This window comes from Trachypithecus francoisi, unplaced genomic scaffold (genome assembly GCF_009764315.1).
Source record: "Trachypithecus francoisi isolate TF-2019V2 unplaced genomic scaffold, Tfra_2.0 Lachesis_group7, whole genome shotgun sequence".
NCBI lineage: Eukaryota > Metazoa > Chordata > Mammalia > Primates > Cercopithecidae > Trachypithecus > Trachypithecus francoisi.
Genome location: NW_022681472.1, coordinates 45449496 through 45521584, shown reverse-complemented (window position 1 = coordinate 45521584; position 72089 = coordinate 45449496). Strand labels below are relative to the sequence as shown.

At 37.2% G+C, this 72089-nt stretch overlaps 1 protein-coding gene and 1 long non-coding RNA gene across 4 annotated transcripts; one reads left to right on the top strand and one right to left on the bottom strand.

Moving 5' to 3' along the window:
• Window positions 1–16455: 16455 nt before the first annotated feature.
• On the bottom strand, window positions 16456–55590 carry RIPK2 (receptor interacting serine/threonine kinase 2). 3 transcript variants are annotated; one of them, XM_033203662.1, is made up of 12 exons: window positions 54793–54929; window positions 49889–49985; window positions 49565–49718; window positions 47061–47216; window positions 39040–39197; window positions 36845–36894; window positions 35807–35968; window positions 27853–27938; window positions 23883–23972; window positions 21353–21446; window positions 18271–18432; window positions 16456–17701 (listed from the first exon to the last, which is right to left on the bottom strand). In XM_033203662.1, the coding sequence occupies exons 3-12, from the start codon at window positions 49598–49600 to the stop codon at window positions 17364–17366; spliced, it is 1332 nt and encodes a 443-aa protein (XP_033059553.1). In that variant the 5' UTR covers window positions 49601–49718; window positions 49889–49985; window positions 54793–54929; the 3' UTR covers window positions 16456–17363. The 3 variants fall into 3 exon arrangements, with proteins under 3 accessions (XP_033059553.1, XP_033059552.1, XP_033059554.1); XM_033203661.1 differs by lacking the exon at window positions 49889–49985 and having other exon boundaries at window positions 54793–55590; XM_033203663.1 differs by lacking the exons at window positions 49565–49718; window positions 49889–49985 and having other exon boundaries at window positions 54793–55590.
• LOC117079639 lies at window positions 46075–48668 on the top strand. The gene is made up of 2 exons (XR_004435520.1): window positions 46075–47141; window positions 48516–48668. It is a non-coding gene; the product is annotated as an uncharacterized LOC117079639 (long non-coding RNA).
• Window positions 55591–72089: the final 16499 nt, after the last annotated feature.

Genomic DNA, 72089 nt, shown 5'->3' with positions numbered 1-72089 from the left:
AGAACCTATGTCTCTTGAGTCCTTTAACTGCTTGTTCCAATCACACTGGCCTCCTTTTGGTCCCTTAAACGTGGGAAGCTAATCCCCCATTAGAACATTGGCTGTTGTTTTCCCTTAAGAGCTCCTCCTCCTCCAAATCTTTACTTGGCATGCTCCTTCTCTTCATCGGGAGAATCTCTCAGGGCTTGCTTTTAAATAAAGTATTCTAACAATTTTTTAACCTAAAGTAGGTCCTTCTTCCCCTAATCCATCTGAAACTTACTATTCTAAGTTGGTTTCTTCATCTAACAGAATCTCTTACTCACTTAGATACATTCTCATACATTCCAACCTTTCTGACAAAAGACAATGTTTGTGTATGGCCAGTCTCTCCTCCTAGAATATAAATACCTTGAAGATAGGAATTTTATATTTTTCATTGCATTTCTACTCTCTAGAGCAGTGCCTGGCATATGCACAGTATTCACTATCAATTCTGGAATGAGTAAATAGTAAATATAATCATTACATTTCTTGTTGGGGAGAGGGGTACATCAGCGAGAAGTCATGAAACCTAACAATGTGGATAATGCGGTGTAAGGCAATTGTGTGTGTGTATGTGTGTGTCTTTCTTAGCAGAGTGTGCTGAGGATTCCAGCTAAGCCCCTACTTTTACATCCTTATTTATCTACTATCCCATTGGGAATTTCCACAGTGTTTTCAAGTGAAAAATTTACAGTCTCAAAGGATAGGTTGGCTTTTCTTGAAGGAAAATTTTCCTGTAAGAGGTACTAAATTCACTATAGTTCACTCACTGGTATTATATTTTTCTATATTAACATACCAAATACTTTATTATTTTTAAATTCAAAAATATCTAAGGATGCATTTTTGTATATTGTCATTGAATTGAAATATAATCATGCCAAAATTTAAGTTTACCTGGATGCAAACATACAAGAGGTTTTCTCTGAGTCCCTGAAGACAGTCTGTATTAAGGCTCAAAAATGCTTTCATCCAGACCAGACATGACATATGAATCACTGCAAACTCATTGAATGAAAAGTTAATGGGGAGGACATTGCAGCCATAAAAAGAACTTTCAAAACACTCATAGCTATGATATGGAAATGGTATAGAAATTGGTATGGTTCTTACTCCATTTCAGTAAGACAAAAATTAAGGTTTGACAGTCTTTGCAAAGAATAAGGTCTCTCTTTGAAAATCCAGAACACACGGTTACTCAGATTTATCTTAACAAATCTAGCCAGGCATGGTGCCTCACGCCTGTAATCCCAGCACTTTGGGAGGCCAAGGCAGGCAGATCACCTGATGTCAGGAGTTTGAGACCAGCCTGGCCAACATGGCAAAACCCTGTCTCTACTAAAGATACAAGAATTAGCCAGGCATGGTGGCATGTGCCTGTGGTCCCAGTTACTTGGGGTACTGAGGCATGAGAATCACTTGAACCCAGGAGGCAGCGGTTGCAGTGAGCCCAGATTGTGCCACTACACTCCAGCCTGGGTGGGCAGAGTGAGACTCTGTCTCAAAATCAGTCAGTCAGTCAATCAATCATGCAAAAATACAAGGTCAACAGGATGGAACAATATTTCAGATTAGTAAAGTGCAGGAAAATGATTCCATGATACATCAATCTATTTATATCCTTTCTGAACAATCAGAACACCTGATCATTTAAACCACATGCTTACTCTCTAACCACATCATAAATCAGTAAGAACAATGCATTTTTTTAAAAGATAACTGAAAGCTTCACAAAGCAAATACATTACATATGCCACTTGGTTTTTTAAGAACAGCTGTTAGAAATTCCCCAAAGAAAAGTACCCTTTGTACTTTTCTCTCTGTTCAAACCATCAAAGAGTTATGTTACTATGATTGGTAATTGATAGAAATAGTCAAATTTCCTTCTCCTGGGGGAAAATCCAGTCATGCTGCCTCTGCCCCATCTAGCTTGAGTTGGGCATTAGCTGCGTCTGATTGCAGTCTTGTGTCCACAGAGTTCTTTGATTAGTGAAGTGGAGTTTTCTTTGGAGCCCTGACCTGAGAAAAGCACAGGTTCTGCCCATGATATGATTGGAAAGCCCAGAACATTGTATCTAATTGCTCAGTATTTTTTTTTTATTAAAACAGGGCACATGGAATCTTGCATCTATTCTCAGGGAGAAGCAGTGAGAGAGAGAGGGGCTATGGTTTGGGACAGGAAATAAAAAAGAAAGAAAAGGAGATCTGGTTTTTCCATATGGGAAATAGTTACGGTTAGTGAAGGGTTTTACCAGTGTGAAGAACAGCAATTGTGAAATTATTTCCTTTGGAATCTGAAGCCTTCTTCTCTTACCTGGCAGATGATGCAATGGCTTTCTTGTTTTCTGGAGCTTCAGCTCTATCTTAGTCCTACTGGTGGACTTCTAGAAGCCTAACTCCTTTAATGGCTGCCAAATAGGGCTGTTACTTGAGGACTCTGAAGTGCGTTAATGCTCTTCCCTAATAATTATTTTACACATGCACAAGAGATATCAGCAAAGAGAGGGAAGCTCTTTAAATCACTTCAGTTGAAGACTTTTGTTTTTTGCCTTCTGGTAAAGGAATACTAATTATTAAATAATTCATCTGAAAATGTTAGAAATAATAGGTTTGATTATTTCTCTCCATGAAGAAGCTACTAATTTCATCCCGGTGCAAGAGTTTACCATTTTAAGAGCAGTATTATGTTATTGATGCATGGTCAGCTTACATATTGTTGAAGAGCATTCTTTTCAAAGCATCATATTTTTCTATTACAAAACAAATATCTGTTCATTGCAGAAACAAATTTAAGTACAGATAGTTTAAAAGGTTAAGATAAAATGATCACAGTCTCAACATCTAGAGACTGCTACTAAATTTTTTGTATATGCTACACATAGTACATATATAATTTATACATTTTGAATCATAGTGAATATGGTTTTTTTTTTTTGTTTGTTTGTTTGTTTGTTTTTTTGAGACGGAGTCTCGCTCTGTGGCCCAGGCTGGAGTGCAGTGGCCGGATCTCAGCTCACTGCAAGCTCTGCCTCCCGGGTTTACGCCATTCTCCTGCCTCAGCCTCCCGAGTAGCTGGGACTACAAGCGCCTGCCACCTCGCCCGGCTAGTTTTTTGTATTTTTAGTAGAGACGGGGTTTCACCGTGTTAGCCAGGATGGTCTCGATCTCCTGACCTCGTGATCCGCCCGTCTCGGCCTCCCAAAGTGCTGGGATTACAGGCTTGAGCCACCGCGCCCGGCCAGTGAATATGTTTTTTTGGAAACTCATACTTTTCACTAAATATATTCTGCTCACTTTTTAATGACATTAGATATTTTTTCTATAATTCCATGTTAAGGATATATAAATATTCTATTATGTAGATGTATTAATCCATTCTCATGCTGCTAATAAAGACATAACTGAGACTGGGTAATTTATAAAGGGAAGAGGTTTAATTGACTTACCATTCAGCATGGCTAGGGAGGCCTCAGGAAACTTATAATCATAGTGGAAGGAGAAACAAACATGTCCTTCACCTGGTGGCAAGAAGGAGAAGAAAGAGTGTCCAGGGAAGGGGGAAGCCCCTTATAAAGCCCTCAGATCTCGTGAGAACTTACTCACTATCATGACAATAGCATGGGGGTAACTGCCCCCATGATTGAATTATCTCCCACCCGGTCCCTCCTGTGACACATGGGGTGTATGGGAACTACAATTCAAGATGAGATTTGGGTGGAGACAAAACCAAACCATATCATTCTGCTCTTGGCCCCTCCCAGATCTCATGTCCTCACATTCTAAAACACAGTCATGCCCTTCCAACAGTCCCTCAAATTTTAACTCATTCTAGCATTAACTCAAAAGTCCAAGTCCAAAGTTGCATCTGAGACAAGGCAAGTCCCTTCTACCTATGAGCCTGTAAAATCACAAACAAGTTAGTTACTTCCTAGATACAATGGAGGTACAGGCATTGATTAAATGCACCCATTCCAAATGGGAGAAAGTGGCCGAAACAAAGGAGTTACACACCCCATGCAAGTCTGAAATCCAAAGAGGCAGTAATTAAATCTTAAAGCTCCAAAATAATCTCCTTTGACTCCATGTCTCATATCCAGGTCATGCTGATATAAGAGATGGGCTCCCACGGCCACAGTAGCTCTGCCCCTGTGGCTTGGCAAGGTACAACCCACTCCTGGCTGCTTTCATGGCCTGACATTGCGTGTCTGTGGCTTTTCCAGGTGCAAGGTGCAAGGTGTCAGTGGGTCAGTGGGTCTATCATTCCACACGTCTGGAAGGCAGTGGCCATCTTCTCACATTTCCTCTAGGCAGTGCCCCAGTGGGGACTCTGTGTCGGGGTGTCAACCCCACATTTCCCTTCCTCACTGCCCTGGCAGAGTTTCTCCATGAGAGCTCCCCTACTGCAGCAAACTTCTGCCTGGACATCCAGGCCTTTCCATACATCCTCTGAAATCTAGGCAGATGTCCCCAAACCTCAGTTCTTTCAGGGGGTCTGCTAGGTCAAAACTATTTCCATAATAATTCTGAGATGTTAATGCATTTGTTACTCTCATACTCTCACAGGTCAACAGTGGAGTTTTCCAGAGGCTACATGACATGTGATTTTGCAACAGATTGAATGCAGATACGAAAACTAAGTTCTCTTCTATTTACGTACTTTTTTAAACATTCAAATAGATATGCAAAAATGTAAAATAATGTGGCTCTTCTCATCAACTGTTTTTCATTTTGGATGAAAAATGAAAAATACATCTTAACTTCATAAAGATGTATTTTTCATTATTGTCTTTAAATGAATTAATATATTCTTGACCTCTCAGTTTTAACTTCTAGTGGCAAATAAGGATTGATATAACCCCCAAAAGCAAACACTCTTTTGGTTTCTCAATAGTTTTTAAGCAATGCCTCAGTGAACATCATCGTGGCTTAATCTTTACACACACCTATGATTATTTCCTTAGAATAATTCTTGTATATTGAATTCGGGTAATCCCCTGATGGGTTCTTCCTGCCTGTTGCACCGACAAAACCGGTTCACTGAGACTGCAGTATTGCAGTAGAGAAAGAGTTTAATTAACGTGGAGCTAGCCAAATGGAAGGGCTGGAGTTATTACTCATATCAGTCTCACCAAGAACTCAGAGGCTAGGGTTTACATGGATAATTTGGTGGGCAGGGGAATAGGGAATGGGTGCTGCTGATTGGGTGGGAATGAAATCATAGGGGTGTGGAAAACGATCCTTGTGAGCTGTGTCCGCCTCTGAGTGAGAGCTGTAGAACCGGTTGAGTCATGAGTCACGGGTCTGGGTGGGATCAGTCAGTTGCCAGACTGCAAAAATCTGAAAAACATCTCAGAAGACCAATCTTAGGTTCTACAATAGTGACACTATCTATAGGAGCAAGTGGGGAAGTCACAAATCTTGTGACCTCTGGCCACATGACTCCACTCCTGAGCAGTAAGGGAATACAGAAGCTATGCCTACATTTTAGCAGAATTCAGATCCCTCCCACAATCCTAAAGTCTTAAACTTTCATTAATTTTACAAAGCCAGCTTTGGTCTCTGAGCAAGGCAGGGGTCAGTTTTAGGGAAGGACTATTATGATCATTATTTAAATAATTAAACTATATACTAAAATTATCCCATGATTAGCTTGGTCTATGCCCAGGAATGAGTGAAGACAGCCAGCCTGTGAGACTAGAAGCAAGAGGGGATGAGTCATGGTAGTGTTCTCTCACTGTCATAATATTTGCAAAGGTGTTTTCATTGATGGGTCAAAAACATGCAAAGGTTTGAGGAGACAGGGCAACCAAATGTAATGTGGTATTATAGAGGCCAGGGGAAAACTTCCCCTTTGCCCTTTGCTCTGAAGGTTTGCTGAAAATCAATTGATGAAAGGCAGATTAATAGGAGAAAAGGCATACAAATGTATTAATGTGGTGGAATCACAAAGTGATTTCCCCAATCTTCCAATGGGGTACAGCTTATATACCCTTTTTCATAGGGGAGGGAGGCACTGGGGGATATAGGCAATTCTTTGAGGGGCAGTAAATGACTATTAGGGAGAACGGATAGACTGGGAAACAGTAATTAACTTGTAAAGGATTTTCTTTGACCTTTTCTCTGAGCTCCAGAGGCAGGAATTATCTTGTTAAAAACAAGTCTGTCCAGGTGTGGTTGCATTCTTGTCTTTTTTCTGCAATAGATAATGAGATTTTAGGAAGCAGATAGAAGGCAATGGTGTGCTTTTTTTTTTTTTTTTTTCTTTTTCTGTAAGACACTTTTTTGAACAGATGAGGAAACTCCAGAGAGAGGAAGGGGGCTGGGGAAACAACACAAGGTTAGACAGGACCTTGTTTCTGAGGCCTTTCAATTTTCAAAAGCACTTAGCATGCCCAACCCCCATAGGCTGGGGAATCATTTTCTACACCTCAGCAGCATCCTGGATGGGATCTTGGAGCATAAAAAAGACATTAGGCGAGTCTCACTCTGTTGCCCAGGCTGGAGTGCAATGGTGTGATCTTGGCTCACTATAATCTCTGCCTTCCGAGTTCAAACAATTCTCCTGCCTCAGCCACCCAAGTAGCTGGGATTGCCTGATTAACCTTTTTTTTTTTGTATTTCTAGTAGAGACGGGATTTACCATGTTGGCCAGGCTGGTCTCAAACTCCTGACCTTAGGTGATCCGTCTGCCACAGCCTCCCAAAGTGGTGGGACTACAGGCGTGATCCACCATGTCTGACTCAGAATCTAGTTTAAACAGAGTTGATTCAAGTGCAAAGTTTGAAGCCAGGCTTCTTGGGAAGCACAGATTCTAAAGAATGGAAGTCAGTGTTCCAAAGTATAGAAGTTATTACTCATATTCACAAAGTTTAGGGAAGTTTAGCAGAATTTCAGCATCTTTCTATGTTAGGCTTAATGTATAGACACAATGATCTGATTTGTTGAGGTGGTATTTTTCTTTCAGGAAAGGCATGTCAAGCTGAAACAATCGAATGGATCAGAATCCAGTGATAAAGAGTTTATTAAAGTGAAAAGCTGAGAACGGCTATTTAAAAGACACAGAGTCCAGAGAAATGGTGTCAGTGCTCTGAAGTTAAAAGTTCTTGCATATATAGGCAGAAAATAGAGTAGGATTATATATAACATTTTCTATACAAGGCTGCTTTATGAGTTATAAACATTTAATTAGTTATAGTTCATTTTGTTTTCCGTACAGCATGTTTTCATTTCCTTTCCAATTTAAAAGAGTATATTTAATATTCCATCTGAAGACAATGTGATAACCATAAAGCCTTTTTGTGAGAAAGATAAAAGGAAGTTAATCTATAATAAAGATCAACAGGGAAGAGGGAAGGGGTCTTCCCTAGTGCCCTTTAGTAATATATAACATTTTAGAAAACAATGTAGGTGAGGAAGGCTAATCTATAATCAGAGCAAGAAAGGTTACAGCTGCCTGTCACGTGACTCAGGCCCCATAACCTCACATTTCTTTAAGGTTCAAAGTAATTTAGAGTTCCAACAGCTTAGATTTCCAATTACCTATTTTCAGAGGTATATTTAACATTTCACACTGAGATTCTCATAGTTATCAGGTCTTTTGCACCATCTGGTCTGAGTGAGGTATTGAACAATAAAGGAGGCAGTTATTCTGTAACAAAGATCAGTAATTGTAAGTGGATAAAGGTCTGGTCTCTGGTCTCTTCTAGTCGTTTACAGAACAAGAACAATGAGGAAGAGAGAGTTAATCTATAATCTAATTGCAAACATGCTTCATGATTCAGTCTCCAGAGCTTAATTTCCCCCTTGGCATGATAAATTTAGAGGGCCCTGAAATTTTATTTTTCTTTTATATTATCAATGTTAGTTCATTAATTTTAACAACTACACTATACTCATGGAAGATGTTAATAGTGGGGGAAACTGGGTGCAGGGTATATAGGAACTTACTACACTAGCTTTTCAATCTTTCAAGAAATCATGAACTATTCTAAAAAATAAAGTATGTATTTTAAAATGTCCTAGGACTATCATTAACATATTACCATAAACTTGGTGGCCTAAAACAATAGAAATTTATTCTCTCACAGTTCTGGAGGTCAGGAGTCCAAAATCAAGGTGTTGGCAAGGCCACACGCCCTCTGAAGGCTAGGGGTGTAAAAGTCCTTCCCTTTAGACTTTTCCAGCTTTGGGTGATTCCAGGCATTCTTTGGCATGTGGCTGTGCCACTCCTATCCCTTCCTCTGCCTTCCATGGCCTTTTCTTTTGTCTGTGTCTTCTCTCTTTCTTTCTTTTGTTTTCTTTTCTTTCTTTCTTTCTTTCTTTTTTTTTTTTTTTTTTGAGACAGTGTCTCACTCTGTTGCCCAGACTGGAGTGCAATGGCGTGATCTCAGCTCACTGCAGCCTCTGCCTCCTGGGTTCAAGCTATTCTCCTGCCTCAGCCTCCAAGTAGCTGAGACTACAGATGCCCACCACCATACCCAGCTAATTTTTGTATTTTTAGTAGAGATGGGGTTTCTCCATGTTGGCCAGGCTGGTCTCAAACTCCTGCCTCAAGTGACCTGCCTGCATTGGTCTCCCAAAGTGCTGGGATTACAGGCATGAGCCACGATGCCCAGCCCTCTTCTTATAAGGACACTTGTCACTGGATTTACGGCACACCCAATTAGTCCAGGATGGCCTCATCTTGTTGAGATCTTTAATTTAATGCCATTTGTGAAAACCCACTTTCCAAATAAGTCACCCTTATAGGTTCTGGGGATTAGATCTTCAACAGATCATTTTGGGGGCAGTCAATACACAACCTAAAGCAATAATAGTAATTAAAAAGACCACACCAGTCAATATATCAGGAATGATTTTGCCTATAACGCTCAGGAACAGGACAGATTTGTTTACGTTTCTAAGTTAAATTGAATGTGGCCCAGGCTCTAACCTGAAATGGTTGGTGGGAAGTATGAATCTCAGCCTTTTTTCAGGGTCTTGGCAAGTGGAAAGGGGAAAATGCTCAAGCTCCGAGGGGCCACAGCTTTAACCTGCAGTATTCATTGTGTTTCCACTTGCTTTTTCCTCAACACGCTAGTGTTGTGGGCCACTGGTCCTTCCTGACATGGACAAGCCTAATCTGCCACTATTTAGTTTCCTTGCCCTTTGCCCCCTATCCTAGCACCATGTTTGATTAGTCCTGTCTTTGGTATATCTAAAGAACAAAGAGAAGGTTAGAGCGTTTATAAAAAGGAGAAATATTACATACCACTACTCAAGAAAGTTCATTGACTCAAGTAATGTTTTGGGGAGCTGGCAAGCTCTTTGGTGAGTGATGGTGGTGGTTTGTAAAGCTAGTCTTAGAGGTGCAGCAGATTGTTTCAGTGGCCTTTCGATAAAACTGGTTTCAGGTTACAGCAGCCAAGCTTGCAGAGAATTACATTCTTGGAGCAATGGTATGTGCCCTGACTGCTGCTCTTGACTCTGTTTTAGTTGGGTGTGACAAGAATGACCCAGTTTGTAAGGTCAACTTTCACAGTGGCTACAGTCTCAAGCAAACTTTTCAGGCTACCATCAGGTAAGCCACTTCACAGTCAGAGCTGCATGAGGGCATTCATGAGCCCTAGGTGTTACTGGAAAGGTGTCCTTATCCAGACCCCAAGAGAAGTTCTTGAACTTTGTGCAAAAAAAAAAAATTTCAAGGTGAGCCCATAAAGTGAAAGCAAGTTTATTAAGAAGGTAAAGGAGTAAAAAATGGCTACTGTATAGACAGAGCAGTGGCATGGGCTACTCAACTGAGTATACTTATACTTATTTCTTTATTATATGCTAAATAAGAAGTGGATTATTCATGAATTTTCCAGGAAAGGGGTGGGCAATTCCTAGAACTGAAGATTCCTCTCCCTTTTAGACCATATGAGGTAACTTCCCTAGGTTGCCATGGCATTTGTAAACTGTCATGGCCCTGGTGAGAGTATCTCTCAGCATGCTAATGTATTATAATTATATTATAATTAGCATATAATGAGCAGTGAAGATGACCAGAGGTCACTTTGTCACCATCTTGGTTGTGGCTGGCTTCTTTACCGCATCCTGTTTTATCAGTAGGGTTTTTATGAGCTGTATCTTGTGCCAACCTCCTGTCTCACCCTGACTAAGAAGTCCTAACCTCCTGGGAATGTAGCCCAGTAGTTTTCAGCCTTATTTCACTCAGCCCTTATTCAAAATGGAGTTGCTCTGGTTCACACACCTCTGGCATAGGCACTTATGCTTTTGTGGGCTCTGTCCGCTATAAAAGATATTACAGTTATTTTTTATAATTGCATTATTATAAAGATATATGTAATCTAAACTCTTCATTGTTATATATCCATTTTTTTCTTCTAATTTAAAAATAATTAAAGTTAAAACATTTTCTTGGGCCCAGGTTCCCAGTACTAGCTTCCATATTCCTTAGAATGAATTTAGTTAGATTAATGAGCTTAAAATTCTAAAACTATTAACTCTCCCCTGGGATCAAAATTAATTCAGAATTTTGAGTCCTTTTAACTTTGTCGGGAGGCCTATGCGAAATATATCTCATGTGTTTGTGATCAGGCTGTGCCCAAAACACTAAAGAATTAATTTTTCAAAAAATTTTTTTCTTGCCCCTTTAGACTTTGTACCATTCCACTAAGGGGCACTGGTGGAAACAAAGGTGATGGGCACCCTGCCAGCTCTAAGCATCTCTTAGTATGATGAGGAGTGCATCAGTCACAGTGGGAAGGAAGAAGTCACAAGGCAAAAGCTCAGCAACATGTGTTTAGTGAGGGGAGGAGGCTTCAAACTAGCAATGAAAAGTACTTTCAGTTATTTTGTTGGTAGCTTCCTTGTTTGCTCAGGGTTGCTAAATACATCCAAAAAGGAATCAACCAAACATATGGAAGCTAGAGACTTGGACTGGTTATCTACCCTAACAAACTCCCAGGTTAGGAGTTCTAGTGAGAAAAAGGACAGTTTTCAAGAATAGACGGGTTCTGTGTTATTATTATGAGAATAATAGTTTAAATGTTTCTAGATCATTAGTTGTTTCTATTTTTTAACAATTTCTTCTAGTTTTGAAGACAACTTTCTCAAGTCTCTCTAACGTTATTATATAAGTATTTTAAAATTATCTTCTGTCTAGTCTTTCATTTTCTTAGTTTTTTTTTTCAGATGTTGAATTTGGAGGTTCTTTATGTGGTTGGCATCCTAAATCATGGGATTTTGGTAGGCAGAGAGTGTCTTGCACCACATTTTATAAGCAGAGCCTGAACAATACCCATTTAATATTTTAAGAGGCATTCCCCATTTTAATAATTGAATGTACTTGTAGCAAAAAAAAAGTGGATTTACATTGAAACACACATTTTCAGTGAAAACACAAGCCAATTCTTTGTGTTCAAAACTGCCCAGAAATAGAGACCATGTAGGCTAAATTTGTAGATTCCATATTTTTTATGTTAAAAAAGGAAGCACTTTAAAATATTCCAATTATATTCATTAGTGATTAATGCTTGTACTTAAATAGTGATGAGCTTTGTCAAGTTGAAGGGAAGAAGGCTTGTGGTATTTTGCCAACTTCATGCTTGGATGGCTCAGCACAATCGACATTTTAATTAGTAACCTGGATGAAAGTATAAAAAGCAAGTTTGTCAAATTTGTGGATGACAAGCTGAAAGATTCCAGATTTAGGGATAAAAAAATATATTGAATGACTGGAACTAGGGATGAATTAGAAAAAAAGAGGTAGGCCAGGCGCTGTGGCTCACACCTGTAATCTCAGCACTTTGCACTTTGGGAGGCCTAGGAGGGAGGATCATGAGGTCAAGAGATCGAGACCATCCTGGCCAACATGGTGAAACCCCATCTCTACTAAAAATACAAAAATTAGCTGGACGTGGTGGCACCTGTCTGTAATCCCAGCTGCTTGGGAGGCTGAGGCAGGAGAATCGCTTGAACCCAGGAGGCTGAGGTTGCAGTGAGCCGAGATCGTGCCACTGCACTCCAGCCTGGCGACAGAGCGAGATTCCATCTCAAAAAAAAAAAAAAGAGATAAAGGCAAATTGTTATATATGAGCCTAAAAATTCAATTTACCTCTTTGAGAAGTGGAGAAATAAGGCAAAACAACACAGGTGTACAGATGAAGAATTTGTTAGCTGGTAGTTAAATATTAATTTGACAATGACATGTGACTACTATAAAATGGTCCATTAGCATTTTATTTAAGTATAATGGAGCAGATATCCTAACTGTGCTGGCAAGACCTGAGTAGGAGCACCGTGTTTAGTTGTGGCTACCATACTTTGAGAGGAATATAGACCATGCCTCTTAAATAACCACTGAAGAAAGTAGGAATTCTTCTGAAGCAGAAAAAAAAAAATCACCAGAAATAAAAGAGCTCCTTGGAAATATATAAGATACTGTCGTAGAAGAGGGATTAGATTTACCCTGTAAAATATTCCAGAGTTTGGAATCAGGACGAGTTGATATATACTACAGGGAAATCCCTTTTTATTTTTATTATTTATTTATTTATTTATTTTGAGACGGAATCTTGCTCTGTCGCCCAGGCTGGAGTGCAGTGGTGCGATCTCGGCTCACTGCAACCTCTGCCTCCTGGGTTCAAGAGATTCTCCTGCCTCAGCCTCCTGAGTAGCTGGGACTACAGGCGCATGCCACCATGCCCGGCTAATTTTTGTATTTTTGGTAGAGATGGGGTTTCGCCATGTTGGCCAGGATGGTCTCAATCTCCTGACCTCGTGATCCACCTGCCTCGACCTCCCAAAGTGCTGGGATTACAGGTGTGAGCCACCGTGCCTGGCTGGAAATCAATTTTTAAATCAGTGTATGAAAGTATGGATAGTACTGGCCAGGCGCGGTGGCTCACACCTGTAATCCCAGCACTTTGGGAAGCTGAGGCAGGTGGATCACGAGGTCAGGAGTTCAAGACTGGCCTGACCAAGACGGTGAAACCCCGTCTCTACCAAAAATACAAAAATTAGCTGGGAGTGGTGGCAGGTGCCTGTAATCCCAGCTACTCAGGAGGCTGAGGCAGAAGAATCGCTTGAATCCTGGAGGGGCAGAGGTTGCAGTGAGCTGAGATAACACTGCACTTCAGCCTGGGTGACAGAGTGAGACTCTATCTCAAAAAAAAAAAAAAAAAAAGAAGGTATGGATAGTACTGTCTGGAGATAAAATAAATTGCCTGACAAGGTACTAAGCTTCCCCCTTTATGTATGGAAGTGTTTACTCATGAGATAAACGTCTATTAACATCTTTTGGGTAGAGGATTTTGAAGCATCAGATGCACACTTGTTCCTTTCAACCCATTTATTAATTACATGACATCAAATTTTAAACAAAGAAATAGGTAACAAAATAGAGGTCGTGTAGAATAAACTCCTTGAAAAGAATGAAAATGGATAGATAGGTTAAGTAAAGAAATTTTGTTTTTAAAGGAAATCTGGGTGTTTGAAAAGAAATGATCCAGTGGAGGGAGAAAAAGCAACAGGTAATTTGGGAACTAGGCTGTGTGGGAGATGGGAGGCGCAATTTTGAAGAAACACATTACTAACTTTTTTTGTTGTTGTTGTTTTTGAGATAGAATTTCGCTTGTCTCCTAGGCTAGAGTGCAATGGTGCGATCACAGCTCACTGCAACCTCTCCCTCTGAGGTTCGATTGTCCTTCCTCAGCCTCCCAAGTAGCTGGGATTACAGGCCTCTGCCAGCTAATTTTTGTATTTTTAGTAGAGACAGGGTTTCGCCATGTTGGCCAGGCTGGTCTCGAATTCCTGCCCTCAGGTGATCCACCCGCCTCGGCCTCCCAAAGTGCTTAGATTACAGGCGTGAGCCACCGCGCCTGGCCGAAACATGTTTGCGAGAATGGCTAAATACGAACGTTTACTGATTTTCCTTCTCTCCCAGTTGGCCATATTTTTTTCTTCATAAATTATTTGAAGGGGCTGAGGGTAGGCAGATTAATGGTAGAGAGAAATAAAAAACAGCCCCCACTGCTTGACACAACTGCTGCAACACCCAAATCTTTCATAGTTATGCGAATTTCTTTAGTATGACTTTCAGCGTAATTTAGTCTCGCTTCTTGTATTGATCCTCTTATATCAGCTCAGCTCTACTGCTGTCATAATTCAAGCATTTGGCCCTTCTGAAGTTCTTCCCTAAAGAACTGAGTTGTAGATTCTAATATAGTGATCTGATTTTCATGTTTTTTTTTTTTTTTTTTTTTTTGAGACGGAGTCTCCCTCTGTCGCCGGGGCTGGAGTGCAGGGGCGTGATCTCGGCTCACTGCAAGCTCCGTCTCCCAGGTTCACGCCATTCTCCTGCCTCAGCCTCCCAAGTAGCTGGGACTACAGGCACTGCCACCACGCCCGGCTAATTCTTTGTATTTTTTAGTGGAGACGGGGTTTCACCGTGTTAGTCAGGATGGTCTCGATCTCCCGACCCTGTGATCCACCTGCCTCCGCCTCCCAAAGTGCTGGGATTGCAGGCATGAGCCACCGCGCTTCGCCATGATTTTCATGTTTAAGTGAAGCTATCTTTCCAGAATTCAAAGCATGTTAAAATTGTTTTGGGAATTCAAATTGGATGCAAAACAAAAGTAAAATTTTGTAATGAAACATCATCTCAGAGTGTACATTCTGAAGGCATGTGGCTATCAGACTTCATGAAAACACATCTGTGAACCTAGAGAGAAATTATTTTATGTACAAATCTATAGTATTTCTTAAAATAAAGGGCCTTGAACTTTACCATGAGTAAAAATTGCTTGGAGAGTTTGTTAAAGCAGATTCCTAGACCTCACCCCCAGAGATTGATTCAGTCGGTCTGAGATAGGAGTCACGAAGTTTCATTTCTAACATGCTACAGATGATGCTAAATGTAGCCAGTCTGTGGACTGTACTTCTGGGTAGCACTGTCTTAAAATCCACTGCAAGGAATGATATCTCTAGCATTATCTAGTACTAGCTAGTTAAAAAATAAATTACTAGGTCCCTTCCTGGAGTGACTGAATTTTAATCTGTCATTTTCTTACTACTTCTATGATTGTTAGCACATTCACGTGCTATCTGCATTATAATTTACTTAATAGTACTTAAATTGTCTTTATTTAAATATTATGAAATAAAACTTTAGTAAAAACAGAAAACTATTACTTGTCATATGTAGAAGTATAAATTTCAAATAGAATGTAATAAAAAACCCATAAAATTCTTGCTAATATTGTTTCTGAAGTTCTGAGCCTAAAGCCTATTCTCATTTTGTTAACAAGAGGGATAAAAAGATGTTAGCACAAAAATTGAGATATTCTCCTTTATTTAATTATAAGGATCAAAAAAGAATGGAAAAGAATGTCCTTTACTAAGTGACTCAGATGCCATTTAGTGGTAAGCCTACATATGACCTAAAATAATCCCACTTACTACTAGCTGTGCTGGCACTACATTTTGGGAAATAAGATTTAAAGGAAACATCTCCCCTTCTCTATTTTTTCATTCCATTACACTATTCACTAAAGAGTTATTCAGAAAGTGCCTACTCTATGCCAGACCCTGTTGTACACTAACTAGTCATACTCAGCATAATCTGTCTCATCTTCCCCTAAGTAGCAGTTACTAAATAGAGGTTATAATAAAAACCAACTGCTGAGATTGTAATAATCCCATGAAGAGATGATGAGAGCTCATTGCAGATTCTTCTTAATCCCTGACATCTTCTTATTAACATGTTATTATTTATGCAGAAAAAGTTTGCATAGCTGTGATGACGGATGACTACACGTGTGTCTTCCATACAGTAAAGTGTGGGAGAAAGTGGCCGTAAGCACATAGCCATAAAGCACACAGACTATGAGTTTTTAGATCTTTGCAGAGAATAAAAAACAGGGCAAAGTTCATTTTATCAATCCAGATATACCTCATGAAATCAGTATAAAAGTCAATTTGAGGCCATCGATATTCAAAATAATTTCTTTTTAGAGTATGTACAGAGAAAAGGGAAAGCTTCCAAAAGAATTTTTTTCTCTATTTTTTACTTCACAAATAAAATTTGTATCTTAATGCTTTTTAAAATTTAACAGATAACTCGTGTTCAGTTTTCATTTAATTTCCAAATATGGAAATTAATAGATTTCCATATTTCTGAAAGGCACAGTAAGAGCTACAAGTTAATGTCAAGTGCTAAAATGTAGATTAAAATACTTATATTTCTAATAAAATATTTAATTGCCTCAATGCCATCTAATTTCTTTTATTCAAACTTTTTTCAGGTTTGGGTCTGTTGCTTCTTGAAAGTTCATCTTTTCAAATTTACTCTGTATCTCACTTTCTGCTGACTTTGCTATGCGGTTTCAGATAACGGCTATTATTCCTTGTAAGTTCTCATATAGTAATATAACCCATTAACCAAAAAAGTGCTCACACTGTACTTTTATTGTTTGGGCTAAATTTGATACGGACAAGTTAAGAAAATAAAAACAGTGTGGGTATTAGGCAGCAAGTAAAAAGAGTAAGTTAGAGCCATATCTGATCTGGAAGGCTGTACTATTAAAGGCAAAAAGCAGGTTGCAGTATGATGTATTATTATAATAATAATATGCAGAAAAGATCCTTTCCCAAATGAGCATATGTTCTAAATATAAGCAGGAAGAAAGGGACAGAAGGATAAATATCAGGCTGTTAACTTTATTTCGCTTGGTTGTTGGTGACAGTAGGGAAGCCTGAGGTTAAAAATGGGGACAGACAGCCGGTATTAATATATCTATTTTTTTCTTTATATTGTATTGTTTTACCTTTGAAATATCTTCTTTAAAGGGAATTTATAAATAAAACTTTAAAATGTAATCCTATTAATGGAGTTTTCAATTAATAAGCCTTTGTAGAGAAATTAAGCCTGAAATTTTAGGGCAGAGATTCTGTACTGTTTCTGGTGGGTAAAAGGGTATATACTTCATAAAATCAAATTGCATCTTAGACGAGTAACAAATAATCCACGAAGACCATGAATGTGAAAATGGCTTCCATCAGAAATACATCATACCTTAAGGCACTGTTATGAACAAAAATAATAATTATTTCCCTTTAAAAGTGGTTTCTGTTAACAAGAGACATAAAAATTGAACTATGTAGCAAAATTCAAACTTTTTACTTGTATTAATTAATAAAAAATACTGCAGTGTCATGGAGGGAGACTAATATTTACCCAAAGAAGAACCTTCAATAAAGCTTTTAATACTCACGGATTTTATATTAAAAAAAAGTCAAAGCAACAGAGATATAAATATCCTTTTATAAAACGACTTTTCTTCTTGAAAAACAGTCACTTACACGCTTTTATTTTGAAGTAAATTTAAAGATGGTGATCTAGAAACCACAAGTATTTCCGGGTAAGGCTGAAGACCCATTTGTTTATTATCTTTCAACTTTTGAACAATAACTTTGGCAAATTCTTCTCCTTGGATGTCAGTAGTATCTAGTAATTGTCTGACTTTTGAGGTCCTTGTAGGTTTGGTACTAATAAGTTCATAGTCCTCTTTCATGATCAAGTCCCTGGACAGAAGGGCATCTAGTGACTGGTTAAGGCAGGCTTCTGTCATTTGGTTCACAATGTCTTCCCTTTTGCTCTGGATCCACTGCTGGGCTATACCAGGCTGCAGACGTTCTGAAAAAGAGCAAGGAATGAATAATTTAAAAGATGAGGACAGATACATAGCAATAAGTAAAATTCCCTGAAAAATCAATAAAGCATAAAACCTAATTTTCCTATGATTGTGCCAATATGGAACACCAGTATTTGGGAGAATGCTATGATTTTTCAGGAAACACTCAGAGATTTGGGCTATCTCCCCCTCACTCCCCAGAAAAGGCACTGCCTTTTTATATGGTATAAATCAAAAACCACTTTATGTCATCATTCCCATCTTCTGGCATTTGTTCAGTTTTGTTTAATGTCCATTTTGTTTCAAATATAAAAGATACCTGCAAATGTTAATTAGTAATATGTTAATACCTCCTCTTAGTACTGCCTCCCTATTTAGATGTTCACAGAATACCATTTGGGCCATGTCATCATTCCCATCTCCTGGGATTTATTTTCCTACTTAAGAAGGTATGTATTTATCATATTGAGGAAATAAAGACAAATAAATCTCACTGTATGGTAAACCCACTGAACATAGATAGGTAAGCTAAATGGCATCACTTACAAGGTGTTTCACAGTAAATATTTACCTGAGTTTCCTGCAGTTGAGAGTGGATTTATTATTGCTGAAGAGCATAGAATGGTCTTGTGATCACAGAATGCAGCCCTTTGAGACGCAGAAATGGTGCTATCCCAACTGTGATTTCCAGGACAGCGATGCAGCGTCATAAAAGAACAGTGTTGAGTTTTTCCTACAAAATACAACATCTTCATTAGAGGTGGAATACGCCTTAGAAATTCCTATTGGCTAACATGTCAACATCTGAGCAGACAGAAGGTAGGCTCCAATGTCTTTAGTTTCCACTAATATTAAGGCTAGTTCAGAAACCTAATTCTGCAAGTAGATATTTCTTAAAACAAAAAAGGGTTTATATGGAATGCTTTCACTACAATTTGTCAGCAATTGTCTGTCCTATGTAAATTATAAATCATAGAATTTTACTTCTTCACATAGTCCCATATTTTTCCTGTGTCTTCTTACTCCTTCTGAAGTTTAAGTATGTTCTCTAAATCTATATATGATGTCTGTCTTTCTGCTTTCTCTTCTGGGAATCCCACTCAGCCTCAGGGACTTAATCATCCCCTCTATTCCCCAATCCACACAATTACGTTTTCTGTCTTCAGTGAACTTTTGCCTTATATATTCCCTCCCTCCCTCCCTTCCCTCCTTCCCTCCCTACCTCTCTCCCTCCCTCCTCCCTTTTTTATTTTTTGGAGTTTGTCACCCAGGCTGGAGTGCAATGGTTGCGATCTCAGCTCACTGCAACCTCCACCTCCCAGGTTTAAGAGATTCTCCTGCCTATGCCTCTCAAGTAGCTGGGATTACAGTTCCATGCTACCACAACTGGCTAATTTCTGTATTTTTAGTAGAGATGGAATTTCACTATGTTGGCCAGGCTGGTCTCGAACTCCTGACCTCAGGTGATCCGCCCGTCTCAGCCTACCAAAGTTCTAAGATTACAGTTGTGAGCCAACACACTCAGCAGTGAACCTTAATCTTATATTTTCAAAAGCCCTCTGGACATCAGCCCTTTGTGTGCTCCTAGTACCTCAAATTAAAAACAAAAAACAAAAAACATTGAAAGTGTAATGTTTCTTTTTTTTTTTTGGAGACGGAGTCTCGCTCTGCCGCCCAGGCTGGAGTGCAGTGGCCGGATCTCAGCTCACTGCAAGCTCTGCGTCCCTGGTTTACGCCATTCTCCTGCCTCAGCCTCCCGAATAGCTGGGACTACAGGCGCCCGCCACGTCGCCTGGCAAGTTTTTTGTATTTTTTAGTAGAGATGGGGTTTCACCGTGTTAGCCAGGATGGTCTCGATCTCCTGACCTCGTGATCCGCCCGTCTCGGCCTCCCAAAGTGCTGGGATTACAGGCTTGAGCCACCGCACCCGGCTGAAAGTGTAATGTTTCTTAACTCTAAAACTTGTTTTAACTTCTTCTTTTTTTTCTTTAATTGAGACAGAGTCTTGCTCTGTCACTCAGGCTGGAGTGCAGTGGCGCAATCTCAGCTCACTGCAACCCCTGCCTCCTGGGTTCAAGCGTTTCTTGTGCCTCAGCCTCCCAAGGAGCTGGGATTACAGGTGTGCACCATCATACCCACTCATTTTTTTGTATTTTTAGTAGAGATGGGGTTTTGCCATGTTGGCCAGACTGGTCTCGAACTCCTGGCCTCAAGTGATTTGCCCACCTTGGCCTCGCAAAATTCTGGGATTACATGTGTGAGCCACCGCACGCAACATGTTTTAACTTCTATTTCTTTTAATGGCACCAACATTCTCCCAGTCCCTAGGCTTAACAATTTATTTGGCTTTACCGCTTTTTTCTCTCATCGCTCCTCTAAGTGAAAAGTTACAAAGTCCTATCATCTAGTTGTCTATAACATCTCATATACCACCCCTCCTTTCTTTCACTCTGTATCGGTTCTTAATAATCTCTCATGGGTACTACAGTAATAGTCTCCTAACTGATCTCGCCATCTCAAGTTTCCTTTTCCTTTCAAAATATCCTACACATTCCAGCCAGAATGAATCTTCCCAAGGTAAAAAATTTTATGTCACTCCCTTGCTCAAAAAATTGCAATAGTTGCTTCCTACTCAAGTAAAAAAGTCCAAATAGTTTAGCTGAAGGTTAGAATTCCTGATGATATGACTCCAATCTACTTAGCTTTTATCTTCTTTCATTCATCTTCTTTACTAGCTAAACCAAATTACTCCCTGTTCTCTGTATTTTCTTGCTTCTGTACCTGTATGTTGTTCCTTTTCCCTGGAATGCCTATCCTTTGTTATTACAGATCCAGCCTTCAGCCAGAAATAATTTCATGATGACAACATGGTAGAGTGACATGATAATATTTATCAAAAGTCTTAGATGTGCCAGCTACTAGCTATGTGATCCAGAGTCCTTAAATCTGTAAAATAAGGACATTTCTCTCACAAGGTTGTTGTGCAAGTCCTTTGTATAGTGTTACTTTTCCCATACTACCATAGCTCTAGATCTATGTCTCTCTTATATCACTTTCCATTTCATATAATAGTTATTTAGAAACACTTCTCCTTTTTCTTATAAGAGATTTTTTTTTGCGGACATTTTCTGGCAGTGTCTAACATAATGCCTTTTTTAAAGAATTTATTTTTTGACATAAAGTCTTACTCTGTCACCCAGGATGGAGTGCGGTGGTGCAATCTCGGCTCACTGCAACCTCCCTCCTGGGTTCAAGCAATCTTTCCGTGTCAGCCTCCAAAGTAGCTGAGACTATGGGTACCCACCACTATGACTGGCTAATTTTTGTATTTTTAGTAGAGATGGGATTTCACCATGTTAGCCAGGCTGGTCTCGAACTCCTGACCTCAGGTGATCTGCCCACCTTGGCCACCCAACATGCTGGGATTATAGGTGTGAACCACTGCGCCTGGCCAAACATAATGCCTTAAAACTTAAATGTATTTGTTGAATATCACACTACTATTTTTTCATATCTTTAGACTCTGTCACTTTAAAACATGAGTTATAAATGCAAATTAAAGTTCCATAGAAATCATGACTGCTTGCCAGAAATATGATCTTGAAAGAAAATGGAAGACTTGCAAGTAAATAATGATTGGAAAATTTACATACTAGATAAAAAATCATTGTCTTGAGGAACTGGCAGGGACCTTGAAGTTTCATGAGAACCATTATTTTCATGGAGCTGAGAGGATCCACATGATTCCTAAAGTAAATAGAAAATAAAGGGTTTAGGTTAATAAAAATTATAGAGCTTTAATTTCTGAATAGTTCTTGTTTGTGGCTTATCACAAATGAAGGTAAAAACTACTAATTTTTTTTTTTTTTTTGAGGCAGGGTCTCACTCTGTTGCCCAGTCAGGAGTGCAGTGGCACAACCTAGGCTTACTGCAGCCCTGCCCTCCTGAACTCAGGTGAACCTCCCATCTCAGCCTCCTGAATAGCTGGGTTTATAGGTACACACCACCACACCATGCTAAATGTTGTATTCTTTGTAGAAATGGGGTTTCACTACGTTGCCCAGGTTGGTCTTAAACTCTTGCAATCAAGTGATCCACCAGCCTTGGCCACATAAAGTGCTGGGATTACAGGTGTGAGCCATTGTGCCCAGCCTACAAAAGTACTAAAAATTATACTTTACAAAATTAAAGAAACACATACATCTATAAAATAACCAACAAAGATAAACTTATTTTCTTAATTAACACAAATGGGGGAAATAGGGGAATAATGTAACATCAGAATAATTATTTTTTCAGTATTTTCTACATGATCTCAGAGACTGCGGCTAGTAACTAGAATAGTGAATGAGAAATTTGGTATCTGCAAGTCTGGTCTCCTACAGATTTAGAAATGCCTGTTCTCAGCACCTCAGGTTCCTTCCACATGGAGGCACAGGAAACCATGGAAAAAGTAATGGAGAACTCTACTCCTAGCTCTGTCATGGAATTACTAGCTAACTTTCAATAAGGCATTTAAACTCTCTGGCTCTCAGGTTTTTGGCTGTATTATCCACACTATCTATTTAAAAATATGCACGAATGGGCTCAAGGATCAAATGAAATACTGTACATCAAGTGATTAAAAAAGTGATGTACTATTTTTAAGGTTCGTTTTGAAGATACTACAGGTTGAGTATTCCTTATCTGAAATGCTTGGAACCAGATGTGTTTGGAATTTTGGACTTTTTTCAGATTTTGGAATATTTGTATATATATAATGAGATATCTTGGGGATGGGACTCAAGTCTAAATATAAAATTCATTTATGTTTCATATATACCTTATACACACAGCCTGAAGATAACTTAACTCAATATTTTAAAATAATTTTGTGCCTGAAACAAAGTTTTTTTTTTTGAGATGGAGTCATCCAGGGTGGACTGCAGTGGTGCAATCTTGGCTCGCTCAAATAATTCTCCTGCCTCGACCCCCAGAGTAGCTGGGATTACAGGCATGGGCCACCATGCCCAGTATGTTTAGTAGAGATGGGGTTTTGCCATGTTGGCCAGCTGGTCTCGAACTCCTGACCTCAAGTGATCCACCCACCTTGGCCTCCCAAAGTTTTGGGATTACAGACTTGAGCCACCGTGCCCACCTGTAAAACAATGTTTTGACTGCAACCCATCATATGAGGTCAGATGTTGCTATGGTTTGACATGGTTTATTTGTCCCCACTAAATCTCATGTTGAAATTTGATCCCCAATGTGGTGGTGTTGGGAGGTGAGGCTTAATGGGAGATGTTTGGGTCATGGGGGAAGATCCCTCATGAATAGCTTGGTGCCATTCTAGAAGTGGTGAATGGATTCCTGAGAGAGCAAGCTGTTAAATACCCTGACTTCCTCATTTTCACTCTCCTGCATCCTGTTTCACCATGTGATTTCTCTGCATAGCTTGCTCCCCTTCCACTTTCCAACATGAGTGCCAACAGCCTAAGGCCCTCATCAGATTCAGCTGCCCAATCCTGAACTTTCTGGCTACCAGAATTGTGAGCCAAATAAACCTCTTTTCTTTATAAATTACCTAGTCTCAGGTATTTCGTTATAGCAACACTAAACAGACTAACACAAGTGTGGAATTTTCCACTTGTGGCATCATGTTGGTGTTCAAAGTTTTGGATTGTAGAGCGTTTTGGATTTTTGGATTAGGGATGCTCAATCTATGTTACTTTTCTGATTCTGTAAAATGAACATACATATACATTCTTAAAAGAAATGACTAATTCAGACTAATATAAGTCTGACTGAATGCTACTAAAGAAATTTTTCTTCTTGGGCAGCAATGTTAGCCTTTCATTAATTATGATAAGAGGTAAGAACAAGGTAGCATAAATATAGTGTTAAAACTGTAATCAATGATTTGCCTACATACTACCGTGGGACGTTGTTTATTGTATAAACCAATGACAGCGACAGAACTCAATGCCAAATAAAGAAGCAATAATTGTGATTTGATGGGATGAACAATAAACTGAGAATCAGTAGAGCTGAGTTTCAAGTTGGAGATTGCCATGAGCTACCAAACAAATCCTAAAAGCTACCTGGACTTTAGTTTTCCTTCTATAAAAGAAGGGCTTAGACCAAATGATTTTTTCAAATTCTTCTCACATTTTGAGTTTAATGTAACTTTTTTTTTTTTTTTACCTCTTGTGGACCATGATTTACAGGTATATTCAGAGATAATTCCATTTTCTTCTTGTCACATAGGTGAATGGTACTTGAAACACTCTGTAACTGGAATGAATACATAAATACATATACACTTTAACTGGAGGTGATTAGGAAATCATAGAAGTAAAATACAATCTAACACATTTTATATGTTTGTGCAAAATACATGGAAAGAAAATATAAAGAGTTGGGAATATAACATATAACTGAAGGAAGAGACAGTGTAGAACAGGGGAAATAACTTTAGAAACACAGACTTTGAATCCTACCTAATATTAATTGGTTACCTTCTCTCAGTGTCTCAGAGCTTCAACCTTAAAATCTAATAATACCTACATGCAGGATGGTTCTAGAGATTGAGCTTACAAATACGAAATAACTGGTATAAACTAGGTACTTAATAAATTTTTGGGAGTGTACTGTATGTCTATCTATAATTATTTACCACATTTTAGGCACTGTGCCTGTAAGTACTATTATTATTTTCATCTTATAGTTAAGAGATTGAGGCTTAGACTAAGTAAAGGAGGTAGAGTGTCAATAATGGAATGGTGGGGCCATGGAGCCAATCAGATGTGATTTAGATTCCCACATCTGTTTGATGTGGGACATTAGATTTAATCTCAGTTTACTTATCTGTACACTGGAGATAAAAATACCTATTTTGAAGGATTACTGTAAAGAACATGAAAAGTAATATACGCAAAAAGGCCCTAACATTACTTGTAAGCATTCAATAAATGGTAGCTGCTGAGTAGATGATTTACTTAAATACTATTCTTTTGTGTTAAAATTAAGTGATTTATTCCTGTCTATATAGCTAGGCTTGGATTACTTTCCATCACTACTCAGTGATTTAAAAACCTATCAATCATTTTCTTCCCCAGACCATCATAATGCCAACTATTCTTCAGAATTTGGAAACTGGTGAATTCACACCCAGCCATCCATTATGCACATTTATGACTGCATGCTCCATTTACATGGCTAAGGAACTTCAGGAGGAAATTACTCCTATTCATCTGTATATATAATGTACCTAGCACAGGGCTTTATACACAGCAGTTCAATAAACATCTATAAATATACTGTTATATGACCCTTTAAAATGAGTTTTTGGTTTTGTCTCTGTTATGTAAGGTTTTTCTGTGCTTATAAAATTTGCCAAAACATTTCTGATAATGCAATATCCTTGAATTAGTAACACTTTTTCATAACTGATCAGTTATGATCATTCAAATTACTTGTGAACTAGTGAATCAGTCCCTAAGAAGAAATGAATTGAAAAAAACTATTTTTGTTCAGTGTTTATTATTCAAGATATAGAAGCCAATTACCTAGGAAAACATAAATTATGGGAGCTGCTTCCAAGAGTTGAAAAAATGTAGGAAACTCAAAACAAATTTCCCTACTAATCTTGGCTTTCAGAATTTTTTTTTCTTAAGAGACAGGGTCTTGGTATGTTGCCCAGGTTGGACTAGAACTCCTGGGCTCAAGCGATCCTCCTGCTTCAGCTTTCAGAATAACTGGGACTATAGTATAGGCATGTACCATCACATCTAGCTCAGAAATTTCTTTATGAAGAATCTTATTTAATTTGTGTTCCACTGTTGTCCCTGACATTAGCTTACTGTGTGAGGTGTACATAAGTGACTAACTTCCCTATACGGTAGTACCCCTCTCATCTTGGTTTCACTTTCCGCATTTTCTATTACCCTGCTCAACTGTGGTTTCGAAATATTAAATGTAAAATTCTAGAAATAAACAATTCATAAGTTTTAAGTCACATTCAGTTCTAAGTAGTATGATGAAATCTCATACCCTACAGCTCCATTCCACTCAGGATGTGAATCATCCCTTTGCCCAGCATATCCATGCTGTATAAGCTACCACCCTGTCAGTATTAGAACAACTGTCAGGATCACAGTACTTGTACTCAAGGAACTCTTTTTTTTTTTGAGACAGCGTCTCACTCTGTCACCCTGGCTGGAGTGCCAGCTCACTGTAGCCTCTACCTCCTGGGTTCCAGTGATCCTCCTTTCTCAGCCCTGAGTAGCTAGGACTACAGGCATGTGCCACCACACCCAGCTTTTTTTTTTTTTTTTTTTGTATTTTTTGTAGAGATGGGGTTTTGCCACATTGTCTAGGCTGGTCAAGTAACTCATTACTAATTAAGTCAACTCTTACTACTAATGGCCCAAAGTGCAAGAATAGTGATGCTGGAATATTGTTAGAATTGTTCTATTTTATTGTCAGTTATTGTTAATGTATTACTGTGCCTATCTTATAAATTAAACCTTATCATAGGTATATATGCATAGGAAAAGTATGTATGTCTATATCATAGGTATGTATGTACAGTATACATAGGGTTCAGTGTTACCCATGGTTTCAGGCATTTACCGGGGTCTTGGAATGTATCTCCCATGGATAAGGGAAGACCTTAGTTATCTCATCTATAAAACCAGATGATATTCTTGCCCTATAAGTATCACAGAATCGATACAAGATTTTTTTTTTTTTTAAAGAACAATCCTAAGTGGAAAATATATGGCAACTTAAAAAGTAGCTGAGTGTGGTAGCATACGCCTGTAGTTTCAAGCTACTGGAGACGCTGAGGTAGGAGGATTGCTTGAGCCCAGCACTTCGAGGTTGCAGTGAGCTATGATCCTCGGCACTCCAGCCTGGGTGACAGAGGGATACCCCATCTTTACAAACTAAAAAAAAATTTTGAATCTATTAAGGAATAGAGAAATTGGTATTCTCTGGAAAACACTACCTACTCAGAAGTGGTGGAGCCAGTGAGAAGTTACTAAAAGAACAAAAACACAGTTCCTCTTTAGTTCCTTCCTTTATGCATTTCCTTTGAAACCAAGGGTTATGTCACTAGATCCAGCAAGCCGCAAGGGGCAAGCAATGTCACTTGGTTATAAAAATTGTAAATTTTGCTTGTTCGCACCCCACAAGTTTAGCTAACGGCTGGTTTTTATATTGTATATTAACTACAATTTAATGAAACCCACATCCCCTAACAAATCACAGTTCGTTAGGGCAAAGTAAGCATAGTTTAGCACTTGCCTTAATGAACTGTGGTTGCTTTTTAAACAATTTTGAGTAATATTGAAAAAAAAAAAACAAAACAAAAAAACAACCCTGCAGTAATAGGTCCCTTCAATTGTTCCGACCCACAAGAATCAGAGTGAGTAAATAACACAGCTCTCCCAGGTAATTCATATCAACTCTTACTGCTACCTTGGTCTATAAAACATGAAGTGTTTGAGAGGAAAAATGAAAAAACAAACACACTTTGGTCTCAAATATAATAAAAATTCTACAGTTAAACTTGGCAAGGAATGTCAGAAAAAAAATGTACATTAAATTAAAAGAGAAGTGCGAGAACCCAGACATCTATAATTCTCTAGGCATTACAACTTTAGGAAAATAAATGTACATTAAAAAACAAACAAATGCCTCTAATGGCTCAGTGCATTCATTGTAAACAAGTGGCTGTGATTATACATTTTTAAACTTACGTCTGATATATAAGCGTTCTGGAAATGTCTTTTTTTTTTCCTTTTTATTTTTTTACATTTTAAATAAAGGTAGGGTCCTGCTATGTGGCCCAGCTGGTCTCAAACTCCTGGGCTCAAGTGATTCACTCGCCTTGGCCTTCCAAAGTGCTGGGATTACAGGTGTGAGTCACCACGCCTGGTCCTGGAAATGTCTTTAAAATCTGAAGGTGGCCATTTGAATGAAATAGAAAAGCTTTTGGTGACAAAGGAAAAGTAGTATTGATAGTCTCTGGTAAATTTTCTCACTCCAAAACTGTAGCTTATATCTGTGAAAAGTATATATATTAAAAACTACACTTAACTAAAAATCTCCATGAATAATATATAGTTGTTTAAATTTCTAATTTCCAGCATTCCATTTGGCAATTTACCTTTGTTTTCTTTAGCTGAATAACAGCTTCAAGAAAAGTTATCTCTTCAAATGTTCTCAAAACTGGTTCAAGTTCTATTAAACATTCTACATAAGAGAAAAAAAATATATAGGTTGAATTCAGATTGCTTCTAATTATTAAAGTGAAATGTTAACATTTAACATACAAGGCCTCAAGTCAGTTCTTCCCAAAGTGATGACATTCAGCTGTTTTATGAGCTTTATTACTGACATAAAGATAGACATAAGCAACAATGGAATAGGGCTGAGAACCTAAAAAAACTGTTTTTGGACAAACATGCTAAGCCAATTCAATGGGGAAAGGATAGGATAGCCTTTTCAACAAATGATGCTAAAACAGTTGGATATACACCTGGAAACAGATAAATTTAGATACTTATATCACACTACGCATAAAAACTAACTTGAAATGGACCCCACACCTAAATGTAAACATAGGAGAAAATCCTCATGATCTTGGGTTAGGCAAAGTTCTTAGATAAGACATCAAAAATGAAATTCGTTAAAAAACCTGACAATTGGGCCGGGCGCGGTGGCTCAAGCCTGTAAACCCAGCACTTTGGGAGGCCGAGGCGGGCAGATCACGAGGTCAGGAGATTGAGACCATCCTGGCTAACACAGTGAAACCCCATCTCTACTAAAAATACAAAAAAATAAAAAAATAAAAAAATAAATTAGCAGGGCATGGTGGCTGGTGCCTGTAGTCCCAGCTACTCAGGAGGCTGAGGCAGAAGAATGGCGTGAACCCAGGAGGCGGAGCTTGCAGTGAGCCAAGATTGCACCACTGCACTCCAGCCTGGGCAACAGAGCAAGACTCCATCTCAAAAACAAAACAAACAAACAAAAAACCTGAAAATTGGACTTCAAAAAATTTGAACACTTTTGCACTTCAAGACAGTATTAAGAAAAAATAAAAAGAGAAGCTGCAATCTTGCACACTATATTTCCATATCATGTATCTGCTAAAGGGTTTGTATCTACAATATATACAGACCCATGACAATAATAGGAAAAATAGCAAAATTAAAAAACAAGTAAAAGATTTGAATTTCACTAAAGGAGATATACAAATGTCTTCAAGAAGCACATGAAAAGATGCTTAACATCATAAGAAAAGGCACTTTAAAACTGCAATGAGACATCACTCCATACTCACTAAAATATAATTAAAAAGAAAATAGGAAGTGTTGACAGTGATGTGGAGAAAATGAAACCCTCATACATTGCTGGTGGGAATAAAATAATGTAGCTATTCTGGAAAACAGTTTGGCAGTTTCTTAAAAATTAAAGATAAATTTATCATATAGCCCAGCAATTCTACTCACAGATAATTAACCAAGAGAAATGAAAAGATATGTTCACAGACTTGTATGTGAACAGTCATAGCAATATTATTCACATAGGCAACAAGTAGAAACAATCAAAATGTTCATCAACTGGCTAATGGATCAACAAAATGTGATACATCCATACAATGAAGTATTATTCAACAATAAATTACTGAACTATGATTCATGCTGAAACCTGGATGAACTTGAAAAACATTATGCTAAGTGTGAAAAGAGCCAGATGCAAAAGGACCACACATTGTTATCATTCCATTTATATGAAATATCCAGAAAATGCAAATCTAGAAAGAGAATAGATTACTGGTTACGTAGGGTTAGTGATGAGAACAGGCAGTGACTGTAAATAGTTATGAGGGATTTTGTGGGGGTTGATGGAAATACTTTAAAATTGGATTATAGTAATGGCTGCAAACTGTAAAATTATTAATACTAAAAAGTCAATGAATGTATACTTAGAATAGATAAATTTTAAGGTAAGTAAACTATACTTTGATAGGCTTTTGAAAAACAGAATATTTATGATTCCTCTCTGCTACTGTGTTACTTTGCCATTTAATATATACATTAATTGAACAGTTAAATCCATTTTCAGAATGTATATTCTCTAGTCACTTTTTCAACAAAGGTTTACTGATCTTCCTCCTTTCCTTAATTCAGTTAACCTATATTTTTTTTTAAAAGGAAAAATATAGCTTGCTTTTAGTTTTTCAAGCTTCCTTTATTTTTTTTACCAAAATTTCTGTCATTGTGAACTTTTCATTTCTTTTCAGTAGGTTTATCCAAAAGGAGGCATCTTGTGCTTACTCTGGTATCTAGACATCCCTTTGTAATTTCATGTTCTTCCATTTGGTCATATTGACAGAATTTCTTTATTGAATACACTTAAACTTTCCCTATTATTGATTTTTTATTCTTCCCTTCCGTTTCAGGTTCCCAGAACCTGCTTTTCACCATTCCAATATACACCAGAGCCTTAAAATAAAACTGACGGGCTGTATAGGGCAGTAGTGTGTTTATAAATCAATGATGGTACCTTCCCACTGAAAATAGGAAGCTGTCATCCTAGGAAAAAGAAGTTGTGCTTCCATTTAAAAACAAAGTCCAAAACCTAACAATAACAACAAAACAGTAGCATCCCAAAGGCTATATATGAAAAATGCCTAAGGCAGACAACAGTACTTTGTAAGAAATGTGATAAATTAAATACACACACACACACACACTCACTCACACCATACTGTCAGATATAAGGCTGGATATGTTTATAGGCAATATTAGTTAGTCTAAAAATAAACTCTGAGTTCTCATTACTAAAAAAAGCAATGCATTGTATTTTTCATTCAATACTTACATCCACTGTTCATCAGTATTCTATTTACAAATCAAAATTTGCTAAGGTAATGGCTTCATATTTTATTTCTTTCTTTCCAGAGCTATGAGGAAGGGTACATATCTCTGTTGTCCTCTCTTTGCCATTTCCAAACAGTAATTTCTTCTTTCTGTGAAAATTCTAGATCCTCTAAAGTTCATGCCATTGGGCAACACTTCTCTGCAAACTTCCGCTTTTCTCCTATGCTCATTGAAGATTTTGGCTTTTGGCTTACTGACTTATCCACGCTGTACTGATCAGTGCTCCACTGAATACTTGAGAGGAACCCTCTGCAAATCTCTGGGGCTCTTCCTCTGTGTACCTTTTCCCTTCTGGTGCAATGTCCTATGAAGTCTATCTGCCTTGGTCTACCCACACTGTCATCCCTGTCTCCTAGACCCTGAGTGTCAGCTGGGTTCCACCTCAGTTTCCTCTCCCCATGCTGCATCTAGAAACTCTCAAGGCAGGAAGCTGGGCAATTGGAAGGCTCACTTCATTTGTTTCCCGTCCATCAGAGATTGCTGTTCTTTGTTTCCTGATATTTAGTGTCTTAAAAACCACTCTTTCACATATTTTGTCTAGGTTTTTTGGTTGTTTCAGGCAGGAGGGCAAATTGGCCCCGTTACTCCATCTTGACCAGAAGTGGGGTCACTAGTTTCTCTAGATTAACGGCCCAAACTAAACACTAAATACACTAAATACTACTCAGCAATCCTGTTTTGCTTCCCAAATACATCTACTGTTCTCATAGATAAGTGGTTCTTAAAATGTGGTCTAGGGACCCCTGGGGGGGTGGTTCCTGAGGGTTCATGAAGTCAAAACTATATTCAAAGTAACTAGTATTAAGACATTATTTTCCCTGTTTACTGTCATCCCCAAACAAGTATATAGTGGATGTATCCAGAGGCCTATAAATAAGGTGTGATAAGAACACTGCTTCAACAGGTAATGGACTGTGTTCTTGTATATTCCTACATTTTAAAATTCCTTGGTTGCCGGGCGCAGTGGCTCAAGCCTGTAATCCCAGCACTTTGGGAGGCTGAGATGGGCGGATCACGAGGTCAGGAGATCGAGACCATCCTGGCTAACACAGTGAAACCCTGTCTCTACTAAAAAAATAGAAAAAACTAGCTGGACGAGGTGGCGCGCGCCTGTAGTCCCAGCTACTCGGGAGGCTGAGGCAGGAGAATAGCGTGAACCCGGGAGGCAGAGTTTGCAGTGAGCCGAGATCCGGCCACTGCACTCCAGCCTGGGTGACAGAGGGAGACTCTGCCTCAAAAAAAAAAAAAAAAAATTCCTTGGTTTTAATTTCTAATACAGTAAATGCTAATAGATATGACCCACATATACAAAAGCTCTTTGAGGTCCTCAGTAATTTTGAAGAGTATTGAGATCTAAAAGTTTGAGAATTGCTGTCTTACATGATTATCTTGTACTGCTGGAGGAGACACTTAAGTCCTTTTCTTCATGTTTCCAACAGGAAGAGAGAAGTATAGGAGGAATTCTTCCATCTTCTTTCTGCCCCTCAGACTTACCTCATTTGTTAATCTTGGAGAAAAACTCAGCATGCTTATCTGGTTCCTTTGCAGTTTTCTCCTTCTTTTAAAAGTCAGCTTGCCTAAAGAATGCATACATTTTCTGCTTCCCTATGTAGAAGCAGGGTGGGGCCTGTGGTGGGCTGGTAAAGCTATCAACTATAGGGGTAAAATGCCACTAAGCCCATTTGGCTGCAGATCTAAAGGTACATTCTCCAATTAGCTTTATCAGTAATGAAACTGATATTTTGACCACCATCTGTCTTTCTTCCTCATCTTTTTCTTAATATATTCTGAACTTAGAAAGGGAAAGCAGGGGTAAGAGCATTGTATTTTATCTTCCCCTTTTCAACCTCTTACATCCCATCCTTCATCTTTCCTTTGAGCTAGCTGATCATCTGCTCTCACACTACACTGAGAAAATAGAAGCCATGAGAGGGAATTCCTTCAGGGTCCTACAACCAGATCTACAAACTTCTTGTACTTATATCCATCTCTCCAACCTCATTTCTCTTACAGTAGAAAAAAGTGTCCATATACTCATACAAATGTAAACAGTATCACTTGCATTCTGAATACCATTTCCTCCACCTCTCCAGCATTCTGTTTCTGATACTCTCTCTCAGCTCTTGCACTGACAATCTCTGACTCTCCACTGGATCATTTGACCATCAAACACATATTCTATTACTGTTTCTTACCTTTCTCCAGGATTTTTTTTTTTTTTTTTTTTTTAAGAAACAGCATTTTGCTTGTCACCTAGGCTGGAGTGCAAGTGCAGTGGCACGATCATAGCTCACTGCAGCCTCAACATTTTGGGCTCAAGCAATCCTCCTGCCTCAGTCTCCCAAGTAGCTGGGATTACAGACAACGCACCATGTCTGGCTAATTTTTTAATTTTTTTTTTTAGTTGAGACAAGGTCTTGCTGTGCTGCCTAGGCTGGTCTCGAACTCCAGAACTCAAGTAATCCCTCTGCCTTGGTCTCCTAAAGTGCTGGGATTACAGGCATGGGCCACTGTGCCTGTCCATAGGAAAAAAATTTTGACCCCATATCATCCTTTAGCTATCACCTCATTTTTTTCTGCTTCTGTTCAGAGCCAAGCATCTTCCTGGAATTGTCCAAATTTGGCTTCACGTCTTTCTTTCTTTTTTTTTTAAATGTACATCAGTCTTCTATTTTCATATCTCTATTAAAACTCCATTTGTTTGGATTACTGGTGATGACAATGTTAGAAAATCCTGCTTGTCTCATTTGGCCTCCTGGCAGATTAGACATGTCTGACTATACCCCTCCTTGACTTCCAAGACACAAAGACTATACTCTCTACTGTCCTCTCTTCCTCAGTCTCTTTTTCTTCTTCCTTTTCTCAATTTCTAAGTGCTGGGATGCCTCAGAGCTCTACTATGGGTCCCTCTTTGCTATCTACATTACCTTCTTAGATGAACCAGTCCAGACTACCAATATGTTAGTGATGTTCAATTTTATATTAGGATCCTGGACTCTTCCTGGAACAACAGATTCATGTATTGTTGTAGTAGTAGCAGCAGTAATTATGACTGTTTCTACTTGCTGGCTGTTATAAACAATGCTCCTATCACTAATCACATACAAGTCTGTGTGAACAAATGTTTTCATTTATCTTGGGTTACCTGTTAGTGGATTGCTTGGTTGTATGGTAAATTTATCTTTCATTTTTAAGAAACTGCCAAACTGTTTTCCAAAGAGGCAGCATCATTTTATATTCCCACTAACAATGTATAAGGATTTTGGTTTTGCCACATCACTGTCAACACTTGTTATTTTCTGTCTTTAATTATAGCTCTTTTTGTGGGTATAAAGTGGTAACTCATTGCAGTTTTAATTTACATTTCCAAATTACTAATAATATTAAGCATCATTTTATGTGCTTTTTAGCTATTTGTATATCTCCCTTGGTGAAATTCAGATCATTTACTCATTTTAAAATAGGGCTATCTGTCCTATTATTGACTTGTCAGGGTTTTTTATATATTCCAGAATCAAGCCCTTTAGCAGATATATGTTATGCAAATATGTTCTCCCAGTCTGTGGTTCTGCTTTTTTTTTCCTTTTTGGAAATGAGGTCTTGCTATGTTGCCCAGGTTGGAGTACAGTAGCTTTTCACAGGCACGATCACAGTGCACTATTATTTTTTTATTTTTTTTTTTGAGGCGGAGTCTCGCTCTGTCGCCCGGACTGGAATGCAGTGGCCGGATCTCAGCTCACTGCAAGCTCCGCCTCCCGGGTTTTACGCCATTCTCCTGCCTCAGCCTCCCGAGTAGCTGGGACTACAGGCACCCGCCGCCTCGCCCGGCTAGTTTTTGTATTTTTTTTAGTAGAGACGGGGTTTCACCGTGTTCGCCAGGATGGTCTCGATCTCCTGACCTCGTGATCCGCCCGTCTCAGCCTCCCAAAGTGCTGGGATTACAGGCTTGAGCCACCGCGCCCGGCTCACAGTGCACTATTATTATACATCCTCAAAATCCTGGGCTCAAGTGATCCTTCTGCCTCAGCCTCCTAAGTAACTGGGACTAAAGTCGTGGACACTAAATGCCTGGCTTTCTCTTTTCTCAATAGGACCTTTTGAAGTGCAAAAGTTTCCAATGTTTTCAAAGTCTGATTATAAATTTTTTAATGAATCCTATTTATTTTTGATGTCATATTTAAAGATTCTGCCTAACCCTAGGTCATGAAGATTTTCTCCTACATTTACATTTGGATGTCTGATCCATTCTACCTCTGAAATACTATCTTAATTCTGTAACTCTTCTATCTTCAGAATTTCCACCTCAATTAGAAAATTCCTGAAAGTTTCTTTCCTAGCCTCTTTGCTTCTACTTTTGCCTTTCTCCAATCAACTTTCCATACAGCAGTAAGAATTTCACCTATACTTCTTATCAGATCATGTCACTTCCCTGCAAAACATACTTTAATGGCTTTTCACTGCACTTGGAATAAAAATCTAACCTTTTAATGATGGCCAATAGCCTCTCTCTTACCTCTCCAATATCATCTAATTCCTTTCCTTGCCCACTACATTCTAGCTACACAGGCCTTCTCACTGTTTCTTGAGAATATAAAACTTTTTCTCTTCTAGGCTCAGAGCCTTTATGCTTGCTGTTTTGTTTGGTTGAATACTTTTTCTTCAGCATTTGAATGACTGGCTGTTTTTCAAGCTTCAAATCTCAGCTCAAATATTTGCTCCTAAATAAAGGCCTTTGTTTCCCTCCCTTAATCAGTCTATTACCTTGCTTATTTCCTAATAAGACTGTCACAATCTGTATCTTGCTTATTTATTTGTTTTCACTTTGCCTTCTCAACTAGAATGTGAACTAGCTACAGAAAGTTTGTCTTCTTTACTACTCTGTTCCCAGGGCTTACTCCAGTAGGTACATAGCGCATGGTAGGGGTTCAAGATATATTTGTTAAATATATGAAGGAAATTGTTACTCCTATCACACGATTTCTCTTTTTTGTTAGGAATTCTCAGTTCTGCTCTAGAAGGAGTTACTCATATATAAATGCTATGATAAGTCGGAAAATAATTTAAACAACTTCTGGCTAGTCATCTAATTTGCACAATTTTTCAAGAAATATTTTATTCACAGTATAGTAACTAATTCTGTCATTCAAAGAGTCCACGTTAAAACTATATACTCACTTAAGAAAGATGGTCTTTCATCTGGATTTTGTGCCCATCCACTTTCTATTAGAGAGATCATATGTGCTCGGTGAGGTATATCATATGGCAAACTTTCTTCATTAATAACAGGTCGATGTCCTTGTGACACACTATACATTATCTGCAAAGGATTGGTGACATCTGTCAAAACAAATAGATTGCATTCATTAGAAATATATTATGATTCAGCATATTACTTACATCTAAAACTAACTAACAGAAAATAAGTGAATATTAAAAGTTTAGGAATAATGTCTTACCCCCCTTTCTGTAAAAGAAATATATATACCCCAAACCATTGCCAGACTTGTCTGTTCCTATGGTAGGAGTTTATATCCTGATCTCATTAATTCTGGGCTTGGCCATATGATTGGATTTGGTAAACAGAGTATTTGTAAAGCACAGCTGAGCAAAACCTAGCCAAACTAAGAAGGGCTACAGCAACTAATATTTAATGTGAATGAGAAATAAATGTTTATTTCATAAGCTACAGAGATTCCAAGGTTGTTTTCTGTTACACAACAAGCTGACCTACACAAACCTCAAAATAAAGAAATAAACAATATTTTCAGGGAATAAAAAGGACAGATTAGTCTTCAATATTTGCTAGTCTTTATAGAGGGAGCAGTAATTAAATTATCATATAAATAATTTTACAGCTAGACTAGAACTTGGAAATAATAATTTAAAATTCTTACTATGCAGGTGACAAACATGAGGACTCAAGAGATTTTGTGACTTGATCACAGAGTTAATTACTGTCAGAACAAGAATTAAAATCTGGGTTTTTCTGATCCTTAATACAGTACATCTTCCAGTATATAGCAGACTCACAACTGGATCCTTAACCCAGTATATTTTGCAGTATGTGATGCATTCACAATTGATAAATTGTTGGTTTAGTGTGTTTTCCACAAAATGAATAAGCAGATTTAAAATAATATGATTTTTAGATAGTTCTGAGAGTGACCTACTAACATGATGTTATTGAGCATAAAAAAGTCAAAACATACTTACCTTCAAAAGGCTGTTTTCTGGATAACACTTCCCATGTGATAACTGCATAGCTGTTTAACATAAGAACATACATGTTATATATTTTAAATGAACTCTACCTAATAAACTAAAATAGCACTACTTTTAAAAGCTGACTGTGAAGATACCATTTTTGAAAATGATAAGGCAGCAAAGAATTACTGTATACAATGAAGATGACAAATGCTCATCTAGTTTTGAAAGAAAATCAATTTTAAGTTAAAAAATTAGGAAATTACTATAATAAAAGTTTAACATTACATGCAAGATTTTTTGTGGATGATTTAATACTAGGATTAATTCTTGAACACTCAGATAAGCTATGCCCTTTAATTAAATGATATTACTTTTCACAAAGAACAAAGAGCAAGAAAAAAATTGTCTCATGGAGCTCTATTCTACTGCCTTTTTTTCTGCTCTTAGCACTATCTTCTTTGGTAGTAGAAATATCCTGCCTACAGTTTAACTTCAGATGTCAATTACAGGGTTAACCTGCATAGAGTTTATAATTAGAATAAATGGTTAAATAGGATATAAGAATTTTGCCACACCCCAACATTAACCATGCGTTCAAAATGGACACATAGAATTTATTACTACCAACACCTTTTGTAACAGGGAGAGTGAGGAGTACAGAGGGAATTCCTACCCAAATAAAGGAATAATATTTACTCATATTTCCCCGACAGAGAATACTGAAATTGAACCACAAAATGAATGACTGGTAGATTTAAATTGGCCCATTTTTATAGAATCAAACCAGTTTTCAAGAATTGTTGAGTAGAACAATTCTTTACCTTAGGAAGCTATAAATACATTTCCCCTCCCCTCAGTACATCATTCAAAATGAATTAAAAATATCAGAAATCAAAATATAAAAGGACAATTTTTTATATTCATACAATGTGAATGTAAAGACACTATATTAATTGTTTTAGTGCAGCCACTAAAATGGATTGGCTGGCTTTGGATTTAATGAGAAATAACAAAAATTAAAATTTTTGTTATTTCTTTTGAAGAAATATTGCTTTTGAAGAACAGGAATATGCAATTTAATTAAATATATAGTTTTCTGGTAGAGATATGGCATTCGTTCCTAAAATGATTCATTAACAGGTTATTTATTAAAGATGGCAAAAAGCCATTTAAAGGACTATAAAATGTGTTCATAGCAAATTTAGAGAGTGTGCTTTTGCATTCATTAGTTTATTAAAAGAGATAAGAGTAACTTACACATGAGGTGAATGTCCCCATCTCTTAAACCTATGTAAATAATCATCTTCCTTTTACTCTGGTTAAATAACCAGTGTCAAGAACAATGTGTTATGCTTATTACTACATTATGAGATTATAAATAATATGCATCTGAAATATGAAATATGATCTTATCAAATCCATTGATTTGTTGTATAAAAAATTCACACATATACAAATATTAGGGATTCTTTAAATAGAAACATCCCCAGTATGATTAAGAGTTGGTCTATTTATCTAAAAAGATGTATAGATATCAAAAGCTGAAAGGTTGAATAGTTGAGAAACTTAAAGCTAAAATGTTAGGAACCACTGTTTCCCTCTGCATTTCCAAGTCACCTATGATAAAAATCCTTAACTATTATATTATAAATTGATAGGATAAGAAAGATGCTTTAAAATTTCTTAAAGGATGTAAAAGTTTCTTAAGCAAATCATTACATTTCTTTAATTTGAAAAATATTAATCACCATGGCCTCAAGTTTATTTTCACCACAATTATGAGAGAAGAATAAAAATCACAGTTTAGGCCGGGCACGGTGGCTCAAGCCTGTAATCCCAGCACTTTGGGAGGCCGAGACGGGCGGATCACGAGGTCAGGAGATCGAGACCATCCTGGCTAACACGGTGAAACCCCGTCTGTACTAAAAATACAAAAAAAAAAAAATTAGCTGGACGAGGTGGCGGGCGCCTGTAGTCCCAGCTACTCGGGAGGCTGAGGCAGGAGAATGGCGTGAACCCGGGAGGCGGAGCTTGCAGTGAGCTGAGATCCGGCCACTGCACTCCAGCCTGGGCGACAGAGCGAGACTCCGTCTCAGAAAAAAAAAAAAAAAAATCACAGTTTAAAATTTAGCTTCAAAATTCTGGTTGACAAATTTTGTGTCTGAGACAAGGTTAACTGAGAAAAAGCAACCTTATTATACCTATATATATCGTGCTTGATACTGGCCCTTGATTTTTGTCCAGGTTCATAGTTTTCAGGTGGCATATAAATAATTGTCCCTCCTTCTGGTGCAGATTTGCTACTTCGTGATTGTGAGAGGGACATCATGCGCCATTTTGATAAACCAAAATCTGCAATCTGTAAGGGAAAAGAGCAAATAATTGAACTAAGAAATTTCCTCTTTAAAAAGTCCAAAAGTCAACTATCTTTGTGTATATTCACCGTATTTAGATATCAAACCAGAGAAAATGTAATATATTTTAATATTTTATTTCTATATATTCCACCAACTTTTTACAAAATTAAATTTCATAGTGCTGAGCCAAATAACTCTAGAAGCAATACATACTGACTTAAAGTTTAATATAACATTACAAATTTCAAAAGAGAAATTAATTTTTGAAAATTAAAGAGAGACATTTTTTGTCTGTTATTCTCAATGAGTGTGTACCTTGCACACCTTTTCATGACATATAGCTTGGTACCATGTGCTTTCTACATCTCACAGAGCTGCCAAGTCTACTCACATCTCATGCAGTTGTCACTGGTCATTGTTTATAATTCTGGTTTATACAGTTGTATTCATAATGCCCTAAAGGTAACATTCTTAAATTACGAAATAAGCAAAATCTCAAAATTGTAAAGATAATTATTACACATTTTTATGCTGATCACTAAATGAAGTATTTCATAGAAACAGTATAATTGCATATAAAGCATATTTATATCCAATATAATAGGTGTCTAAAGAATTATCAGTGACAATATTCTGTGCCTTTGATATGTCCTGTACAGTTTTGCTTGAATTGTAAATCTTGTGCACATATTATACAGTATCTTATAACTAAATATTTAAAAGCTTCCTTATTTTTTACTTTATTTTAAAAAAAGTAAGACAAAATGTAAGAACAGAAATAATATTTAATTGACAAGGGAGTATGGGAAATCCTTAAAGACATTTAAATTACTTAGAACATTTTACTGCATACTTTAGAATTCAGCAGAGTGAAATGAGCTCCATGCAGCACATCATTTGTTTCCATTGTTTACCTCCTATATTTTTTACTGATTTTAACAAAATATGTAATTTTTATTAGCATTTAGATGAATTTGAGACAAAAAAAATTATGGCCTCCATCCCCAAAAAGGAGGGGTAGAATAAATGAATCTTCCATTCATTTGCTACAATAAAAGAGTAAATTTAAGAAAAAAAAAAAAATAATCAAGATTTTTAAAATTGAATTCACAGAAAAGGACCAAGTATACACTACGGATGGATGAAAAAGAAAGTAGAGGTCATTATTACTTTGCTTTTGTTTTCTCTATCAAGAATAGTTTCTGGTCTGAGATGAAGAAAATGAAGTCTAAAGAGGTTGAAAAGTTATACAACTATATATTTCAAATTATTCAGATAATTTGCAAATACCTCCTCAGTGTTATTAGTGTTCTTTGTGGGACAAAATGGAGAGGTATTATAGGATATCAGAAAAGTGAATGTCAGTCTGATTTTTTAAAAAGGGGAAAAAAATGTTGACTTTGCAAATCAACATTTGCAACCTATAGAAATATATGGAGTATTCTAAAGTAGGCAACCTAGGAAGCTAAGAATAAGTCTGACATATTTGTAGGAGCCTATCCTTAAACCCTGGTGTTTCAATCCTCCAACACTGCATGAAATCTCTCTTTTTTAAGGGCCTTAATCTCATTTAGAAAGGAGAAGCCCTAACGGCTTAATCACCTCTTAAAGGTCCCATCTGTTAATAGTATCACATTGCCAACATCTGAAGTTTAGAGGGGACACATTCAAATCACAGCATTCTGCCTGTGCCTCCCCTAAAATTCATGTCCTTGTTATATACAAAATACATTTGTTCCAGCCCAATAGCCCCCAAAAGTCTCATCTTGTTCTAGTATCAACTTCAAAGCCTAAGTCCAAAGTCTCATCTAAACATCATATGGGTGAGATTCAAGGTGAAATTCATCCTGAGGCAAATTCCTTTCTAGCTGTGAGCCTGTGAAATCAAGTAAGTTATGTGCTTACAAAATAAAATGGTAGGACAAGCATAGGATAGCTGTTCCCATTCCAAAAGGAAGAAACAGGAAAGAAAAAGGGAGTAACAGGTCCCAAGTCAGTCTAAAACACAACAGAGCAAACAACACTGAGTCTTAAGGCTTGAGGATAATCTTCTTTGACTCCATGTACTACTGTCTGGACACACTGGGGTGAGGTGGAACCCCAAGGCCTTTGGCAGCCCTGCCCCTATGGCTTTGCTAGATATAGTCCACGCTTCATTTCTTACATATTCAAGTCACATGCTTTGGTTTTCCCAGGCTGGTGCTGCACACCGGTGGCTCTACAGGTCTGAGGTTCTAGGGGTAGCCCTGTTACCTAGCTCCACTAAGCACTGCCTTATAGTGGGGACTCTGTGAAGGATCCACCCTGAAGCAGATCTCTGCCTGGGCCCTGAGCTTTTCCAAGGCACTCTTTAAAATCTAGGTGGAGAAAGCCATGCCTTCACAGCTTTTGCACTTTGCATGCTTGCAGAATTAGCACCACATGGTTGCCACCAAGGCATACTGCCCTCTGGAGCAGTGACATGAGCCACATCTGGATCTATTTGAACCACAACTGGAATAACCAAGGAACACACACTCTGGCCCTGTGATGATAAGCATGGCAGCCTTGAATATCTCTGAAATGCCTCTGGGGTCATTCTCCCATTGTCTTGATGAGTAGCACCTATCTTCCCTCTATCCATGCTAATTTCTTCATCAACCAGTTACTTTGCCACACTCTTTGTTTTTCTCTCCTAAAAAGAATTTTTTATTCTTTACATAGTCAGTCTGAGAATTTTCCAAATCTTTATATTTTAACTCCCATTTGATTATAAATTTCACCTTTAAGTCATTTCTACTTCTTGCATTTTACTATAAGCAGTTAACAGATGCCACCCAGCATTCTGAACACTTTGTTGCTTGGAAATTTCTTCTGCCAAATATCCTAGTTCAATGTTAAGTTCCGTCTTCCACAAAGTCGCAGGACACAGACATCGTTCAGGTAAGTTCTTAGCCACTTTACAACAAGGATGACTTGTCTTCCAGTTTCTAATACTATGTTCTTCCTTTCCATCTGAGACTTTTTGTCAGAATAGTCTTTACTGTCCATATGTCCAGCAAGATTCTCTCGATGACCACTCAAGTAATCTCTAAAAGAATGAAGGTTTCTCTACAGCCCCGCTCTTCACTTCAAAGCCCTCAATAGAATTGCCCTTAATGCTCCCTTCATGGCAATCTAGGTTTTCTCTGGCATCCACTTCAAAAATGATTTCAGCCTATATGTCATTATGTAGTTCCAAAGCTACCTCCACATTTTTAGATGGTTGTTATAGAAACTCCTTACTTTTCTTGTACCAACTTCTGTCTTAGTCCTTTTGTGCTGCTATAATAGAATACCACAGACTGGGTGATTTACAAAGAAGATAAATTTGTTCTCACAGTTCTGGAGGCTGGGAGATTCAAGATCCAGCCACTGACATTTGGTCTGGTGAGCACCTGCTTGTGGCCTCCTCAAATGGCAGAAGGCAGAAAGGCAAGCTACCTGAAAGCTGCATGAAGCTTTTTTTTTTTTTTTTTGGTTCTTAATCTCATTCAGGAGGGATGGAAAAGCCCTCCTCATGGCCTAATTACCCCTTAAAGGCCCTACCTCTTCACTGTCACATTGGCAACGTATGAATTTTGGAGGGGGCACATTCAAACCATAGCACCTGGCTTAAAAATTTCAAAAAGTTTATAAAAAGGGGTATTTTCTAAGTATATAGAAAATGAAAGGGCCAGCAAAAATTCTCAAAAAACAAATTATAGCAGAACAGTAGTCAATTTCTGATCTTGGGTAATACATCCCAAGTGCTTGGCACAATGCCCAGCACATAGTAGTTGCTTCATAAACATTCATTAAGTAAAGGAATGACCAATTTGGTTTCTTCTTTTTTTTTTAGATGGATCTCGCTCTGTCACCTATGCTGGAGTGCAGTGGCGTGATATCCGCTCACTGCAAGCTCCGCCTCCTGGGTTCATGCTATTCTCCTCCCTCAGCCTCCTGAGTAGCTGGGACTACAGGCACCCGCCACCAGGCCTGACTAATTCTTTTTGTATTTTTTAGTAGAGATGGGGTTTCACCGTGTTAGCCAGGATGGTCTTGAACTCCTGACCTCGTGATCCACCCACCTCAGCCTCCCAAAGTACTGGGACTACAGGCATGAGCCACCGCTCCTGGCCTGGTTTCCTTTCTTGACAGCAGTAATACTGTCAAAGAGTAAATGTATAAATGGTTTGTATATTATAAAATATTTTAATGCACTTTAATAAAAACATATTAGACTTCTAAGTTAGTAGGCCTATCTGGTATATACAGAAGATCAGGAATTCGCACATTTGTTCATTCAGCAAATAATTATTGAATATTTCTTTATGGCATGTGCTGGCTATGTGGCAGTTAATGAAGTGACTAAATTTCTGTCTTCATGGAGCATACATTCTAACTAGGGGAGATGGTCAGTAAATAGATTTATAAAAAATATTATGTCAGATGGTGCAAAATATAATGGAGAAAGCATAAATCAAAGTAAAAGAATAGAGAGGAACTAGGCGGGTAGTGAGAGAAAGCCACTCTGAAAATGAGGATGGAGAAGATGACTGAGTAAGTCATGAGAATAGCTGAGAAAAGCAGTTAAGCAAAGACTTTCATAAAATTTTTAAGGACAGAACGAAGAAATATGGGCTGTATAACAGCACTTTCAGGAGTATTCCAGGCAAACTGAATGAGTCTTCTCCAAAAGCACGGATTAACAAAAGGACAGATATTGACCCAGATGAAGGTCCTTATGGCCATGTGATACAGCTCTGATTTGAGCTCTGTACTGGTTCATATTTAATCATGATTTAAAGATACAAAAAACTAGCTAATTAAATTTGAGCATCACACAAAACTTGGAGAGAAACGTAAAACCTTTGGATTACAGAAATAACATTTGAAAAGGTCTTAAGAGACTGAAGCAATTGCTCCAATCTAACAAGATAAAATTAGATCATATCTAGAAAGTATTCTGTAAAGTACATAAGAAGAGGTGGCTTAAGCAACAGTATGTGGGAAAAAGAACCTCTATGGGTTTTTTGTTGACACTAAGCCCAATTTGAACTATGTGATAATGACTACCCCTGGAAAGCTGATGAATTGTTAAGGAACTATTAAGTATTTAGAGCCAAGGAAATGACACTTTCACTAAATTCTACATTCATCAAACCACACCAAAAATAGTATTGTATTCAGTGCTGACGATCAACATTTAAGAGAGATTTAAACAAACAGATGCATCTACACAGCACCAAGGATTAAAATCCATGCAATAAGAAAATGAATTGAAGGAACTAAGGTTATTTATCAGGGAGATGGATAAAATGCACTTGTATGTGAGGGGTTGGGAGACAGTTCATAGCTATCTTCAAATATTGAAAGGGCTGTCCTGTTGAAGTAACGAAATTGGATTTATTCTGTTTATCACAAAAAGTTGAAGTAGGATCAATGGGTGGAAGCACTCCAGGAAGGAAATTTGGTTGATCATTTAAGAAAATGTCACAATTATTCAATTAGGATGTTAAGACTCCCTGTTACAGGATAACTGTTTTGGGAGACAGGGATTGTTGCAGTGAGGGCTCAGAGAACTAAGTGTCCATGAAGGTACTTCTACTTGATGGTTCTATAATTGATGCAATAGATGAGTCTCTTTTTTTCTTAGCAATACTGAGGCAGCAGCTTGCTTCTCTCTCTCTTCCCCTACCACTTTCTTCTAGGGAGAGGAGTGTCTTCAATAAAACTTTTTCCCACTTATTTTTTCTCACATTTCTCATTTTAATTTCCCTGTTGTTTCAACTTCTCTATTACTGATGTCTTTGAACGTTTTTTATATTTACAATAATTTTCTGATTACATATGTTATTAAAAGAAGTATAGCAAAATGATATATAAAAATATGGTGAGTTACATTTAGTATTAATACTCAAAAACTACTTTTTATTTATACTCAGTTAGATATAGAACAGCTGTGAAATCACAATAGCCAGTGTCTTCAGCACTTAAGTCCTGCATCTTACACAAAAATGAATTCAAGGTGGATCACAGATTACATATGTAACATAAAATTATAAAACGTATAGAAGATAACAAAAAAGAAAATCTTCAGTAAGTAGAACTTGGTGAAAAGTGCTTGGAGATGACAGTAAAAGCATGATCCATAAAAGAAAAAAAATGAACTTCATCAAAATTAAAATTTTTGCTTTGTGAAAGTCCCAGTTAAAACGATGAAAAGATAAACTATAACTGGGAGAAAATATTTGCAAACTACATATCTGATGAACTACCACTGTAACATATACAGAACTCTCAAAACTCAACAGTAAGAAAACCAAGGACTCCCTTTAGAAAATGAGTTTAAGACATGAAGAGACATTTCACTGAAAGCCACGTATGGGTGGCAAATTAGCATATAAAAAGGTGTTCAATATCATTAGCAGTTAGGAAAATGCAAATTAATATAAGATGAGATATCACTATGCATCTATTACAACAGTTAAACAGAAAACAGTGATAATAACAAATGCTGGAGGGGATGTGGAATAGCTGGATCTCTCACACATTGCTGGTGGAATGTAAAATGGTACAGCCACTCTGGAAAATAGTTGGATACTTTCTTTAAAAACTAAACACACCGACCGGGCTCAGTGGCTCAAGCCTGCAATCCTAGCACTTTGGGAGGCCAAGACGGGTGGATCACGACGTCAGGAGATCGAGATCATCCTGGCTAACACTGTGAAACTCTGTCTCTACTAAAAAAATACAAAAAACTAGCCAGGCGTGGTGGTGGGCGCCTGTAGTCCCAGCTACTTGGGAGGCTGAGGCAGGAGAATGGCATAAACCTGGGAGGCGGAGCTGGCAGTGAGCTGAGATCCGGCCACTGCACTCCAGCCTGGGCGACAGAGCGAGACTCTGTATCAAAACAAACAAACAAACAAACAAAAAACTAAACACACCCTCACCATATGACCCAGCATTTGTATTCTTGGGCATTTATCACAGAGTAATGAAGACTTAATGTTCATTCATAAACCTATATAGCTTTGTTCACAGCAGCTCTGTAAATAATTACCCCAAACTGGAAAGAACCAAAATATTCCTGAATGGTTAACTGTGGTACATTTATACTGTGGAATACTATTTATCAATAAAAAACAACTATTGTTACGAGCACAACTTAGATGGATCTCAAGAGCATTATGTGATGTGAACAGAGCCAATCTCAAAATATCACATACTATATGATTACACTTATATAGCATTTTCAAAATGACAAAATTAAAGAGATGGAAAGCAGATTAGTGGTTGTTAGAGGTACAGATTGTGGTAGAGAGGAAGTGGGTGAGGTAGCATGAGTGGTATCTTTGTGGTGATGTTATGAGAAGTGCTGTACCTTGATTGTTGTGGTTACACAAATCTATACATGTGATAAAGTAATGGTACTATGTACACGCATTGTAGTAATGTCAAATTCCTGGTCTTAAAATTATACCATAATTATGTGTGACATAACAATGCGGGAAACCAGGTGACGGATACATGAAACCTCTTTATTACCTTTCCATCTTCCCATAAACATATAATAATTTTAAAATAAAAAATAAAACAAAAAAGGTGATCTTGACAACTCAATGAAGAAACATAATGGCTTTGTATTTTATATTGTAATTCTCTCTCTGTCTAGGAATAGCTTCCTAACTGCAGTAGTAAGAAGGAGAATAGAAGATAGAAATTAGGGGCTACGGAAATTACTATTCATTGGTCCCTATCTCTAAGGAGAGATATGAAACAGTCTAGGTCGAAGAAATAACTAAAAAGTATTTTTAAAACTATAAGGATAAGGAAACAGATAAACTTTTCAAAAAAGTAATTACCTTAACATGAAATTCATTGTCCAATAGGATATTTTGAGTCTTCAAGTCATGATGAAGTAAAGGAGGAGTCATATTGTGCAGGTAATTTACACCAAGGGCAATTTCATGCAGAATGCGAAATCTCAATGGCCAAGCAACATCAGGATATTCAGTTTTCTTCATATATATGTGAAAAGAAACAAAACAAAATTAGTCCAAATTTCACTACGTTTCACACTTAGAAGTTAAATATTCCATGAGGAAATACAGTATAAACTAAGGTTAAAATATATGCGCATTTTTATAAAATAGCGTCAATTTGATAGGGTTTAACATTTATGTGTCTTACTTTCCTCACTTTCTAGAGAAAATTATGATAACTTTATAGCATCAGTACTTCCTTTTAGTTTATATTGGTCATGCAACTACATGGTTTTGGGTCTTTCTTCAACTGACACAGATCTCAATTATTTTGTGTCTATACATAGCCAAAGTCATATACTTTACACCCACATCCGCCTCCCCATTCTATGTCTTAATCAGGTAATTTGAGTGCACACAAATACACACAAAATTACACACAATTTATTTCTAGTAAATACCAAGCCATTCATTCAAAATTTTTATTTTAATTTTATTAATATAAAATCAGACTTTATTATTATAATCATTGCATCAGTTATAAATTATGACCATATTTATTGACTAAGCACTACTTTATCATACATTTAATCATATAATTAATTTTTCTGCATTCCAGCTTATAAAATTAGCCTTTTGATTTGTTTTTGTGGAAGGGGACAATCATTTTTGTTTCTAAAACTATACAGTATAGACACATTTAAAACATAACATTTTATTTTTCATAGTACTCAACATCCATCTGAGCTTTCTTAAAATAAATGTTTTCTGAACACAAAAGTTAATGTAGCTTCCCAGGAGAATGAACATACTTCAGAAGATCAGGCAATTTGGGAAGATGAACAATGAATCACCAGGCACCATGCCACATTTTTCTAAATGCTATGAAAAAGACTGCTTCTACTGAAAGTACAAAACTGATCTTGAGAAGTTTTTCTGCAAATGCGTCAGCTTATAGTTCAGTGATCAGTCTGGCAGGGGGAGTGGTTCAAAATATTTTAGACTGTTTATGATACATCTTGAGTTTTTTCAATGAATTTTGTAAGGTTGGGGGAGGGCACGTCAAGATAAATCCCACCCTAAATAATGCAATACAGGAAACCAAATGAAACACAAAAGACTAATGTAGAACATTACTTTCTCTGGTACACACAGAGCCCTGTCCCCTAGAGAAACTGAATCTTTTAATCTATAAAGAAGGTAACTTTTTCTGAAAATTACGCAGTTTAAAGCAGTTACCAGGCCTCACTGCAGCATAATGTAATATGGAGGCTTGTGATCACAGAGACAAGGCAGAGAAATGCTCACTCTATATTTTATGATTTTTTTTTTCAGGAGTTAGCAATCCCCCGGGGGAGGCTGTAGAATGTCCAGTGAGCTGCAAATTTGGGTGCCAGAGTATCTGCTGGGGTGTGGGAAGAAAATGTTAGATTTCTACTTATATTCATTGCTCAACAAAAATAAAAGAGAAATTGTGATTTATTAATATTTGTATCTTGGTTGCTGTGGTAGTTATACAAATCTTACAGACTGACACCAGTTACTTATTCCATCCTTGTTTCAAATGATCACAAGTCACGAATAGAATGTGATGTATTCTGAAACAGAGAGGAAGTTACTCTATGACTGACTGACAGTGGCACCCACTTTCCCTTGGCCACTTACAGGGCATTGTGTTACACTATCATTTAGGAGTATCCATTGATTGGATTTTATAGATTATTACAGTTTTAATTAAGCCAACCCTCACAAAATGGACCAAGTGGTTTAAAAAGATTTACTGAAACTACAGACTCGTGATAATATTAATAATGAATACATATATTTTGAGAATGAGGACCCCTGAATTTGTTTACTCATGGGATTCACAAAGAGAGAGTGATTGGTACCTTGGGAAAAAAGGTAAATGGCTCATACCACTGTCTATTATTAGAAAAGCTAATGTATCTGGTATTCAGATAATTTATTAATATCTGGCCTGCTAATTCAGAACTTCATAAACTGGTATTAGTAACATTAAATTTGAATTTGAAATTGCTATTAATATAAAATAAAATATCACTTAACAGTGGACTTTACAGTGTGCAGAGTTTATCGTTTCCATTTCTACCCACGTAATATGCATATAAATACTAGAATTTGGTATAAATGTTAGGAATGGTAACTCAGGCAAAATAATCTAGAGTACAGGGCCTGAATCCACAGTGTTTTAAACAACACAAAAATATCACAAAAGGTAAAATTTTATCCCTGTGATAATTTTTCATTATTCTTTGATTCATCTATATAACCCTAAATAATCTGATCAAATATAAAATCAAAGTAAAATATAGTTTGAATAGTAAAAATGGCAATTATGGCCACTAAAAATGTGTAATACTTACCCTATGTAGGAGTTCATTTAATGATCCATTTGGCATGTATTCAGTAACTATTCCCAAAAATTCAGGCTCATTGCAAATTCCCAAAATTGGGAGAATGTAACTAAATCTAGCTTTGTGTAAAATTTCAGCTTCTCTTAAGACATCCTTTCTTTCACTAAGAGAAGAAAATGCATAATTACTTCAAGTAATACAAAATATACAATTATCATGCCTATAAGATTAAGCCTGGATTTTTTTCATTAATTAACTATGTGACCTCATGTAAATTATGCAACTTCTCTGCACCTTAGTTTCATCATATTTAAAATACAAATAATACCTACCCTATATATTCCACAAGTCTGTTTAGAGACCAAAATAACTTCTATAAGCCACTGACAGGTAAAAGTGCTAAACACAGGTTATTATTATTGTACTTTTCCTAGGAAAGGGAAAGAACATAGTATTAAATTTATAAAGTCTATCTAGGTTAGAATAATTGGTGCTTGAACTAATTACATTGTTTACATTGTATTCAAATGAACATGTTTTATCAGAATATTATATTAAATTTTATGGTTGCATACCATATAAACATTTTCCAAATATCCTGAATATTAAAACATTTAAATGTTATAGATTTAATAGCTGCATAAAAGTCAATAATATTTATAAATTATATACCAGAACTCAGGAAAAGAACACTGAGAACAGGTAAATGCTTAATAATATTAATAGACTGCTGGGGTAACTGGCTCCCAGGTTCATTTGCTTATGCATATATAAAACAAATATATATTTAACTATTTTTTTTTCTATTTTTCTTTGTCACCCAGGCTACAGTGTAGTGGTGTGATCACTGCTCACTACAGCCTCAAACTCCTGGATTTAAGCCATCCTCCCACCTTAGCCTCCCCAGCAGCCAGCAAGCCCCACAGGCATGCAACCATGCCTATTTTTTTATTTTTTTATTTTTGTAGAGACAAGGTCTCACTATGTTGCTCAGGCTGGCCTCAAACTCCTGGGCTCAAGTGACTCTCCAGTTTCAGCCTCCCAAAGTGCTGGGATTACAGGTGTGAGCCACCTTGCCTGGCCACATTTAACTTTTATTATGGATAAAGAATGATGCTCAGCATTATGGAAAATATATAAATTAAAAAGATATAGTCTTTGCCTTTGAGTTGCCCAGAAATCTTTTAAGTAAAATAAAAATATAAGGCAGAATGTAATAAATGCCACCAAAAGAGAAAATAAAAGGAAGCTATTGGGAAATCAGAGAAAAGAGAGTACATTTGAGGTTAGGAGAGTCATTTACAGTCTTCAGAAAAGTAGGATTTTGATCCCAGCTGTACCATAAGAATGAACAGAATTTAAACACTGGAGGGTATCTAAGACAAATGAGGCCTCCACTTGAGGAGAGGATGTGCTTTCTTTTTAACCTGTATATGCCTAGCACTTGGAACAGTGCCCTGGACATAGTAATGTATTAGATGTTCAAATAGGTAGGTATCAAATGAATTCAAGGAAGTTAAAGGGAAGGCTAAATTTGGGAAATTGTGAATTGTTTAATGCAGATCAGGATATGTAATATAAAAGGAGTGAAGGTGAATAAGACAGGTTAGGGCCATTTCTCAGTCTTAAAGCCTGGTTAGGGTGGTGAAACTTCATTTAGCAGTCACTAAATTGTGACTGATGGTTTGTTTATTTGACGCTTTTTTTTTACATACAGAATACAGGCTGGAAACTTTTTTTTTTTTTTTTTTTTAACAGACGAGATCTTGCTGTGTTGCCCAGACTGGCCCTCCCTACTCTGCCTCTTGAGTAGCTGGGACTACAGGGGTGTGCCAACGTACCTGGTGTGACTGAAAGTTTCTGAGTCAGGGAATGACAGTAGAATAAAATTTTAAGATGATTAATTTGGCAACAAGATGTAGGATTAGTAGAAAGTGGTAGAGTTTGAAAATCAGGTGTTAGGAGATTTTAATACCAGTTAAGACGTGAACTTAAAACTACAAAGGTAGCAGTGGAAATGGAAAGAAAAACACTAAGTGAATAGAATGCCCGGGTTGTGGTGACTGACTGTAGGGGGTTAAACAAAAAATGAAAAGGAATGGGAGATGTCATTATTTTTTTTACCCTGGGTGACTGGATGTTGGCTGCAGCAATGACAGAAATAGAAATGTTTCCAGGAGAAGCCTATTAGGTAAGTAATGATGGTAAGTTAGTTCTTACACCTCTCAAGCTCTGAATGAATGGCTGTTGAAATATGAATAGCAACAGACATTCTAGACCAGACTAAGATGGACTGCTTTTAAAAACAAACAAAAAAACAAAGCAAAAGAATCTTGGTCATTTATTTTTTGAATAGGTCATATATTTATATGTCTTAAAATTCAAGAGTAACCAGAAGGCATAAAGTGAAAAGCTTCTCTCATTCTCTGTCCTTCAATCACTTAATACTCCAACTGCTAGGAAACCAATTATATCAGTTTGTGAGACCCATTTCAATTAAACGTTTATTCCCTAGATGGAAATAGTTCTGTGTTTGCCCCAAGAGATTTGGGCCAACAACAGAGGATGACCCTGAAGATTCCTGGATACTAAGAACAACAGAGAGTGCATGCTGCAGAAGTCTCAGTGATACTTCACACACTCTTTCCTCCTCCCATTAAGAGACATTCTTCTTTCCACTGTCACCCTATTATGCGTCAGTCACTTTACATGCACTAGCATCCTAAGATCACCCTCTAAACATAGTTTCATTATCTCCACTTCATAAATGAGGGCACTGAGGCTCAGGAAAATTAATACTTTTCTAATGGTCGCACTAATAAGTGGCAGGGTTGGCGTCAGATTTGAATTGCAATTATGGGACATTAAAGCCTGCATTCTTTCTACCCTACTGCTTGATCAAAGAATATAGTAGGACAGTTCTTGAAGATAGATTTTTGGCAAGATTGAGTGAGTAGGAAATTTTTTTTAAAAGCCAAAAGATTTTAAAAATTGATTTTTATATTTTGAAAATAAAGGCGTAAAGTACAGCTTCTATAGTCACATCACCAAAATTAACTCAAAAATTTAATCAAAACAGTTATGTCATCTACAGGGTATTTGAACAACCAATTGGATTAATTACTCATAGGGGGTGGGAAGATTGTTGGGGAAGGTCCACTTATCGGACAGAAGTCAGGTTATGGAGACTGATTCACCAATCATTAAAATAAGGGCATGTAACATTGCATAAACTTATTTTTCTTTCAGGTCATCCCAAAGAACAATGTAAACATTGTTCTCCATAGCCTGAGACACACATGTATTTATTATTCCTATTTTATAAGTGAGGAAAGAGACACCAGTGAGTCAACTGCATAGCCTCGTCTAATGCTCAGACTACATAAATACTGCAATGATAAGATCTTAAGTAACACATTGGAAAAAAGAATGCGATGCAGTAATGCCCGAGTGTTTCACTGGTCTTATGGCTTCCTCGAAGACAGAATTTCCTACCCAATTCAGTGAAGAATTGTAGACTATGAAAATTGTTCATGAGTATGGGAAAGAAACTCCCTCTTCACTTCTTGGTCCCCAAACTATACAAAGCTTAGATAAACTAAAATCCTGAGAAGCAGCACCCAAAGTGGGAGGATCAATTGGCTTTTCAATACCTATTGGGTCCATCAGTGCTACATTTCCATACAGTGTTTGCATAACTGGCTCTAACATATACCCATCCTCTCTAATCAACCACCACCTTTAAAAGTTGACTACAGACACATATACACACTTGCCCAGCACTTGCTCCACAGAATATAAGGCCCAGAGTAAACAGACACCACACCTTGTATATCACTGAATCTGGATTATGATAGAAAAGAAGTGGAAACAAGCTCTAGAGGTGTCCCAGATCTCCTGTGCCATTTAGGCCATCCAAGCCTGACAGTGAGAGACAATGAAGAAAAGTCACAGGTAGGTGAAAATCCAGTAACTTTGGCAGGGCAGAAGCTGAGGAATTTATCTGATACTGGATACTCATAGCTTCTGGCCAATCAGGCATCTGTGATGACGTATTTTCACATTAGATATAGGAGGAGGAGAAGAAAATGTTGTAATCATGGATGTTAACTCACTAAGAACTGAATGCTGGGCCTAGTTAAATCCATGTAGGAAGTAAAATACGCAAGACTAGTGACCAGACCCATTGACTAATACACAGTTACAGGTCTATGGCACGCGGTTGTAATGTTCTTCTGAAAACAGAAACTAATGCTAACCTTCCCTTAAAACCTGTACAAACCAGTAAGTGAAAGCCATTTACAATTTCTGGCCATTTAACAGTCTTTTGGTTCAATTTATTGTGGCAAAAATAGCACACATTTCCTCTACTTAACAATCTTCCCGCGAGAGAAACAGAGTGGGAGAAACTGAATTATATTGAGTTTGATATAAAACGCTCCTGACAACACATAATAAACCACAAACAAAACAAAAACAATAAAAAGCAAAACATCCTAGATTCTAAAGCAGCTCTGTCCAATAAACATATAATGTGAAAACCACCACATACAATTTAAAATTTTCTCATGGCCACATAAAGTAAAAAAACACATTAAAATGAATTTTAATCATATTTAATCCAAGATATCAAAAATATTATCATTTCAGTATATAATAAACAAATATTAATAAAATATTACAAGTTTTTAAAAATAAATACTAAGCATTCAAACTTTGGTATTTTACACTTAGGTCACATTTCAATTCGGACGGGCACATTTCAAGTGCTCAGTACCCACCTGTGGCTAAGGGCTACCTACTGGACAGTGCAGCCCTACAGCCCGATTTCAAAAATAAGGAAAAAACAAAGCAAGCAAAACCCACACCCACTATATATAAACACACACCAATTTCAATAAACCCGGCGTTTAGAGTTAAGCAGTGATTGCTGATTTTTGGAGTACGGAGAGAGAACGCTTAGGAGTAAGAGGGAAGGAGAGAAAGGGAAATGGAGAGATGCGTGGAGGAATGCAACTGCTGCATCTCCAGAGAAGCCCGTGCTCCCTACCGTGCCAGAGCTTGAACAAGGGTCGGCGCTCCCTACCTCCCAAGCTTGAAGGGCTGCCTAGCGGTGACGAGGTGGGGCCGGCCCCAAGCCGTCACTGCCATTTGGGCTCTAGAGCCCGCTTGTCAGGGTGCTTGAGGGGATGCAGGATAGTTGGGGGCTCTTCCCGGGAAGCCCATTGGCTGCCTACCTGTCGAGCAGCGGGGTGTGGATGTGCAGGTGCTTCACCGCCACCTGGACGCGCCAGTCTGCATGGCGGGCGGACGACACAGTGCCCGAGGCGCCGCGGCTCAAGTAGCGCAGGTCGGCGAGCTTGTGGTAGGGAATGGTGGGCAGGGCGCTGCAGATGGCCTCCCCGTTCATGGTCCCGGGCGCTCAGGCCGGTTCCGATTGTGCCCTCTGCTGCGGTGGCTCCCAAGGCTCCCCCGCCGCGCTCGGGAGCCCAGATCCGCCCCTGCACTAGCGAGGCCGGCAAGACCCTTTTTGCCCCGCGACACTAGGTCACGAGGGCGCCCATTCCCCGGGCGGCCCACGCCAGCCGCTGCCTCTCCGAACCAGAGCTGACTTCTTTTCTAGAGACTGGTGCCAACGCCGTAGCGCCCCAAGGAGCTTCCTCTCTCGTCGCCCTGGCCGGCCCTCCCCGGCGCGCGCCGCCACCAGCTCAGGCTGCCCGAGCTCCTCCCTCCCCAAACTTCGCAGGTTACGTCAGCGGCGGACAGCAAGGCGGGGAGAGGGGAGCCCGCTCGCGGCCCGTCCGCCTGGCTCTCGCCTCGGCCTGCGACCGGGATCCTCCGCCCGGGTCGCGCAGCCGAGGCCGAGGGCTGGGGCGGGCGGCCGGGAAGTGGGAAAGGGAGCCAGAGGCGCTCCTTTTGTCTTCTCTTCCCATCCCCCAGGTTTGGGAAAGTTTTCCTTATGGGAAGCCCCTCTCTTCAGCCTGCTGGCGGGTGTCGGATTGGTTAGCCGCCAACCCCCTCCCCACCCCACCCCTCCCCCTCCCCCTCCCCCCACCCTCACCCCCCGACCCTCACCCCCCACTCTCACCCCCCACCCTCACCCTCACCACCGGCCGCCAAGATTCTCTGGGCCACAGGTCTTCCGGAAGTTGCCAATCCCGGTAGCTGCAGCGTCCGGCTGGGGGCTTTCTTAGGGGGCTCGGGGTTCTGCTTTCTGACTCACTCCCTACTCTGCGCCTGCGCAGGAAGCGATTTGGGGGGTGTTGTGAATTCCGAGGGCTCCACACTTAAGAGGTTGTACACTCACCTGTCTACCTGGACTCCAATTTCCATATTTCCAGTCACTTCAGGACTGAGAGATGGATGATAAACCCTGTCATAGTGGAGCAAGTTCAGGTGTTTAACCGCTGTTATGTGGGATCTGCCTTTCTCCCTCTTCTTTCTTACTTCCGTAAGTATATATATGCAGAGAGTGAAAAATAACCTTGAGAGAGTCCATCCCTCTAACTCCAGGTAAGACTGCAAATAATTCTTTCTTATAAATCTGGGAGGAATGCAGTCAGTGTTTCATGCCAACCAAAAAAGACTGCAAACGTTTTTCCATCTTGCTGCTTTGAACACCTTTCTACTTAGGTGACTATTTTGTAAGATATGAGTGCAAATGTTAAATACAATACCAAGTCCATACTAGATGTTTAATTAATTCTAGGGCTTCAGTAATAAGGAATGACTTGAACAGATTTCTGCCTACAGACAGCTAATGCGTCTGGTATTTTTGCATTACCTGAAATGAAAGTAGCAATGTTAGGTTTTACAATAGTGGGAGGTTGTAAACGATAGTGTGTTAAAAATTTTTGATCATTTATAATAAAATGTTCACTAAATATATGGTCTGATGCTCTGTGCTTTCTTGCTTAATAAACTTTTTTTTGTTTTTTTCTTTTCGAGAGGGAGTCTTGCTCTGTCACCTAGGCTAGAGTGTAGTGGCAGGATCTCAGCTCATTGCAACATCCGCCTCCCTGGTTCAAGCAATTCCCCTGCCTCAGCCTCCCAAGTAGCTCGGATTACAGGCGCCCAGCCCCCAGCTAATTTTTGTATTTTTAGTAGAGACGGGGATTCACCATGTTGGCCAAGGTGGTCTCAAACTCCTGACCTCGTGATCCGCCCACCTTGTCCTCCCAAAGTGCTGGGAGTAGAGGCCTGAGCCACCGGCCAATAAGCTTTTTTCTTAGAAAGTACTCAGAAAACTTTTCTATCCATTCATTCTGTTATGCACGTCAGTGTGAAGAGACCACCAAACAGGCTTTGTGTGAGCAATAAAGCTTTTTAATCACCTGGGTACAGGCCGACTTAGTCCGAAAAAGGAGTCAGCAAAGGGAGATAGGGGTGGGGCAGTCTTTATAGGATTTGGGTAGGTAGTGGAAAGTTACAGTTAAAGGGGGTTTTTCTCTTGCAGGCAAGGGTGGGGTCACAAGGTGCTCAGTGAGGAGCTCCTGAGATTCGTTGTCTAGGAGAAGGACTGTCACAAGGTCAATTGATCAGTTAGGGTGGGGCAGGAACAAATCACAATGGTGGAATGTCATCAGTTATGGCAGGAACTGGCTATTTTCACTTTTGTGGTTCTTCAGTTGCTTCAGGCCATCTGGATGTATACGTGCAGGTCACAGGGGATATGATGGCTTAGCTTGGGCTCAGAGGCCTGACATATTTATCCAGTCAATTAATTAAAAACATGAGTCCTAGAAAAAGAGAACAAAGCATAAACAGAGAAGAAATATCAAAATAATAGTTTAAAAAATTTTGCCAGGACAGGGGTCTTCATATTTAAAGGGCTCACCAAGTAAAAATACCTACATGAAAGCACATCATTAAAAAGGTGAGAACATTAAGAATAAAAGGAAGATTCTAAACGTTTTCAAAGGGCAGAAACAAAAATTAAAGGAATGGGAATTAGAATGGCATTGTATTTCTTAACAATATTATTAAGTCATTGTTATCCTAAAATATAATGAAGTGAAATTTTTTCAGTATTTTAAAGGACAGTAACTTCCAACTTAGAATTCTGTAGTCAAACTATCTGTCAAATATAAGGGCAGAATAAAAACATTTCACATATACAAGGATGAAATACTTTCATTCCATTTCCTTTTTTTTTTTTTTTTAAAGAAAGCTCCTAGAGAATGTGTTCAGCAAAACATGGGAGTAGGCCTAGAAAAAGAAAGACATGGGATCCAGAAAACAGGACCAGGAAATTAAGAAGGGAAACTCCAGAATGAGAGAAATATGACAGAATTGGAGAGCAACCCATTTTCACTGAACAGGGAGATGGCAGACTTTAAGAGAAAACAGTAGTTACAGTAATTGAAATGATAGATTATCTAATTTGAGTATTTGAGAAATTATATAAATGTTTGATAAATCTAATGAAATCTGGGATAAAATTGGAGAACGAATTGTAAAAAAATACAAGTAAAAAGAAGAAGACAATTGTTAATTCCATGAAAATTGTATCAGAAAGGGAAAAAACATTTCTCTAAACTGTTTTGTGGTGGCGAAAAATGTAGAACTTTTCAGAGCTTTTGAAATGCTAATATACATCTCTAAGAAGGAGAGAACATGAAGCATAGAACTTTATGGAATTTATTTGTATTGTTAATTACATTAGTTTTAAATTTACTTTTTAAAACCATATTCACATGGTTTAAAATTTAAAACAGTAAGGACTTACAATGCAATGGAAAAATTGAGAAGAGGACTTAGATACCTTGAAAAAGAGGTGAAAGGTGCTCAACATCATTCATTATCAGGGAATCACAAATTTTATTCACAGTGCAACACTACTATCCAAATAGTAGAAAGAATAAAATTAAAAAGACAGAATATACCAAGTGCGAGTGAGGATTTGGAGCAACAGGAACTCTTATACACTGCTCATGGGAGTGTTGATTGGTACAATCAATTTTGTAAATTGTATGTCAGTATCTATTAAAACTGCAGATATGCAGACCCCATGACCCAGTAATTCCTTGCTTCGGTATGTGGACATGTGTATGCATCTACTAGAATGTTCATAGCAGTGGTATTTATAATAGTCTCAATCTGGAAATTACCCAGATATCCATAAATAGTAGAATAGATAAATAAATTTTGGCACATTTATGCAATATAATACTAAATGGGAATGAAATTAAACAGTGTACAAATATAATGTTGAATGAAAAAAGCCAGATATGGAAGAGCACATAATGCATGAGTTCATTTGTATAAAGTACAAAAATAAATAAAACTAACTTAGGCTTATAGAAATCTTCTCTCTAGTAGGGGAGAGGCATTGATTAGAAGCTAATGATGAGGTATCTGGGATGATGGCAATGTTCTATTTTTTGATTCAGGACCTAGGATCTAGATGCCAGTTGCATGGGTGTGTTCAGTTTATGAAAATTCTTGAAGATTACAGTCATGTTCACTCTTATACTTCAATAAAAAGTTAATTGGTTTAAATATAAAATAAACATGTACATATATAAATATAAGTATATATTGTATATGCATATATAAATATAGATTTATATATTATATATTATTTATTATATTTTTATATTTATATATTTTCATATTTATATATTATATACAAATATATAAATATATTATATATTTATTATATATACATAATATTAATATGATATAATATATTATATAATTAATATTATATGATAGAAAATATTAATATTATAAATATATAATTTAATATATTGCATAATATATAACATATGTTTATATATAAAATATATTATAAATTATTGTTTAAATAATAATAATCAGTTAATACATATTTAATTATTAATTAAATTATTATAAATTATTTATATTATATAATAATTTATATATTTTTATAAGTATATATTATTATAAATTATTTATAAAAATATAAATTATTATCATAAATAATTGATAAATAAATTATTAATTTTATTAAATTTATAAAATAACAAATAAAAATAATAAACATAAATTAAATATAATATAAATATATATCTTTAATATATTATAATATATATTTATATATTTATTTGTATATTATATTTATATATTATATATTTAAAATATATATATTTAAAATATATATATTTAAAATATATATTTAAAAATATACTTAAAAATATAATTTATATATAATATATTATATATTTGTATATTATATATATATTTATATATTATATACAAATATATAAAATATATAAAATATATAAATATATTATATATTTGTATATTATATAATATATATTTATATATTATATATATATTTATATATTATGTGTGCATGTTTACATTTAATTATATATAAATATATATATATTTATATATTATATATTTAAAATATATATATTTAAAATATATATATTTAAAATATATATATTTAAAATATATATATTTAAAATATATATATTTAAAATATATATATTTAAAATATATATTTAAAAATATACTTAAAAATATAATTTATATATAAAATATATATATAATTTATGTATAAATATATAACTATATATTTATATATTATATATATATTTATATATTATATACAAATATATAAAATATATAAATATATTATATATTTAAAATATATATATTTAAAAATATACTTAAAAATATAATTTATATATAAAATATATATATATTTATATATTATATACAAATATATAAAATATATAAATATATATATTTAAAAATATACTTAAAAATATAATTTATATATAAAATATATATATATTTATGTATAAATATATAACTATATATTTATATATTTATTTGTATATTATATAATATATATTTCATTCCATTTCCTTTTTTTAAAGAAAGCTCCTAGAGAATGTGTTTATTTATTTATAATATAATATATTATATATTTGTATGTTATATTTATATATTATGTATTTGTATATTATATATATATTTCATTCCATTTCCTTTTTTTAAAGAAAGCTCCTAGAGAATGTGTTTATTTATTTATAATATAATATATTATATATTTGTATGTTATATTTATATATTATGTGTGCATGTTTACATTTAATTATATATAAAATATATAAAATATCTGTCACTTTTATGTAATTATTATAACCCTATATACCCATCCACTTTGCTTACTTTTCACTTAATATATCTTGGATATCTTTCCATATGAATGCATAAAAAGCTCCCTCATCTTTTTTTATTTTCTTTTTTTTTTTTGAGACGGAGTCTCACTCTGTCGCCCAGGCTGGAGTGCAGTGGCCGGATCTTGGCTCACTGCAAGCTCCGTCTCCTGGGTTAACACCATTCTCCTGCCTCAGCCTCCCCAGTAGCTGGGACTACAGGCGCCCGCCACCTCGCCCGGCTAGTTTTTTTGTATTTTTTAGTAGAGACGGGGTTTCACCGGGTTAGCCAGGATGGTCTTGATCTCCTGACCTCGTGATCCGCCCGTCTTGGCCTCCCAAAGTGCTGGGATTACAGGCTTGAGCCACCGCGCCCGGCCATCTTTTTTTTTATTTTCTAAAGGCTGATGGATATACCATAATTTATCCCCCAATAATAGGCATTTACTTTGTTTTCACACATATGCTATTACAGATAATGCTGCAATACTTAATTTTTGCTTATGCTTATGTTATTTCATACATGTATATCTACATATTCCAGTAGCCAAATTGCTGGATCAAAGAGTATGTTGGTTTATAACTTTGGTTCATGTCATTGAATTGTTCTTCACTGAAGTTATACTAGTTTTCTTTTACTGTAGATGATGAAAATAGCTATTTCTCCACACACTTACTTTCCTTCCTTTTTAAGATGGATAGTACATTGTTGGTCTGCTGATTCCTGAAGTGGTCAGTGCTTCTAAATTCATGTAAATGCTAAGATTCTTTTTATCAGAAGCCTTCTAAATATTTTTTAATCACAACCCTAAACCTTTAGCTTTCATGATAGGATTTACCAGTATACAGTTTTAAACATACATTATTAGACATATATGGGAAATTAAATTATATATATCTTCATATACATATAGTTCAATTCCTACAATTAATTGGCTAAAGATAGAAAGTTTAAGGTATACTGATGCTGAAATACATCAACTAAACAAGAAAGAAAATATTAGAATGCAAGTTGGCTTAAAAAACAAGAATCACATCTATATACTGATTTCATCTGGTCAAAATTCTATAAAATTACATCAAAATTTGTTTTTCTATGAGATAAGGTTTATTTATACCTGTATGTATTATGTTAGGAAATTGCACCTTGAAATTGCATATCTCTTCAATTAGACACAAGACAAAAAAGGGAAAAATAAACTACTTAAAAAGCTACAAATTTAAGAATTTCAAACATTTCATATTGTAAACTTTCTAATTTTTGGTTTAAATGCACCTAATAAGTTTTAAAAGCACAAATCCTGGGGAAGTCTTTATAATTGCATGATAATAAATGTACTACATGGGAAAACTAATGTTTGGGGTACATTTGGTACCTTCCCCTCAAAACTTTTAATATTTGATGTATCTGATGATAGTCTATTATTATGAGATAGAAAAATATACTTTTTACATCTAATTAGAAAAATCATGTTTCTCATTTAGCCATCTGTATTCATTCCTAAAATTGAACATGTCATATTTAAATTGACTGATAAAATGATGTTTTTTTTCTTTAGAATTATTAGGAAACATTACATGGAAATCAACCTTTTAATGTGATATTTACTAATAACACTTTTCTCAAATATTTTTCTGCCGAGACCAGCTCGTTTGGGGAGACCCTAACCCAGTGGTGCTAGAGTGATTAAAGACACACACACAGAAATACAGAGGTGTGAAGTGGGAAATCAGGGGTCTCACAGCCTTCAGAGCTGAGAGCCCCGAACAGATATTTATCCACATATTTATTAACAGCAAACCAGTCATTAGCATTGTTTCTATAGATATTAAATTAACTAAAAGCATCCCTTATGGGAAATGAAGGGATGAGCCAAACTAAAGGAATAGGTTGGGCTAGTTAACTGCAGCAGGAACACGTCCGTAAGACACAGATCGCTCATGCTATTGTTTGTGGCTTAAGAATGCCTTTAAGCGGTTTTCCGCCCTGGGTGGGCCAGGTATTCCTTGCCCTCATTCCTGTAAACCCACAACCTTCCAGCTTGGGCTTTAGGGCCATTATGAACATGTTACAGTGCTGCAGAGATTTTGTTTATGGCCAGATTTTGGGGGGCTTGCTCCCAACATTTTTCAATTTAAAGTTACATTTAAATCTTTTACCATTTGGACAAATGGTGAAATTATTTTAAAAAATTCTAAGAAGGTGAAGTTAATATATATTTCTGTGAAAGTGCTGAAAAATAAAAACAAAACAAAGCAGTTGGAGATACTAAGCTAGTACAATCTCCCACCTAATTCAAGAATATCTAATGAAGAGTTGACCAGTTCTTTTGAACATTCCCTGGCAAAAGGGAAATCACTAAATTTTGAGCAAGCCGTTTCCATTGGTTACAGATTTCTTTTGATAAAATTCTCTAACATTTTAAATTTTAGGAGGTGATTCTGGCCTTAGTATTACTGGCTTTTACTGTATTAAGTCTAATTCTCGGCCGGGCGCGGTGGCTCAAGCCTGTAATCCCAGCACTTTGGGAGGCCGAGACGGGTGGATCACGAGGTCAGGAGATCAAGACCATCCTGGCTAATACGGTGAAACCCCGTCTCTACTAAAAACTACAAAAAAAAAAAAAAAAAAAAAAAACCTAGCCAGGCGAGGTGGCGGTGCCTGTAGTCCCAGCTACTCGGGAGGCTGAGGCAGGAGAATGGCGTAAACCCGGGAGGCGGAGCTTGCAGTGAGCTGAGATCCGGCCACAGCACTCCAGCCTGGGTGACAGAGTGAGATTCCGTCTCAAAAAAAAGAAAAAAAAAAAAGTCTAATTCTCCTACCTAGACAACTGAAACAAAGGGTCTACCCCTTTTAAGGTTGTATGAGGGATTTAAAAGATAAATACTTTGAAGATAGGTATGTCATCTTTAGTCTTCTTTTACTTCAACTTGGTTTTTAGTCTCTGTGGTTGTCCTGTATTCATCAATATCCCCACCTCCAAATACATTAGAAAATTTTTTGTGAAATCTGACAGATGAGAGGGATTGTAGCTGTACCTGTCTTTGATCTGAATCTATTCACACAAAGGAAGATGGCATTCTTTTTTTTTTTTTTTTTTGTAGGCAGCCCTGCTAAACTATTAATTTAGGTTGGGCCTCAATTAATTTTTCTTTTCTTTTCTTTTCTTTCTTTTTTCATTCTGTCTTGTCTTTCTTTCCTTTCTTCTCCTTTTCTTCCTCCTCCTCCTTCTTTTTTTCCTTCTTTTCCTCCTGCCCCTCCCTCTCTCCCCCTTCCTATTCTTCTTTCTTCATCTTTTTTTCTTAATGAAGTGCCTTTAAAACAGGTTTTCCCTCTTGTACTTGTACAATTGATTCTTTTAGACCCAGTATTATTGGTTGAACTATGTTTCCCAAAAAGATGTTGAAGTCCTAACCCTCAATACTGATGAATGTGACCAACCATATTTTGAAATAGAATCTTTACAGCTGATCAAATTAGGATAAGGTCGTTAGGATGGGACCTAATCCTGACTGTGTCCTTATAATGAGGGGAAATTTGTACATCATGACAAGCATGCCTACAGGGAAGATACTGTGAAGACACAGGGAGAACACTATCTGCAAGCTATTGAACAGACTAGACTACCAGAAGCTAAGTGAGAAGAATGGAATGGATTCTGCCTCATAGTTACTAGAAGGAACCAGCTCTGCTGGCTCTTTGATTTTGGACTTCTAGCTTCCAGACAATAGATTTCTGTTGTTTAAACCATTCTGTGTAGTTTTGTTATGGCAGCCCCAGGAATCTAATGTACTCAGCTACAATTTAAAAATACTTTTTAGGATAATTATAAATTTATAGGATGTTGCAAAGGTAATACAGAGAGGTCTCATGTATCCCTTCATTCAGTTCCTGCCAGTGGTTATGTCTTACAGAATTATAATACAATATAAAAACCAGTAATATAGCATTCATTCAATGTATGTATATTGTTCTGTGTCATTTTATCACATGTGTAGATTCCTGTATCACCACCCCAGTCAAGGTACAGAACTATCCCACCATAACAAAGATTTCATTTATACTATCTCTTTACTTTCACACTCACCCCCTAACTCCCCGAACATCCTTAATCCCTATTAATCACTAATCTATTTTCCATCTCTATTACATTAATACAGTCGTAAAGTACGTGATATTTTGAGATTCGCTTTGTTCACTCAGCATAATGACCTTGAGATTCATCCAAGTTGTTGCTTAGAATTGGTGTTTGGGGCCGGGCGCGGTGGCTCACGCCTGTAATCCCAGCACTTTGGGAGACCGAGGTGAGCGGTTCATGAGGTCAGGAGATCGAGACCATCCTGGCCAACATGGTGAAACCTCGTCTCTACTAAAAATACAAAAATCAGCTGGGTGTGGTGGTGCACGCCTCTAGTCCCAGCTACTCGGGAGGCTGAGGCAGGAGAATCACTTGAACCTAGGAGGCAGAGATTGTAATGAGCCAAGATCGTGCCGCTGAGCTCCAGCCTGGTGACAGAGCGAGATTCCATCTCAAAAAAAAAAAGAATTGGTGTTTGGTTCTTCTTTAGTATCCATTGTGTACTGTATCATAGTGTTTTAACCATTCACTTGTTGAGGGATATTTTAGTTATTTCCAAGTTTTGCCTATTACAGATAAAGCTGCTATGAATAATTGTGTGCAGATTTTTGTGTGGACATAAGTTTTTGTTTCTGTGAGATAAATGGCCAGGAGTATAATTCCTACATTGCACAGTAAAAGTATTTTTAATTTGTTTAAGAAACAGCCACACTGTTTTTCAGAGTGACTGCTTCATTTAACATCCCATAGCAATGTACGAAAGATTCCATTTCTCTGAATCTATCTCTATTTTTTATATTAGCTTTCTAATAAATGTGTAGTAATATCTCATTTATATACACACATTTTTGAAACTAGTAAGGTTTTTTTCGTATATATGTAATTCTTCTAGCCTTTTGTGATTTTTTTCAAAGTGTATTTTGCTATGTTGGCTGTCCTCTCCTGAAAGCACAACATTTGGATTTATATATTCACAACTTCAGTTCTTTGCTTTGTCATTTGTGCAGTGTGTGACTTTGAGCAGTCTGCTTAATCTTTTTGATGATCATTTTTTTCCTCTGTGAAATTATTGCTCTAACTAATATATATGGGATGTAAGATAATTTATGTAAAAGTGTCTGGTATATGGCATACTCTTAGTAGATGCTACTTTCTTTTGCTTCTGTGATTTCCACTCAATAGAAATATGGACCAGGACAAAACAAGTTCAGAATCTAAAGGTAATTAGAGACCTCCCTTCCTTAATTAACCAGGTAAATTCATATCTAGAAAATATTTTTTTTCATTTAGATTATGAATCTTCAGAAAATTTTCAATTGCTATAATTTTTCACATTATAGCCTGGGCAAATTGCTCATTTTACTTGCTCACTGAAACAGTTTATACTTTTCAGTCATTAACATTGGAAATATGGAGTACAATCTGACATAAAACATGCAATTGGTACATGAATTCTGACTCAAATCTTACCACATTGTCATAGTCTGAGTTATGTAGCTAAAATAATTGAAGTCCTTTAAATAAAGGATTCATTGCAGTTATTTAGAGTAAGATAATCAGTAAGTAAAATTTTTGGTAGTATTCCATATGTGGGATCTTGCTTGCTAAAAAGTGCATATTGATATGGGATGAGAGTAGGGATTAGGTGCTATTTGATGGCATTAGGCAAGGAGACTCAGGATTAGCAACATTATCTCCCCAGGCCCAGCTACCCTGTTCTGTGAGGTGCCTTGAAAAAGCCCTACACATAAAGAATAGTAGCAACAGAAGGAAAATAAGCATTACATTTTAAAAGCTCTGATTAGCTGGCTGGAACACTAGGCAAAAGACCCAAGGAATCTTACCCCTTGCTGCCCTTCATCTATCCTCAAACTGGAATGTTTTGGATTTAAGATATAGTTGACTGGACTACCTCTCTGTAATCATTTTTTCATAAAATTACATCCAAGTGAAATATATAGGCTATTATGTGTAAGAGGATGGGGAAAATAATTTTCCTTAAAATCACCTGCTTTGATCCTGTGCTTACAAGAAGAAAGGAAGCTGAAAGTACTGCATGCCTATTATTCTGTTACCACATTTTCTTTTTGGTTTTTTGGAAGCAAGAAAAATGTTCTCCTTTCTGCTTTTCATGCACAAATGATTTTTTATAGTTTTATTAACTTTTAATTGACAATAACTGCAGTACAATCTGATATTTCAATACATGGATACATTGTGGAATGACCAAATGAGGCCAATTGACATATTTATCACCTTGAATACCTATTGCTTCTTTGTAGTGAGAACATTTAAAATTCATTCTTTCTTCCCTCCAAGATGGCAGACTAGAGGCTTTTCCAGCACACCTCTCTCACTTGAAAGAAGCAAAATAGTGTGTAGAGAGTCAAACCTTGAACTTTCATTCAAAAAGGAGCAAGGGAGTTCAATAGAAGTGTAAAAGAAAACTTTAGATTCTGGGAAAGAGAAGGTGAATCAGTAGCCTGCATTGTCGAGTCCAGCTAAAATCCACAAATGAATCTCCAGTATAGGAGAGGGTGAGTGACCGTGTCTGCGATCCACCTCCCTATTGGGGGAAATTGTGTAAACCAGGCCAAGGGAGAGCACCTTGACCCTCCCAAGCCCTGAGTCTAACTTGGGGAGCAGCAGGGAGCCAATGAAAAGGAATGGCCCCTAAAGTGTCACATGTACTTTCCCAGACCTGGGCACTGAGAGGAGGATGGCATTATTGACCCTGGCTTATAACAAACTGCATGGGATCTTGTGAGCTAGCATGACAACAGCTGTTGGCATTAGAGAGACTCAGGCTGGGATTGGAGAACTGCAGCTTGAGTTGGGGAGGGGCTCTCACAGCCATAACTGGAGTTGGGGAAGGGATCTCACAGCCAGAACTGAGAAATGAATGTAGCATGAGCTCCAGCCACTGGTGCTAGAACTGAGATTTCCCTCTTAACAGGACCAAAACAGGAGGAATGTTGTCCAGGAGGTGTGGTTTTGACTTGGGCAGAGAGTTTTATGGCCTGGGGTAGTTTTGTTGACTGGAATCAAACTGTAGAGACTGGTGGGTGCCCCAACTGGATGCCACAATAGGGATGGGGGAATGAGCCTTTCCACATCTTCGGATTGAGTGGGAGGCAGGTTTTATTAGCTCTCACTTGGCTGTGGCACTGAGACCACCCCTCCATCCCTGTGCTGGGACCTTGGGGCAGCAGCATTGCACCACTCCTCACCTGGGCATTTCTCCAGGGACCTGGGGACTGCCCTCTGATCCCCACTGGGGCTGGCAGCCACCATTGAAGGAATTGAGTGCAAGCTTTACTGGTCCAGCTGGGCCCAGCTGTGCATCTCCCTCCCTCAGACAGCATGGTATCCAGACCACTGAGCATTTCGTGGCCCAACCAATCATCTGGGACACCTAAGCACTTCTCTGGGATAATGGAAATTGGGCATAAACTCTACTGTACCACTGCAGATGGGTCTTACCTGCAAGTGTCACCTACTTACTGGCCTAGAGGGTGGAGTGCACAGTCCATTACAGCATTTGCTGACATAACTATAGAGCACTTGGGAACAAAATAAACTTCTTACAATCATTGCCTCTACCACCCTGGCTACTCAGGAGGTTGCTGCTACTAAAATTGGCATTTGAGAAACCCACTGCACTAAGACTATGTCCAAGAAAGCAATACCGTCTTTACCACCGAACACACCCAGAAGAAAAGCCAAAAGAACCTACCCAACATATACTACAGTCACATTCTCAAGAAAAAGAAAAGGCCTGTGCCAATAAAAGTAAATTTAAAAATAAGAAGTACCAACTATATCTCCAGATGCACAGAAATCAGCATAATAGTACAGGAAGCATTAAAAGGCAAGGAATTATGACACCCCCAGATGAATACAGTAATTTTCTGTTAATGAATCCTAACCAAAAAGAAATCCTTAGAGTGCCAGATAAAGCATTTAGAATATTGGTTTTAAAGAAACTCAATGAGATCCAAGAGAGTTCTGAAAACTAATACAAATAAATCAGAAAATCAATTCAGGATACGAACAAGAAATTTACTGAGATGATAAACATGTTAAAAAATAACAGAACTTCTGGAAATGAAAAATTCATTGAAGAAAATACAGAATACATTTGAAGGCATCAAAAGTACTAAGCAGGAGAATGAATCTCAGAACTTGAACACAAGTCTTTTGCATTAAGCTAGTCAGAGAAAAAGAAAAGAACAAAAAAGAATGCACAAGGCCTTTGAGACATAGAGACCACATAAATCAATCAACCTTGTATTCCTGAGGAAGAAGAAGTAAAAAGTTGAGAAAAACCTATATAAGGGAATAATTGACAAAACTTCCCTAGTCTAGCAAGAGATTTAGACATTCAGATATCAAAGTCCCAGTGATCATCAAGAAAATCAATTGCAAAACAGACTTCACCATGCCATACAATAATCAGACTGTGAAAAGGCACCGTGAAAGAGAGAATTCTAAAATCAGAGAGAGAAAAGCATCTAGTTACCCATAAAGGAACCCCATCAGATTAATAAACTTATCAGCAGAAACCTTACAACCCAAAAGAGAATGAGATGCTATTTTCCACGTGCCAAAATGAAATGTCAGCTAAGAATGTTATATCCTGTCAGAATAAGCTTTCTAAATGGAGAAGAAATAAAGCCTTTTATAGGCAAGCAAACACTAAGGGAATTTGTCACCACTAGACCAGCCAAACAAGAATTGCTCAAAGGAGTCCTAAACGTGGAAATGAAAGTATAAAACTCACAGACTTTATAAAACAATCACACAAGGGAGCAGGAGAAAGGAATCAAATAGCAACTTGAAAGAATTCCACCAAACCAGAAAGACAAACAGAAAAAGATAGAAACAAAGAATTTATAAAAGAACTAGATAACAGTTAACAATGTGACAGAAACAAAACCTCACATATCAAAATTAACCTTGAGTGTAAATGGAATAAATGCTCCATTTAAAAGATTTAGATTGGCAGAATGGATTAAAAACATGATTTAATTATATGCTGCTTACAAGAAACTCACCTTACCCATAAAGACAAGTATAGACTGAAAGTAAAGGGATGGAAAAGGATATTCCATACCAACAGAAACAAAACGTGAGCAGGGATAACTGTATTTAAATCAGATAAAATAGACATCAGATAAAAAACAGTAAAAAAAAAAAAAGTAAAAGAAGACTATAGTGATAAAGTGATCAATTCAGGAAGAGAATGTAACAATCATGTAGATAGATATAAATCATATATATACATATATAAATATATATCTCAATCCTTGAGCACCCAAACTCATAAAACATTTACTATTAGGTCTAAGGAAAGATATGGACAGCAATACAATAATAGTGGGAGATTTTAACACCTCACTCACAGCACTAGACAGATCATCTGGACAGAAAATCAACAAAGAAACATTAGACTTAAACTATACTCTAGAACAAATGGACTCACCAAACATACAGAATATTCTACTGAACAACTGCAGAATACACATACTTATCATCAGCACATCGTACATTCTCCAAGATAGACCATATGTTAGGCCACAATACAAGTCTCAATAAATTTTAAAAAATTGGGGCCGGGCGCGGTGGCTCAAGCCTGTAATCCCAGCACTTTGGGAGGCCGAGACGGGCGGATCACGAGGTCAGGAGATCGAGACCATCCTGGCTAACACGGTGAAACCCCGTCTCTACTAAAAAATACAAAAAACTAGCCGGGCGACGTGGCGGGCTCCTGTAGTCCCAGCTACTTGGGAGGCTGAGGCAGGAGAATGGCGTAAACCCAGGAGGTGGGGCTTGCAGTGAGCTGAGATCCAGCCACTGCACTCCAGCCTGGGCGGCAGAGCGAGACTCCGTCTCAAAAAAAAAAAAAAAAAAAAAAAATTTTTAAAAAATTGGAATCATATCAAGTATCTTCTCAGATCACAACAGAATAAAATTATAAATCAATACCAGGTGGAACTTTGTAAACTATACAAATATATGGAAATTAAGCAACATGCTCCTAATGAATCTTTGGGTCAGTGATGAAGATGAAAATTAGATTTTTTTTGAAGTGAATGAAAATGGAAGCACAACACATGAAAACTCTGGGATACAGCAAAGGCAGTGCTAAGAGTAAAGTTTACAGTGTTAAATGCCTGTATAATAAAAAAAGAAAGATCACAAATTATAGCCTAACATCACACCTCAAGGTGCTGATTATATATAAAACAACAAACCAAGCCCAAAGTTAGCAGAAGAAAAAAAAATAAGAAAGATTATAGCAGAACTAAATGAAACAGAGACATAAACAAACAAAAAATAGGAAGGGTCAATGAAACAAAAGGGATTTTCTTTTTTGTTTTGTTTTGTTTTTGTTTTGGAGACTAGGTGTCATTCAGTCTCCCAGGCTTGTGTGCAGTGGTGCAGTTATGGCTTACTCTGGCCTTGAACTCCTAGACTCAAGCAATCTTCCCACCTCAGCCTCCTGAGTACCTGGGACTATAGGCACATACCACCATGCTCAACAAATTTGTGAAAAATAAAAAAAAAATGATTTTCAGAGATTGGACCTTACTATATTACCCAGACTGGTCTTGAACTCCTCTGGTCTTGACCTCCTAAAGTGATGGGTTTATAGGTGTGCATGACTGCACCCAGCCAAAATACTGCTTTTGAAAAGATAAACAGAATTGATAAACCACTACCTAGACTAACCAAGGAAAAAGAGAGAAGAACCAAATGAACAAAAGGAGAAATGAAGAAAGAGACATTATAAACGATACCACAGAGGTACAAAAGGCCATCAGAGACTATTTTGAACAACTATATGTTCATAAACTAGAAAACTTAGAGAAAATAGATATATTCCTGAAAACATACAAGCTCCCATTTGAACCAGGAAGAAATATAAAACCTGAACAGATCAATAATGTGTTGTGAGATTGGACAAGTAATTACAAGTCTCCCAACAAAAAAGAGTACAGTGCCAGATGAATTCAGAGCCATATTCTACCAAACATACAAAGAAGAACTGGTACCAGTCCTCTGGAGACTGTTTACAATAATTGAGGAGGTGAGAATTCTTCCTAACTCATTCTATGAAGCCAGTATCATGCTGATACCAAAAACATATAAGGACACAACAAAAAGAGAAGACTACAGATAAATATCCCTGATTAGCATACATGCAAAAGTCCTAAGCAATATACTAGCAAGCCAAATCAAACAGCACATCAAAAAGATAGTACAGCATCAAGTGGGTTTTATACCACATATGCAAGGATGGTTTACCATATG

What these genes read in the sequence shown, in the direction of transcription:
- RIPK2 (XM_033203661.1), bottom strand. Translation starts at nt 54,965, where the DNA reads ATGAACGGGGAGGCCATCTGCAGCGCCCTGCCCACCATTCCCTACCAC. An exon ending in CAGAAAACAGCCTTTTGAAG is followed by an intron (nt 35,969 to 36,844) that starts GTAAGTATGTTT and finishes TTGTTTTGACAG; the next exon opens with ATGTCACCAATCCTTTGCAG. An exon ending in AGACAATGATTTTTTATCTA is followed by an intron (nt 18,433 to 21,352) that starts GTATGTAAATTT and finishes TGTATTTTGTAG; the next exon opens with GAAAAACTCAACACTGTTCT.